Raw genomic sequence first — 72,089 nt, 5'->3', positions numbered from 1 at the left:
ACATCTTCAGATCTTCTTTACCTAATTCATACATGTATAGTTATCTACTCACTATAATTACCTTCCTATTCTGTGTCACACTCACTTCGCTTTCTATATCTATATATATATACTCCTCTCTCTCTCTCTCTCTCTCTCTCTAAACAGTCTGACTGAATTCTTTTCATTCTCTTCTTTTAACGTTTTCTCTCTCTCCACAGCGATAATCTTTAGATCCGTACGGGGAGTGATTTGGACCGCAAGATGCTTGGACTGTGAAGTTTGACCAAGTCGCGATCAGAGTCGGGGAGAGGGGGAGTGCGTCGTAACTAAGCTCGATGGGGCAGTGCTACGGCAAGACCATTCCTACCGGCGACTACGACGGGACAACAATCACCACCACTGTGGCCAACGATGACGGCCGAGCTGGCGATAGATCGCCGCCGAATCCATCGGGGACTTCCGCTAATAACGGCGTCGTTAACACCCCAGCGGTGAAGAACACACCGGCTCGATCGTCGGTGGCGAGTCCGTCGCAGAGTCCTTACCCTCATGGCGCGCCGAGTCCGTATCCGGTGGGAGTGTCTCCATCTCCGGCGAGGGCGACACCGAGGAGGTTCTTCAAGCGGCCGTTCCCACCGCCCTCGCCGGCGAAGCACATCAAGGCTTCGCTTGCGAGGCGGTTCGGCCATGCGAAGTCGAAGGAGGGACCGATTCCCGAGGACGGTACTATGGAGTCGGATCAATCGCTCGATAAGAATTTCGGCTATAATAAGAATTTTGGTGCAAAGTATGAATTGGGGAAAGAGGTCGGCAGGGGGCATTTTGGTCATACGTGCTATGCGAGGGGCAAAAAAGGGGAGCTAAGGGACCAACCTGTTGCTGTCAAGATCATCTCCAAATCGAAGGTTTGTGTGTTTTCTTTGTGAAATTAAACTTTCTTCTTTCTTTTGAAGTATATTCTGATTTTCATCACTTGAAAAATTGATTGTGCTATTGTTTTAAGTTGATTTTTGCTTAAACATTATCCATGTTGTTCATTGTTAGTGCAATTGCAGTTTCATCATGTTGAATTTGCAGCATATTTTTTTAGTTGGTAGATTTCATCTGAATTTGTTTTTTACGTGTGTCTTAATGGGGAACTTGATAAAATAGTTGCCGTCTCATTGTTCTATATATACATTTAAAGCATGAGCAACAAGTGATATACTATTTCCTTACTAAAAAAGCAAGTGATATATCTTCCCAGAACACATTAATAAGCTTTGCCCCAACTTTATTTGATACTTTGCTTATCACAGTAAATTCCTTGGGAATACTAATTTATTGACTGATTAGGCAAACAGAGACTGTACGGTACCAGGGAAATATGAATTCTAGTGGATGAATTTGTGTCATTTATAGATAAGAATGTTCATATTAGTGCTACATGTGCTATAAGTTTATAAGGCATGCTTAATCAAGACTGATTTGGTACTTATGTTTTGCTATTACTTGTTTCTCGTAAGATGATATTTAATATTACTTGTTTCTGCTAATTTTTGATCGTTTCTTTTGAATCATTGGCAAATAGAGGATTTTTTTTTTTTCTTTCCCTTGGCAAGAAACTCACTTACACATTTGCTCCTATGGAGACTTGAACCCCTCACCATCCACTTTGGGAGGTAGAGGAGATACCACTATGCTACAACGATCTTGGTAAACAGACGAAAATTACTCTAGTATGCATAAACAAGAAAATATTACATTTTCAGTTTAATAAATTATGTAGCTTCAAACTTATAAGTGCTACCTTCAATTGAGACCAGGAAAGTTGTTTTGTTTTTAGAAATTTTCCTCTAGTGATAATCAAGAAAATGTTAACATTTTCAGTTTAACAAATTATGTAGCTTCAAACCTGAAAGTGCTACCATAAATTGATACCAGCAAAACTGTTTTGTTTCGAATGTTGTTGGATTAGGTAAGAGAAAACAATGTCCAGTTCCTTAAAGGCAGTAGAGAATTTATTGGCTTTTAGAAACAAGGGTTATCTCTGAGAGTTTGTGAGAGCAGTAGTTTGGAAGGGTTATCTTCTAAACGGTATTTGGCATCATTCGAATTAGAGCAGTTAAATTGTTACATTTTTGTGCTCTGTGATGGACCTGATGGTTGAAGCATTGATAGAACATGGATTTGTTTACTAAGTTTTCTTGTAGGCTCATTGCCATCTCAACAGTTATCAATCAGCTTATTTCATCCTCTTTTCTGAAGTGGAAATGATTTTAAAGCTAGAAAGAGGAAAGTAGTTCACTTTTACCAACTAACAACATCAACCGATATTCTGACTAACATTCAAGTTCAAAATTTGAAACTTTTTCTAATTATTCTTTAATTTTCTGTTAAGTTTAACTAATGATATTTTCGTTATGTCTTAATGTGTTTATCGAGTAGTTTTGTATCTCAACAAGCTCTTTTTGGCAGATGACAACAGCGATATCAATTGAAGACGTTCGTAGAGAAGTAAAAATATTGAAAGCTCTGTCAGGGCATAAGCATCTGGTCAGATTTTATGATGCATGTGAGGATGTGAATAACGTTTACATAGTCATGGAGTACGTCTTTTTTTTTGCCTCTATTCAACTTTCTATGGAACTTATTGTCGAAAGTGCCGTTCGAATAAATATTTCTTCTTGTACTTTGCTTTTAATGTCTACATGACAATTTAACCTTTTGCCATGTTGATCTTATTTTCTTCCATTTTGTCTCATTAAAAATGTTTTACTAAGCTTTCTGCATCGTAGAATATTTAGATTTTTCTTTACTGGTCCCCCAATCAATATATTCACTGCCTCGTGTCAGAAATGAGCCATCTCACGAGTCATAACCAAATGGCAGATCCAGTTCTCGTGTTAAGACATAACATCAACATGTGGTGTAGAATTCAAATTAAATGACTATATTAATCTGGATTTTTAGTAATTGCAAAATAAAATTTTTTCACTCATTTTTTTATTTTTATTTTGCAATGGCACTTATGCAATTTTATAACTCAACTAAAGGCTGAGTAGCAGAAAGAAAAATGGTGCTAGCTAAAGTACCAGTGGTGATTGAAGTGACAGTCGCAACTCAGATTTTGGATGGTGTTGCACTGTGAAACCTTTGCTATCTAACAATTGGGATGGGACAATTGCCTCAATCACAATAGTTGCTATCACTCCTTAAATAATAATTTTAGAAAAAAAAACAGCCCTCAACATGTTGGTGAGGAAGGATGAGACATATAAAAAGCGCACGAAGAGAGGGAGTTGGACCATGGTTGGGGAAAATTTTATTCAATACAATCATACACCGTCCACACCAACGTTTTTGAGATTGGTGGTTTTATTGTACTGGTTGCAATGAACAATGTGTTAGAAAAAGGGTAATTTTGCCTCTTTTAGTCTACAGTAATTTTTGAGCCATCAATTGACTAACAGTTTAGGTTCAAAATGGAACTAATCCTATTTAATTTTAAAAAATGGACTGACATCAAATACATGTAAAATTATGGGATTTAAAATATATATATATATATATAATAATTTGAATTTCTCTTTGTAGAATCATACCAGTTCTGTGTCTTATCATACCAGTTCTGGATTTTGGTGTGGTTAAACTTTTCTTTTGTTATCTTCCCAGATTATGTGAAGGTGGTGAACTACTCGACAAAATATTGTCAAGGTGAAACTAAAGTTTGTTTTGAAATATTATTATCTAATTTGAACTTTATATAACACGATTTCATTGGTTGCAGAGGCGGAAAATACACGGAAGAAGATGCTAAACTTATTGTTGTACAAATATTAAGTGTGGTTGCATTTTGTCATCTTCAAGGTGTTGTGCACCGTGACTTAAAACCTGAGGTTATTGCTTCTTGAACTTGATATTTTAGTTTTTTTTTTTTTTCCTTATTTGCAAACTGACTCACAGAGTATCTTTTTTCCATTTCCAAATTAAAATCATTCTGTCTTTCTGTTCAATAATTATTCTATTATTCTCTGTTTTCTTCATCATTTGATATTCTTTCTAATTGCTTGCATTTCAGAATTTCCTATTCACCTCCAGAGATGAAAATGCTGATATGAGGCTTATTGATTTTGGTCTTTCCGACTTCATCAAACCAGGTGATTATGTAGATCCTACTTAGTTTGTTTCTTATCAGTTACCCATGTCATACCAATGCAAGGTGGACCTCATCACATACCTAAAGCTTATCAGTTATTATGTGCCACTGGCATTTATCATTTTCATCTCCTTGTTTTTTAGTTTTCAGCTTTACTGTGTTAGCTTGTTATAAATATGCATGATGCTACCTCACTTAATATGCACACATATATACTTACATACACATATATATTTGTATTTAGATATAGAAGTTGGCGCTCAACTAATTAATGAATGACATGGCATGGGAATTTTAACAATGAAGCGCAAGTACTTTAAACTGAAAGAAAATGATTAAAAATGACTTTTTTTCCCCTGATGAATAACGGAAAACTTACTCGCCGAACCGGAACTTAATCTTTGTCTTTAAAATTAATATTTGCCTTCACTAGGATCATTACTTGAGGTATGCATCCTTGGTGAAAATGGGGTACTCAGGTTGGCATCTTCAGGATACAATGGCATCCCTTGAATTTGTGTACTCACAGTCGAGAGATTTAACTTGTCAGAATGATGCCCAAAACAGTATGGTGAAAATATATAGTCATCCGGATGCTGGAGGAATTTGTTGGGAAACTAATTGGAGAACGATTCTAATGTCACTAAAGATTTGTCGGAGAGTCGCTGGCCTTTCTGGATGTTGATCTGTTATACGCCTTGAGAAATGTTGGAAATATAGAATGCTTTGTGTAATCAAATTTGAGAAAATGAAGAGAACTTGAATTTGCATGGTGACTTGAGGCCTACCCTGCAGGCCTTTTAAGACTTGTGGCGTGACCTGGGCCATGATTCCATGAAGGCCCAATTTAATTTCAAATGGCTATCCCATAAATGAGAGCAGGAGATCAAGGGAGTCAGTAATATAAGCAGAGAATTACTACCATATTCATTTGTTCTGCACTAGCATCGAATTACAAAGAGACCTTCGCCACTTAATCTTTTCCTAAACATTTCCATTCTGAATCAAAAGCATGGTTGAACACTAGCTTTTGCTGCCTTGTCGAGAAGAGATCTTGAGACTAGATTATTCTGTGTATTTGGCACACAAATGATTGAGTTGAGAACTAGAGGCTTCTAGATGTCAACTTTAGCATCACTTCTCCAATACCTAGCCCAGTACGGCATGATTAGGTGGGAGAGCAGTGTGTGTGCTCAGCCCGAATTGTTGCGGTGTGGTGATGAACTTGTTTACAATTTTCTTTCTTGGCCCAGCTCGTGCATAATCCTCCCATTAAGCAAACTCTTGACTAGACCCAACCACTTTAGTAATAAACTTTTTAAGTTATTATATTTCAGTGATATTGGACAAAGTTGCCTTTAGAAATATTGGGGCATCATGTATATGTTGTGTATGACAGTATGAATATATATTTGATGTTCATGAGCCTTAATGAAAATGCTCAAGTGGTTTAGGATTGGCTCGGGAATACAATTACCAGATGTAGGTTTGAGCTTGGCTTGTTATTAGTGAATGAACCTGAACAAGCCTCTTAAAAGTTGAGAGCAGTGTGCTGACAAGCATTCTGGTTTGTTAAAGTGCAATTAATGCATCTAAAATTGTTCACCCAATGTAGGACATACCGGGCTTTACTGCTTTAGTCTTTGTTCGATCCAACTTATGTAGCCCCACTTTTTGCAAATTCAGTTTTTATTTTATAATTAAAAACTCAAGTGTTTAGTTTCTGTGACTTGCTTCTAGTCTTTGTTTTAAACCGTCAATTAAGATGTGTGCTATCAGACTTGTATCAAATGTATAGAGTGACTGGTTTTGGTATGAGATGCTCCTATATCCATTGGGCCCCTACAGTAGTAGCAACCGACAAATTCATGTATGATGTTGAATTGAATATCACTAGAGTGAAGCATCCATTTCATAGGTTAGTTTCTCATCAGTCCAATTGTGTCTTGGAACTGAATTTTAAGCTTTGTATTTTTCTCGTTCACATACATGTTCATGCAGATGAAAGACTTAATGACATTGTTGGAAGTGCATACTATGTGGCTCCAGAAGTCCTTCATAGATCTTATAGTTCTGAAGCAGATATTTGGAGTATAGGTGTTATCACCTATATCTTGTTATGTGGAAGCAGACCCTTCTGGGCAAGAACAGAATCAGGCATTTTTCGAGCTGTGCTAAGAGCTGAACCAAACTTTGATGATTTACCTTGGCCTTCTGTGTCGCCGGAAGCAAAGGACTTTGTGAAGAGGCTCCTGAACAAGGATTACAGGAAAAGGATGACTGCCGCTCAAGCCCTGAGTAAGTCGCAAGCTCCAGTAATTGCTATCTAAATATGACTTGGATATTTAACTAACCGTTAGACATTTGATGCAGTTGAATCATTATGCAGAACTGAATCTTTGTTAGGCACTAATAATGGTAGTGTATATTGCTAACATAATCAATTTTTACACTAATGTACATGATGTGATTGCAGCACACCCATGGTTGCGGGGTCAAAGTGAGACTATTCCTTTGGATATATTGATCTATAAATTAGTCAAGTCATACCTTCATGCTACACCTTTCAAACGTGCAGCCCTAAAGGTATTATCTTCTTGTCTTTCATTATTGCACCATCGTTCTTATTTATTTATTTATTTTTACTGGATGAGATGCACTAAGTATTAAATTGGTGATATGCATATTGTTAGAATTTCACTTATACTTTGTATCTCTTTGCCATGGTTATACTTGGTTGTTCTATGCATGAATTGCATATTATCCTTCTCGCATTAATTTTTCCGTGAACAAATTTGTAATTATTTGAGCTTGGTACTGGACAGAGAATGAGAGTGTTTATAACAAGAAGAAGAAGACTGAAAATAATCTAAAGATAAAAAGCATGCGACAAAAATTGAGTAGAATCACCAGAAACGATAAAACAAAAATTCCTTTAAATTTTAATCAAAGCTAATCTTATTATCATATTATTAGGTTTTTTTCTGGATAATTTTGGTTTTGTTTTTTTATTACTCAGACGCTTTAATTGCAAGTGTTGCTTGTGTATTCTCTCTGAAAGCAAAGAGTAATTTTCGCAAGGTATCTCCTGTGGTTAAAAAAGCCAAAGACAAATAGCTTTGGTGTTTTACAATGACTGAACATTGAGTAATGATAATAATGTGCTGTTACTTGATCATGAAGCCGAAGAATAGCTTCCTGATAATTGGGCTTAGATTTCATCGAACTGAGTTTCTGGAGCAAATGGATTGTTATCGTGCTGTGGGAAACTGCAAAGTGAACAATGTCACTGCTGTGGGATAACAAAGTCTTTTCTGAATCCTTTATTTTTATCATTTAAAAAAAAAAAAATATTGTTGCTGTTCCTTCTTGAATATTATTTGATTTTCCTAAAATATTAGTGTTACTGAGAGATCATATGATGATGCAAAATCCATTTAGAAACAAAATCAAAGTGCTAGTACCTCAGTGTTGTGTCGGTAGGCATGGTTTGCTGATTGCAAGTATCAACTAGGAAATTCATCAACTGTAAGATACTTTGCAAGCAGTGTTGGACTATTGTCTTAATTGCCGGGCATGGTTATTACCCTTATTTATTCATTGTCCGGTTATCATGGTGAATGACATTGCAACTTTTCAAGAGGCAGCACTTGCAAAGTTGTCTGATGCAATGTGAGTCATTCCCAACTTGTGTGTGTATACGAAGCATAATTCTAGAGGTTGAGGGTACACTATCCACTTTATGATAGGAAGCTTCGTATCTGAAGCTTTGGCGTGGCTATAACCCCTATTAGGAAGTGTCCAAGTAATCTGACAATGCAATTTTCCTAGAGCGAGCACATGCAAGCTTGTCTGATGTATAAGTGAGGACATCCAGTATTACTTTGCTGATCTTGTCTGTGAAGCTAGTAGAATTTACTGTCACGTGCAATGCAATGAGTATTGGATTTCTTGTTGGCCCTTGTGTTATTTATTTGAAAATGTATGAATAACTAATCCTCAGAACTTCACCAATAATTAGGGTTCAACAACTTAATTTTATAAACTAAAAGCCTCTCTTGAGGATTTAAGCGTGTGAATTATAACATGAAAACTTAAATTTATTTTACTGCTCTGTTGAATACAAAACAACTTGGCATGACAAGACTGAAATATGAATTCTTCTTGGCAATTAGCAGCCAGTTTGCCCCGTCAATCAAATGTCACTTGAAAATAAGTCTGAAACTTTTGTCATGAAATCATGATTGATTGAGGACTCTGCTTTTAGTTATCATTCTTGTTTTTAATTGTTTGTTCTATAATTGCAGGCTCTCTCAAAAGCGTTAACAGAGGATGAGTTGGCTTATCTTAGAGCTCAGTTCATGCTCTTGGAACCTAATAGAGATGGGCGTCTCTCTCTTGATCATTTCAGAATGGTGGTTTACTTTTCTTTCTATCTGATGTTTAAAGTTAAGAGGTGGTTTATGACTAAGGGAATTGAACAAGTGAAGTTCTAACTATGGAATGACATGGCCATATGACTAGGAATTATAATATGTTTTATATTGGCTGGTTTTCTTGTTTTTCTCCTTTTTTGTAAAGCCAACATTATTGTGAAAAGATAACTGAAATATATTTTCAGGCCCTTGCACGAAATGCAACTGATTCAATGAAGGAGTCCAGGGTTCCTGATATTCTAAATGCGGTGAGTATATTGGTTTGTTATATTTCCGTGCATCTCAGAGTCAATATAGAATTATGATTTTGTTGCACATGTTGATGCTAGAATAATTCTTTGTCAAGTAATTGTGTAATTTCTTGATATCTTGCTTTGTAACAAATTCTTGTACCTACAAATATGAAGACATATCCTGTATTAAGGCAATGAAATAGTCTAATGCTCAGAATTTTTGTTTTAGCTAGTTTTAAGTATTGTCAATCTTAAAATCTGAACGAAATATAACAAATTTATTTATTTATATTTAAAATTTGACAATACTCTTCCTGACTTTTATTTTAGATGGCACCGCTCTCCTATCGAAAGATGGACTTTGAAGAGTTTTGTGCAGGTGCAATTAGCACATATCAACTTGAGGCACTTGAACAATGGGAGCAGATTGCATCTACAGCGTTTGAGCATTTTGAACAGGAGGGTAATCGAGTGATTTCTGTGGAAGAATTGGCTCGGGTATTTAGATATATGGCAGCTTCTAAGTTTATGAATTTTAGATCCCTTGATACTAAGTTATTTTCCTTTAAATATTGAAAGGTTTTTAATTTTATATCTTCTTTGGTTGATGCAGGAATTGAATATAGGCCCAACAGCTCATTCAATCCTCAGAGACTGGATCAGGAGCTCTGATAGAAAGCTTAGTTTACTTGGTTATACGAAATTTTTGCATGGCGTGACACTTCGCAGCACACATACAAGACAACAGTAGGGTTTTTTTTTTTTTTTTTTGTAGCCTTTGATAGAATGATAGCAGTTCAAATTCATTGCATTCAAGGATTGGGAACAAATTTTCTTTTATTTTTCTTCCCCCACCGCCTGGGGTGGGAAAAGGAAAATGTGTACAAATGAATATAAAATCTGAGTCAGCCGGAAATTTGTTTTGGGGAAATTCTAGTTGAAGAATTTTCTCAATGCTCATTTTCTTTGCACATTCTAAATTTATTTGGGGTTATCAAAATTTTAATTTTATGGTGGAGCCTTTCAAATCTTTAATTTAACCAATTCAAACCTCTGTGTAACCTATGGTATTAAATTTGAACAATTTTCTTAATCAAATTGAGGGTATATTGAAGGCCAATTAACATGTATTATTTACCATGTTGTTGCTTATGTAAATTATGGAGTTTATCTTATAAAAACCTCAATTCAATTCACTAAAGTCTTCATTCTAATCACTCGGTACTCCATTTGCTTTGCATACTTTTTATTTTTACGATTCTCAAAATACGTATATATAATTTGGAAACAGTTCACAAGTATAAATGTCATTAATTTTATAATTTGGACATAGTTAACAAATATTAGTGTCAACAATCTCTCCTCATAGGAAGAACCATGACAATAAAAAATTGTATTGATGATCAATTTATCTCATGATGTATGTTAGCATCTAACCTCCACCCCCCAACTATATTTTATTACTTTGATAAATGAGATATATGATCCGGTCTCTATGCTAAGAAGTAACAACCCTATCATTTTTATTATAATATCAATTCATGTCTTTTATATAATGCTAATCAATATATATAAGAGCCTTGTGAAAAAAATGCAAAAAAAGAAGCATAATTGTACTTATCTTTGATGACGCCATTTGTTGCAATATATTTACGTGCACGAAAACACCATTTCCTTCAAAAATAAATATAAAAAATTAATTAATTAATAAGTAATTATAAATGATTTTCAACCAATAATTTACGAGGAGTATAAATTATTAATGTACTTCTTTCTAAAACATGTGCCTTCTGGACGCAATTCTCTAAATTGGCATACAACACAACGTAACTTGATAAAATTTATTAATTTTTTTTTGTTGACAATAAGAAATTTGGTTGCCAAAAGTTTATGGCCGGTTTGATAAGGTCAACTCTATTGATGCAAATGGAGCTCTCAAGTTAGGCACTCTAATTCTACCTGCACCTAGCAAAACGCAGTACTTTACATATGGCACCTATCAGATCATTCAATTATTATTATTTTTTTTTGGGGATTGAATATAAACTTTTGACTTTAAAATGCCACTTAACCCTCTTCATAGTAACACCCAATTATGGTTTTAATCATTGTGTCACAAATGGATTAAATTTTTTTTTTTTTTTTTTATATATATTTATTTATTTTTTTCAAATAGCTTTAAAGTGAAAAATTTATCAAATAGCCTTGCCCATGATCAAGGAGTGTGTTAAAGAGGGAAATCGAATATGGGTTAGCATCATCTTGAGCACGAGCTGGTCTCCGACGTCTTCACGCCAAGTTGCTCATTGAATTTTGATAATTGAGTTTTAGGTTTTAGAAGGGAGTGTTCAACTAAAGAGGCGCGTTCTTAATCATGTAGTCCTTAGTAAAGCAACAATGATGTATATTTTTAAGGCATCCTAACTATCTTTCTCTCTATTTTTTTTCCCTCCAATTTTTTGGCGACTTTCAAAGGTATTTTGATTATTATTTTTTATGCACATATCCGTTACAGTTTAAATGAAACATAAATAAACCTCAATCTTAATGTTTTTCACTGAACTAGTGATAATGAGATTGTCCATCCATAATATGGGGTGATAGAACACGACGTGACATGTTTAATTTAAATTTTACATTGTTAAAATAATTTTTAATATATACTCGACATATTTAATTAAATGAATTATTTTAACATATTTTATTTGTGTGTCAGTTAAAATTGACACGTTAGGAACTCAAACTCACGCATTCAATAGGGTGTTAAAAATATATTGTCACCCCGAGTGCAGCTAAGTGTGATGTGTGTGTGTGTGTTGGGATGATTTGATGGTCCAATAAATATAACACCAAAGAATAGTACCCCTCCCTCCCCTATCCTATTCATCTATCACATGCGACCTTTAAAAGTCCAAGTGGTAAAGCATTTTCAATTATAAGTGAAAAGTTGTGGTCATAATACTTATATGCCTTTTAATCTCATCTCTCTCTCGGAAATTTTGGGCAAAGTAAAAGCAACAAAGTCCACTTTTTATTTCGCAAAGTCAAAAAGATCCAATTTCCAAAAAGGCCAATTCCCCGAGAAATAGTATTTATGTTTTGACAACAATGTAAAATCCCAATTCTAGGTAAAATTAAAACCAGATACATAGGCTTTTAATCATCAGTCTCAACTCTCAAGGTAAAATGCACTTACATAACCAAAAATAATACTATAAACAAAGAAAACTTAAAAATAGTGTGAGTAATGCTTTTTAAAAGAACCCTTTGAGTAATATGCTATCATGAGATGATTAAATAATTAAAATATATACTTTTAATCATTAAAATATGTATTAAAAAATTTATTTGACTTTTTATAAATCTCAAAAAAATTGTTATAATCTAATGATTAAATACCAAAAGTTCAGGACTTTTCTACTCTTCATATAATATTATTTTATAATTTTTTAAAGAGAAGTATGTTTTCTAAAAACTATTTTCACAAAACTGAAGGGGCAAATCACAAATTATGACAAAGCCATTAAACTGTGTTTTTTTTTTTTTTTTTTCACGATCTCTTTCTTTCATTTTCATAATGCATGGCTCACCTTCCTGTTGATACAGTGACATGCGTGCAACACAGAGAAGATCATGAAGACCCATACTAGGGGTCTACATGAGCAAAAGTCATCACACGTGTTGTTTAGGTTCTGTATATAGACCTAGATTTCTTCTCTATCACCTGAGTATGAGTATGAAGCAAACTTTGACACTGATTGAATATTGGTAGATACATTTACTACACTTTTATTCTTCTGAAATATTTCAATCATGTATGTGTGACACTGCTTATATATATATATATATATATAAAAATATATATATGTATATTATACTTATTTACAAATTTTAAACATTAAAAGTTAACAATTTCAACACATAATTTTAGAATATAACTGTTAGGAAGTTATAATTCCTGACTAATTTAGTCATGTAATATAACTCTCAACTCTCGATTTACTGATCATGATTTTTTACATGAAAATGTTATATATGTATATATAATAAACAACTATAATTTAAATTGATCAATATATAAAATAGATTATTTTGTTCTTGCTATATTCATTAAAATAGAATTTTTTGCATTAGAATGTACTACATCGTGTCCGTATTTGTATTCATGCTTCGCTTCATATTCTATTACTATCTTTCCAAATCAATTACTGATTCTTTCAATATTTATTATTGAAGTTACTCTTCGATCCTAAAGCTAAGAATCAAAGCAAAGCAAAATACTAGTAAAATGAAAAACAAGAATACCGTACTATATATGTAGTATACAAATCCATTTCACTTTAAATTCCATGGTGTTAATAGGAGGAGGTAGATAGTGTGAAAGATTAATGCAATCCCATTGTATTTGAGGAGTCAATTTTACATGTGCATGTACACCAACTAACTAATTCATCATTGTCAAAGGAAGAAGAAAACATATTTATAAATACGTAACTCAGAGTTTCATTTGAGAGGATTACAAATTTAACTGAATCAGTGCATTTCATGTCTCAAAAAGCTTACTTATTACATACACTAAACAATGAACATTGGGGTTCACTATCCAGAAGGCATACAAACTGTTGAAACTAGTAGAATATATCTAATAGCAGGATGCCATACTAAGGGTTTCAGATTAATTAGTATGATAATAAAGCTAATTAAGGGGTATATTAATGCCTCTCTCTCACACACAAACTTAGGCACATTAGGCATTTGACTGACCCTCTCACTCTCTCTCTCTCTCTCACACACACACATCAAGCTAGTGTTGTCCAGTTACAGAGATTATAATACGAAGGCCAAATAATCACAACCAGATCAGTGGGTTGGCCTTTTACAGATATATGGAAGTAACTAAAATAAAATCAAGCAGTAGGATAACATTGATCCTTATATCTTCATATAATCAAGAAGCATATACCAGTAAATATCTTCATCTCTTCAGCCATTACAAACGTACTAGTCTACAACAATTGATCTTGCTCAGATTCTTAACACTAGGCTACCTGATTCAAACACATACATAATAAGCACAAACTGGTGGGTGAGGGTTTGGTGGGAAACAACAAAAAAAAGTCTAGTGTAGAAATCAATCAAACAGATCAGATTATGTGCAGGTATTCTGTTACTACAAATAAATGAATTTGTTAGAAAAACGGACATCTCAAACAAATTTACAAAAAATATATTGATTCTCTGCTTGATCGTTGTAACATATATAGCTCACTACATATCTTATATATACATCTATTGAGTAATACATATACATATACATATATATGAACCTAGCTAGATACCAAATCTGTGGAAGAATAGGTCGATCACAAGAGAGAGAAAGAGAGGAGAGTTTTACCAGCCAAAGTCCAAAGCCAGATCTGAATTCAGGTAGATAGCAGAAACAGACAGATCAGATTCTGAAAGTCATGATGAGAGAAATGATGAACCACAAAAGTGATCTTCACTTCACTGACACAAAAAACACCATCATAACATAACTTGGACCAGAATCAGAAAAAATAAAAAATAAGTAATGATGAAACTTTCTCACAAAAGATGCAATCTATAGTCAAGATCCTTCATCATTACACCAATCTGCCCATAACTAACAATCGTTAACGAGATCTCTAACTTAGAAAAAAAAACACCCATTATCCAAAAACATAATCATTTCTCAATAAAAAAAAGTAAAACTGATGGATTATACAAACCTCACATTCAGATCAAACAGATAATCATCTAAAGACCTGGAAGCAATGCTTGAGGGGAATGAAGCCTGGTCCGACAACACTAACACATGATCAAATCATCTGATCCATCTGTTTCACATACTTATTACAACTAGATCTATGTGTATATACAAATATATATATATATATATATATATATATGGATATGTATAAAATTTGATCAAGCAAGGGTCCTCGAGCCAGACAACATTCCCCTCAAAAAAGAAAAGCTCCCTTTTTTTCTTGATCATCTTCAACTCTCTCTCTCTGTCATGTTTCTTTTGCCCCTCAAGAGTTTCGCCTCTCTTCAAGGGGGATAGAGAGAGAAAGTGTATCTGTGTGTGTGTTTGTGTGTGTGATGATGAAGAGAATGATTTGTTTGGGGGTTATAAGAAGGTAAAAGGAGTGTAAGCCCAAGTAAAAAGACAAAAGCTACTAGCAGACCCTGACCCTACCAGCTGGGTTCCAGAAATGACCACGACCCATGCACCCACCATACACCACTTTCACAGTTTCACTCTCTCTCTCTACAATTCACTCTCATATCTACCGTCTGATTCTAAGTGTTATGACCTCGTACAACCATTGACTACTATAATAAACAACAACAAAGTTAAAAACCGACCATCACACTTTTTGATTTTGATCGATGATAGAAGAACAGTGTCATCACCCTGCTGCAAACATTGGGTCAAGAATTGTACTAGTGGCCTACATGTTGTCAAGACTCATTATAGACCGTAGGATGGTGAGACTCTACTGTACGATGATGAACTTACACACAAATATATGGTGATGATGAATTGATGATCACTACTACTACTGTTGTTTTTAAAAGGTATCGAAATTTAATAAGGCCATACAAGTGAGTCAGGACAGTGACTGAGTTGTTGAGCTGCCCGATAATAGAAACTCCATTTATTAATGTCTGTCTCACTCTCTCTCTCTCCCAATTCAATTACTGCTACTAAAATATATGTATTTTTTTTAACTGTGTATATATATATATATAGATATATAAACATTTTATAATTAATAAGAATAAATATTTTTTTAAAAAAAAGTTTGCTTTTTTCATGAAAGAAGGGGTCCCTCGTTTGCCGCATCCTTTTCACACTGGCGAAGAATTCAAGACGACGACCGACAGACAGGGTCAGGGTCCATAACCATTTTCTCTCTCTATATGTATTGATATGACTATGTGTATATATATTTATATATATATTCCCGTTTTTCACCTTCCCAATTCGTCGGCGACTTTTAAGCGTTTTTACTTGCGAATTGTTCGTGTTGAATCGCTCGTTTTTTACGAGTTAATGTGTTACTCAGAGACAGAACTGGCAACGATTCAGTACTCGGCAGACATGGAAAGTGACAGTATATTCACTGTATTAATTCAATTGTACAGTACGTACAAGGGGGAAAGTAAAACACGACGTCGTGTCAAAAGCGATGACTTCTTCATTACCTGATTGGGAGCCACGTCAGCCTCAACAACTCAATTAACGTCACTTAAAAAATGTCAAGATACATTTTTAATCGCACTGTTTGCTTTAACTTAGACATTGATCATAATATATAGTGTCATTATTGAGTCATAGGTTCGTCAGGTTACATGTGAGCCTAAGAAGGATAAAACTGGAATTTAGACAATGATATACCATAAATAATGCATTGAAGTTATAATGAAGTATACATTTTAATGTACTAGAGTACCACTTCATTCTGTTGACTAATTCTTATTTGATAACAACACTTGAAAAATAATTATTGAAAGTTTTAAAATTCAGTTAATACAAGTAGTAAATTAAGTATTGATTTGTTAATTGATTGAATTTTAAGTGTTTGTATTAAGTGATAAATAAAATATATCTCCTTTAATACATTTAACTGATTAATTACTTAATTTAGTCAGAACTAAAAATAAAATTGAGTTTTGATATTTTGACTCACTCTTTTGGAGTGAATTTGACTTGCAGTACTTGTGGAGGAGAAACAAGTGTATAGTAAGTACCAAAGCCTAAGCAAATGTTGATTATTATATATATATATATATTTCTTTTAAATTGGAGGCGGGTTATGATCAATTGCTTAGAAGGTTATTGTTATTTCAAGAAAATCGTTGAGAAAAAATCTATTTTGATAATTATAAAACATCCCTATATTTCCTTGCATGCAAGACAGAGACCTGGCATAACTGTCATTTTCCACCAGAAATAGTGGACAAGAATGAGTGGGGTCCAAGATCTTCTTTGTGTCTTTGTTTTTTTATCAGCCCATTTCACGGGTTTTTCTCTATTGGTTTCTCATTTAGCTGGAAAACATAAACCTATAATTAATAAACTTTGACTTATCACAAATCATATATCTACGTTTACTTCCATCCAAAACACCAAAAAAACATATGTAGCCCCCACAATCCATCTGTTTTTAATGCACAACTTGGACCCTATCCAATTACCCAATATCATCAAAAAAAAAAAATTGTTTCTACTTTTTTTTTCCTTTTCATTTTTTTTTTTTTTTTTTTTTTTTTCTTTTTCCCTGGAAAATGATTTACTACACAACATAAAACGATAGAAATCAAACAAAAAGATTTATGATGTTGTACCAAAAATAAAATGAAGAGGGACCACAGCAAAAGTAAACATATTAACGTGGAGAATAATGAATAGATTGGCAAGACGTGGACCTATCAATTGAAGTCATAAGCAATGCCCCATCACACACGGCGAAAACCTACCACGTCTTAACCTTCTCTTTTTTAGAATACAAAATAAGCCAAAACTGAAGTTAGAAGGGTATTTCTGTTTTTTAATTCTAAGGGTTGGTTTGGTTAGCGGAAATTGATGGTGAAAAGTGAAAGAAAAAGAAAGTGAAGTTAAAGAAAAGAAAATTATATTTTTATCATGTATTTGGTTAGCATGATTTTTTTGTAAAAAAATTGTGAAAAAATATTATTTCATTAGTTTGGTTAGCAAGAAAAGAGTTTTTTGGCTAATTAACTTTTAAAATTCCAAGTTGTTATATGTGTGTGTGTGTATATATATATATATATATATATATATATATCGGCTTTAATGGTAATGTATGTAAGCAACTTTAAACTTAACTGATACCTGTATTGGCCAAATAATCATTTGCAGAACATTCCTGTGATTTTTTTTACCGAGGGTGAAAAAAAAGATTGAGTTACTTATTTAAATTGCCGCTGAGTTAACTTTAGAGAGGCAAGGCACTACCAAAAATTGAGAGTGAATCAAAGGTCAGGTCAGAGTAATGTAAAAAGGACAATAAAAAGTAGCGAAAATAATACTCTTCCTATCATTTAGCAAAAGGTTAAGAGTGTCCCTTACGAATATAGCATGAGAGAAGAAGAGTCTCTCATAATTCTAATCATTCATGTAATTACTGAACTCACGCATGGTTGACAGATATAAGGACAAGCATAGCATATAGGTCATTTTTTAAATATATACATATATATTCATAGCCCTAACACTAGTCCCTTCTTTTTACAACTTTCATATGTCAATTGTCTTTCCCATGCTCGACCACCCACAGTAGTACTGTTAGTTTGATGCAATATCAGACATGCCATCTCAATTAATATTTTATCCTTAATATCTTCAGAAAAATTATGCATGATTTTTGTAGTGTGTGTATATAAATGCAGTAACAAATTAGTTTTACCATAAGAAAAAAAAAATCAATTGTATACATCTACTTCAATAGACAAGGAAATTAATTGAGGAAGGAGCTAGTGTATCAACAGTGCTAGTATGTTTCATCTGAAATGAATGCTCAAGCTAAGTTGATGAATATCATGCCGTACATGTGTTTGCAAATATAAAGTGAATCATAAATACTTGAACTTAGAACTGTATGAAATGTAGAACTGTATAGAATAGGATTACCTAGCTACAGAAAAAATAAAAAATAAATAAAAAAATCAAGGAAGAGAAAAGAGCAGGGAAGAAGGTTAATTTAATGGGTAACATCCTAAAGTTTGTAGGTAGGTTAGTGGGTTACCATGAAATTTGCTCCATAGCATCCTATGTTTTCAAAATAATTGACAAAGGAATTAATATAATTATATAGGTGAAGCAATAATATTAATACAAAACTGCACACGCCAATTAATTAGTTTCAAAACGTACTTTTTTTTTGTTGGCAAGTAAAGGTCAAAATGTATAGTCGTCCAAGTAATTTTTTTATTAAAAATTTACATTGTACATTCCTAAAATGCAGGTACAGAGCCATATGTACAATTTTCTGAAGAGGGTGCACGAAAGATGTAACCATGCCATGCCCCCACTCACTCTCTACACACTGCACATTAGAGTGACAAACGGAGAGGACGACACTGGCTCCAGATTTCAACGCTTTACAGTCTTTGAAAATTGCGAACTAGTGTGGCATGACAGAGAGAGTAATATAACAACAACACGTAATGTCAAATCTGCATGTCCAGCGCAGGTTGTCGAGACTTACATATCTATATATATATATATATATATAATAAATATACATGAATCTATATATGGTATACCTACCCCCTCTAGACAACAATAAAAAAGAATCTGATATGGTATATAATACATATGTGTGTGTGTGAGATTGAAATGTACCAATTAATTGATTAACAAAATAATGGAGTTTACTAACAATCAAGGTCTATTTTCTATCAAACTCAACAGTTGGTTTCCTCGAGGATTACACTTCCAACACTCAAACACACTCCCCTAAAAACGTATAGTCACGTGCTCTCTCTCTCCCTCACTCACTCACTCATAATCTTTCTCTCTCTAACCTAACCTAACCTATCGGAAAAAGGGAGGGGGGAGTAGTAGTTGAAAAGTAGGAAAAGGGGAAGCAACCCCTGTTGCATTTACCAGCTTTTAGATAGGTACCCAAGTCAATTTGGTGTCTTTGATCGAGAATTAAAGGAAGATACTCTATAAAGATAAACCATTTACAGAAAAGGCTTTGAAAAAGTTAAACACACACACACACACACAAACACAAACGCACTTCACCTCCAATTTCACACCCTAAATTCGTTTTTTCAATTACAATTAAAACCTCTGGTTTCATAGACTTGTAGATAGGAGACTCCTATTTTTTAGAGCCCAAAAACTTTTATCTCAATCATTTTAATTAGTGAAAGTGGTACATGTAACTAAATTTTCCCTCTGGTATTAGACTAGTCAACATGAATAAAGCAATTTCGATGCCCCATCTAGGAGTTTGTGTTCAAATTGACACAAGATGCTATTAGTAAAACTCACTTGAATATTGACTATTAAAAAGTATTAGTATTGAATTAATACAGCATTGAAGACTTCAAATCATACAGAGGAGTATTTACAATAGGAAAATGATTTTCGGACTTAATTCTCTAACCTATTGCTAGGTTTAAGTGTTTCAATCTTATTTTTATGTAAAATTTCATTATAATGATAAGATGCCACAAAATCTTCTTAATTTATAATTGATTACATGGTTTTATATGCATTGACTTTTTAGCACGAAACACTCAATTGAATCTTGGAAACAATAAGAAATCCAAAAAATATATATATATGCACCCGGATGAATTAGAATATTTTGGTATTTAAACTATTCTTCCATTTGATGATTGATGGCTTCTGTATATGGAACATGGATACCTTAATACCATCAATCGTCAAAGCACTGCCTAAATTGAAAGCAATCTCAGAGAGCAAAAGAAAATTACTTAATTTCAAAAGATTTGAATAAGATGCCTCAGATATCAGAATCTTTCACAGCCAGAATTGCTGCATAGATATATAAGTACTCCGTGTAAAGCCAACAATAACAAATATAATTTTTTAATAATACTTGCTGAGCAGCATGGTGGACCCCACATTTTTAAACTAATGTGTCTCGTTAGGATGGGCCGATTCGGCCCAAACAGCACGGTCCATAATTTATATACATCGTGGAAGTTTAGGCAAGCAAAAGGTACTCAGATAAAAGCTCACACCTATCCATAGGTTAGAATGGTCTAGTATAGACCTATGTTGTTACGTCGTCATACTTTCTTTCATCACAGTGCCAATGGCTCAACCAGTGGGATTGGCTCTCATTAAATAAAATTTAGTGAATTGGGGCATTAAATGAAATTTGACTCAATTGAAATGCGATAGTTGAGCATTAATGGTAATTGTTAGAGCCACTATTTTGTTATGAACTAATATACATTTCACTATTCTCTAAGTTGGATCTCTTTTACAGGATTTGCTTTGACTTTTCATCCTCTAATCCAAGATCCCATGAGTCATTGATGAGCCTGATCAATGTTATCACTCTTTCAAGGTTAATCGCTCGATGATATGGAATTTGGTCAAAGCTTTAGGTGATGACAGTTGTCAAAGCCTACTCGAGACTATAGGTCTTTCGATTGACTAATTGGTCTAGTTCATTTGTCACTTGATGACTAGGTTGTCGAAATCTAATTGAGTTTCTGGATTCTTTGATCAACTAGATGTCATCGGTTCATTTGAGGCTCTGGGTCACTCGATGATCTGGTTGTCGAATTCTGATTGAGACTTTGGATCCTTCGATCGACTAGCCATCCTTGGTTTATTCAAAGTTCTAGGTCACTCGACGACCAGGGTTATGAAAGTTTGATTGAGGGTTTGGGTTCTTCAATCAACTAGTTAACCTTGATTCATTTGAGTCTATGGATCACTTGATCATGATGACATTGACATGTGGTGATGTGGCACACCAATCTCTTGCAACTTTCTTTTACTTAAGTCTATTTAATCAGAGAAGTATTTTGGACTGTCACTCTTCAAAACAGGTATAGTTGGTAAACATATCAAACACATATAATAAAAAGCATATCTCATCTTCTAGGATTTCATTTTCCAAGAGGGAAGTATTTTCTCCTGCACTGTGAAGGGTAGAGATCACCCTCACCAGCCAGGTGGACTCGCCAGTGGGTTGATCGATCTATACTAAAGGCAACAATTTATCAAGCTATCTGTTTCACCAGTTGGTTCATGCCAATTCTTTCCTCTATATGGGCCTCTGTTAGTCTCTGTGATGACAAAAAGTAACAATACAAATTTAGTGGCTTTTTGACTTGGGCCCGGTCCATCCTGAACTTGAGTCCAGATCTAACAGTTGACCCAATCCTTAAAACATAAGAACCTGTAGGCCCAAACCTATTTAAAAAAGGGACAGGGGGATGCCACCTGGCTTATGGATATAATAAAAAAATCCAACACAATGGGACAATTGATTGACCTATCTCTCTCTCTCTCTCTCTCTATATATATATATATATCACTTGATATTTTGATGAAATATCTAACATAATGAACCAACAATTCATCATTCCATGAATTGCGAATCTACAGTAGGAAGTTTTTATAACTCAACGACTCTCGTCCCTCTTCTTAATTGCCCCATCTACAAATATAGATGGTACAATATTCCATTCCCTACTTTACCCACACGGAATAAGTTGTCATAATGAATTGCCTAACAAACCCATGTCTAAGTGTCATTTTCATTAGGGGTTATAAATTACGACAAAATAAACTAAATTGATACGAAATAAATGAATTTGAATTGACATTAAATGAATTTAAGTCATAAACGAGCTTAATCGTGTCGGTTTGAAGAGTTTAACTCGTGTAATTCGTTTATGATCCGTTTAACTCAACATGTTATATTCGTAAATATGACTTGTGTAATATGTCACAGGTTTAAACCCAATTATTATAGATAATTAAGTCATTTTAACATAAAACATGTTTACACCTTATGAATTTTCTTCTTATTTTGAATATTTGAGTTAATTGTGACAAAAAATTTATATTATTTATTATTTGATTAAATATTAAATGTTTTTAATAAACATGTTATTAAATGGGTTAACACGTTTATCGGTTTAATAATTACGTCCGATTAGTGTTGAAAGTTTTAAACACGATTATTAAATGAATCGGATTTGAATTTACTTATTTAATATAATATTCTTATATCGACACAGCACGATTATAACTTATAAATACGAATGGTTACTCCTAATTTTCATACCTATTTGCTATCATAGTGTGTGTATGTGTGTGTGTATATATATATATATATATTACATACTATTTCTAAAAAGAAAAAGACAAAAAGAGTTAGATGTAATTATATTTCAAAAATACATTTACACTCTAAAATTATAAAAAAGTATGTATTATATAATTGCATATCACTTTTTGAAAATTAATTTAGTTATTTTAAAATTTATATTATTTATTATTTGATTAAATATTAAATATTTTTAATAAACATGTTATTAAATGGGTTAACATGTTTATCTGTTTAATAATTACGTCCGATTAGTGTTGAAAGTTTTAGACACGATTATTAAATAAATCAGATTTGAATTTACTTATTTAATATAATATTCTTATATCGACACAACACGATTATAACTTATAAATACGAATGGTTACTCCTAATTTTCATACTTATTTGCTATCATAGTGTGTGTACGTGTGTGTGTGTGTATATATATATATATATTACATACTATTTCTAAAAAGAAAAAGACAAAAAGAGTTAGATGTAATTATATTTCAAAAATACATTTACACTCTAAAATTATAAAAAAGTATGTATTATATAATTGCATATCACTTTTTGAAAATTAATTTAGTTATTTTAAAATTTATGGTAGTAGGTGCATTGTAATGACTCTAGAAAAGTCCTGCATATATGACGGTTACATCACCACGTGGCAGGAACAGATAAAAGCAATCAAAGAGTCCACATCAGTACAGACACCTGTATTTGTTGAGTATTTGTCGTAGCACGACTCTTGAACACGTTGAGGCAATTTACCTGGCACGTGTTCCATACCATTAAAGTTTACTAACGCAGAGCCACCAGATGCTTGCCACGTCATGATATGGCACTTCAAAATCCAATGAAAAAGTCGAATACATTGTTTTGACCAAGACTGGGTGTCTAGTTTTCATTGGTTAATGTTGACATGTGATAGATACATCTCTTTAAGCAACTATTTTGTTGGCTATACTTTTATTTTTTAATGCTTTTCTTTGATATTTTAATATTTTTTTTATTAATACATAGACTTTTTAAATTTGTTTGAAGAATCCAAGTCGGACACGTTATGGCTCGGTAACCACCACCACTAATATCTCGGCTCGAAGAGATCAGCTTAGCCGCTATAGGTTAGCACACAAATCATATACTATGAGATTGGACATAGGCTAACAAAGCTTTGGAATCAATTGATGGATGGCGTGAAAAAGGGATGTTGCATTCTACAGTCGGCGCTAAGTTGCTTTACGCTTGAGCAATTCTTTATCCAATTTTATCATGGTACTATAAAAGCATACATATCATGAATTTGACAGTTATCCACATACAAATTTAACCCTAGACATTTAGGTGAAAAAAAAAAAATTAACACTTTACATTTCACCTATTATAAATTTCAGAAATCTCCTATATTTTTATTTATTTAAAATTGTCCGAAGAAAATAACAGACAAGAATACAAATACATTCGCTTAAAGAACTAACTGTGCTATCATCTAAGGCACCTACATTGAGTTCCTCTCCTCTAGCTCCTTTCATATGGATTGAAGCATATGATAAATTGTATACTAAAGAAAGAAAATAATGTACACAATACAGACATTAATGTGCAATACCACAACTTATTGAAAAAGAAATATCATCAAGGGTAAAATGCAAAAAATCTTCTTGAAGTACGTTTAAATTTGTAAATAACTCACTTAAAATATATTTTGTGCATAATACCCCTTGAATTACCACATTTTGTTACAAAATGGCCCAATGCCTAGACTATTTTTTATTAAATGACAATAATGCCCTTTCTTATTGAAATAAATTATGAAAAAAAATTATACTAATTTGATAACATATTCTCTATTAAATTTACTTTTAATTTTTGAAATTAATTGTTTAAATAAAAATCTTAAGTATAAAATTTTAAAAGAATTTAATTATTTTCTTAAATTTTCATGAATGTATTGCATGAAAATTAAGTTATTTTTATTTAAGTAGTTTATTAATTTTTCATGAATATAATGTATGAAAAATAATGTATTTTTTTTATGGTAAAAAAGTTTAAACTGAGTATAATAAATTTTATTATAAATAGTAAAATTTTAATAATAAGTTTATAGTTTTATAAAATAGTAGTTATAAATCAATTTATTTATTTTTTATTTTTTATGATAAATTGATACTAATAATAAAATTAAGGTCAATAGTATAATTAAAATTTAGATAAGAGATAAGATAATAAAATTAATGTAATAAAAATTAACAAATTTAATGAAAAATGATAAAATAGTCTTTTATAATGGGTTTGTCCTTAATCGTAACAAATCAATAATTTAAAGGAGTAATTTGTAGTTTTTTTTTTTACACTTTACCCCATCATCAATATCCATAGAGTCAAAGTCTTGTATTACATCATTGTATGTTACAACAAAATGCAACCAAAATTACAATCAAGAAACTAATAGAAATATAAACAGCACCCTCTTTGATGAACATCTTATCAAAGATGAAATTACAAGTATCAAGTTGGATCCCAAACCCTTGTTTCTCTCTCACTCTTTAATACATTCAGGTTACTAGAGAAACTATAACATGAGCTCACAACCCGTGATGAGTTAAGATAACTAAATTGCTTGGTACGCAGTTCAAATCGCTTAGCATTTTTTTTTTTTTTTCAAAAAAGGTTATAGCATTAAAGAAAAATTATTATTTCATCCAATTTAAAACCAAACACGTGGACTATAGTTTCATTGGGCTTCTTATCCTCTTTCCTTCCAATTTTTTTTCAATCCAAACACCCGTTGGGTTTGTATCAATCACCTTATATTAAGAAGTGGCAACTCAAAACTTGTCTTCTAACTCTCTCTGATCGAATGGAACCATCAAATCACAAAAAAAAAGTATTACTTGTGGATCTCCACGTATTCAGGCCACCAGGTACCAGCACCACGTATTCAGGCCACCAGGTACCAGCAGTTGCAAAGTTCATCGTGATGTAAAAATCTCTCCCAAGAAAAAGGGACAAATGGCACCACGTGATTCACGTCGCCGACACCATATGGCATAAAAGGACGAAACTTGGATGGTTAAGACAATGACGAGCGATTATGACAACAAACATTATAATTTTGTCTACCAATTAAAATAGTACAAAACAATCTGACTAATTTATGGTCTCACAGACAATTAAAGTAAACAAGCCAGTGATAACCAAGCCCACACAATAAAATACACAGCACGGCTTCAATCCACATCCAGCTCAACTTTTACTTGGAGCTTGAGTGTCTCATATTATACAATATTCTACACCTCCAATTGTTCTAGAAGAATTAATCATATAAAAATAAAAAATAAAAAAAAAAAGAAAAAAATCATGAAATAAGTTAAGAGTGTTTTAAGAAATTAAAATGGACAACGTTCACAAGTTACAAGAAGAAAAGCACCCTACGGTAATCAGACCCCATTGACATCATATATAACACACAAATGAGAACACCCACGGTACTAAAAATTAGTTAAATACTAAGCAATAAGTTATATGCACATCCCAAACGTACACAGGGTCCTAAACATACCTCCTCTGTCCACTGTTGGTAGGCTGGTGTGAATCCCAGACAATATGGAGGAAGGGGAAGCATACTCTCCCTCCGAAGTCCTCGGAGCAGAGTGCTTCACAAGCTTGAGCTCAGTCTCCAAAAAGAGGAACAAAAACAAGAAGAGGTTCAGTGATGAACAGATCAGATCATTGGAAACCATCTTCGAGTCTGAGTCGAAGCTCGAGCCACGAAAAAAGCTGCAGCTGGCAAGAGAGCTTGGATTGCAACCGCGACAGGTTGCGATATGGTTTCAGAATAAGAGAGCTCGGTGGAAGTCAAAGCAGCTCGAACGAGACTACAGCATACTAAGAGCCAATTACAATACTCTGGCTTCCCAATTCGAAATCCTCAAGAAAGAGAAGCAATCCTTAGTTATACAGGTATTTGTTGTTGTTTATCTATTAGTAATCATATGTAATAGCGTAGAAGCATCTAATTTGGAGGTCTTACGAAGATGTTTTGAACAGTTGCAGAAGCTGAATGATCTGGTGGATAAGTCTCAAGAGGGAAGCCAGTGTTGCAGTAAAGAGGCTGGCGAGAACAGAACTGAAGGCAAATCAAACAGTGGAGATGACAAGAGCGAATTTGAAGTGAAGCCCAGCCTGTCGATAGAAAGGTCAGATCATGGAGTTGGTGTCCTTTCGGACGATGATAGCAGCATAAGGGCAGAGTATTTCGGGCTAGACGAAGAACCTGACCTTCTGAGCTTTGTGGAACCAGCTGATGGTTCCTTGACATCACCTGAAAACTGGGGAAGTCTCAACTCCAATGATTGCTATGACCAGTCTAATAATAGTTATCATTGGTGGGACTTCTGGACTTGAATCAATTAAACACTCCTTTATGAAAAGAAGAAGAAAAAGATCCAACACCCAACAACATGGAGGAAATGTATGCAAATAATCCTCCTCCTGTTGGTAGTACCCTGTAGAGGAGCACGGGATGGTTAATCTTGTCAGCAAATCTAGAATTTCAGATGCCAATCGGTGTAGCTTTTGAGGATTTGAAAATCGGGAATTTAGAACTTTAGTCTATCCTCTTGATACCAATCCAAAAGCAGCTAATCTTGAGCTATTTGCACATCTCCACACTCGCACACAAATTATGCTTCAACAAACACAATGCACTTTAAAGTACATGAAGCATAAAATTAGTTGGCATTGTGATCAAGAAAAACAACGAACTCAAAATCTTAGCTTCATGTTGCAAGTTCCAATTGCTGTCTTTTTTCAGTAGTAATCATACGGTTGTATTGACAAATGAAAGAAATGCTCGAATACACACTTTTAATTTTTATATGAGCATGCTAAAGGAGATTCATGGCCACTATAAGAGCCTTATAAAGAAAGTAGTACTTCCAAGTCCAGAGAACCTGGACTTGGAAGAACAGCACACATGATGTCCATTATATAATTACTAAGGTGAGCATTTCCAAATATTCCTTAATACTTCATCTCAAGTTAGGTAAAATTCAATTTTCGAAAAAAAAGTTAGGTAAAATTCCCAAGAGAATATGCATTCGCGTTACAAATTGCTAAGCCTATTGTCACGCCCTGCCAAGTTGAACCGAGGTTGTGTCACGTAAGCAACACACAAGCACTAAGGAGGACTCAACATGTCGCTTGTTGGGCATATGTGGAAAATGGATTTTAGAGTCTTCCACGCTCGTGTAGAGAAATATGAAATGTTACGAGGATTCAAGAAAGTTGCAGTAACATGTAGAGTATAAGAATATTCTAAAGAAGTAGAGAGAATGAATTGAAGATATTTTAAAAGAGTGTTTTAGAGGGTATATCATAACAGTCGATTGTAATGCATGGTACTCGTTGATGGGAGGAGAATATCGCGAATGTCTATATAAATAACATGAGCGGAGATAACTCACATAACTGATATGAGTATATTACAAAAACCATTCTCTCTAGGTAGTGAAACGATGACAGTGACGAGGAAATGAAATTAAAGTTAGGAATGAGAAAAATGAATCCGAGTATAAGACTTCTACTTGAATCTCATTTGAGAACATAGTACTCCCTACAACAAGTTTCTTGACGCAAAAAGAACAATTCATTTACTCCACTATTCTACTAATGGATTAAATGGTATTAAGGATTAAATGATATCAAGTTAGAATGTGAGAAAAAAAATTTCAGAATTAACTTGAAATTTTTTTAAGGATGATTGGACAATATCAATGCTCAAAAAACTTTGGACAAAACAAAACCATAAAGCTTTTTCATTGGAAGATTACTTGATACAAATCCCAATCCTTATGCTTTCTACCACCAGTGATTTTTTATTTTAACTACTAGAGTGAAAGAAAAACATAACAAAAATTTGTATTAATGGATGATTTTAACATTTGTATTGGTTGAGAAGTATTCCAACAATCAGATGATGTCAAGTAGATGAAAAGAGCTACCAAAAAACAATTTGGAAGTACAAAAAAATTTCAGGATCTGCCTTTTTAATGGAATTAAAATCAAGGCAAGACATCTCCTAGGAAGTACAAATAGCATAAATGAGAAAACTGGAAAACTTTCATTTCATTCCTCATTCTTAGTGAGGAAAGTAGATGATACTTACATATATGCCTTATACCTAGAGATTTGAGAAAATCTCACAAAAACTCCTCAAGAATGGGTAGATATGTGCTCCAAGCTTTGCTTCAACAATCTCCTTGCTCCAAACCTTTTTTAATGGACAAGCTACGTTGGTGGGACAAAGAGGTGAACAAATGAGCATTGGTAGAGGAGATAGATACACAGTGGTGTATGCATATATTAGGTAAAAACCTCTTAAAGATTACTTGGTATGTATTGAGGTATGAAATGATAAAATTGAGATCTTTGTATGTAATGAAATTGATAGAATTGAGATCTTTGTATGTATTTGAGATCTAAAAGTTTTGAACATTTTTTTAACCTCTTATCTTACTGCAAGATGAGAAATAATGGAGGAAATTTGGACCTCCGCAAAACTTTCAATCACATATCATTGAAAATAATAATAATAATAATAATAATAATAATAATAATAAAAAATAATAATGATAAAAAAATGCTATGTAATGGAGTGCAACCCCAAATTGGGCACAATAATAAGATGGGATAATCAAGCAATTCAGCTACAGCAATACATCTTCTTAGCCTAGTTTTTCCCATGGACATCCAAGCACTACTGCAATACATCTTAAAATATTCAATGAGTTATTTAAGTATCACAAACTTTGAGCAACAATTCCTTTGTACATAGCCCAAGTTATCTATTATTAATTTAACTATTATAGGAAAATTGTTCCCAAATTGACCCCCAATCCTGTTGTTCTTGGTCTAACTTTTCTGATGGACTTCCAAGCACTTACAGAATAACTTTAAAACATAGCCAAGGCAAGCACCATTCCTTCCACAGAGCCCAACAAATGCTTTTCTTTTCCAGACATAAACCCCAATTAGATTTCCCAACCCCAAACCTCCTCCCTCCCTCTAATTGATCATTGGCTAACTTATTCTCTACCTTCATTCTTAGCCTGTATCAAACAATCAATTCACTCAATACCTATCTTCTATACAGTGTCAACTTCTGTACTGGAGTTGTTAGGCGCTGAATGTTATACATTTTAACCCTTTTATTCATATGTTTTATTCTCTTAATAATAGTTTATTTGTGATTTTATATTGTTTTATTGTTTTTATTTATTTCAGGGCTTTAATTGTAAAATCAGTTAACACCAGTAATTCTGAGCTTTACAAGATGACTTTTCGTGGGACCGAGCAATGTTGAAGATCCAAGTTTATTTATACTTAGAAAATAGTCCAAAAGAAGTTACAAGTTGATGAGAATGGAAAGAAGAAGAAAAGGAAAAATCCTTCTCCAAAAAGGATTTGTCACCAAAGTTGGTAACTTAAACTCGTTTTGGTAATCTCGTTGTATCTCTCTCCTCAAGCTTCAAAACAGCTAAATTCCAAAATTGGTTGATAGGAAATTCGAAGAGCTACAATTTTGTGTTTCACAAGCTTTTCCTAAAACAGCTATTTACCTTGTCAAAATTGGCCTAGAAGTCTGCACGAATTTTGGGAGTCCTTACTATGTATGTCTCCTATATGAAAAAGGGAACTTTAGGGCTAATCTTTTATTATTTAAATGGGGTCCTCTACAACATTGAGGGATGATACAGAGGAACTTGAGGCTGAGATCAGAGAGGAGTAGTCAGAAGAAGGAAGAGATCGATTCATGGCGGTAAAGATGTCTTCCTCAACCATGAAGAATTCCACCCCAGTCATGCTTAGCTAAACGCTTTGCTAGGGTTGTGATGTAGCCCTAGCTTAGCACCCTGATCATGAAACAGAAGGGACTAGGACTCAAGAGGATGAGGTAGGGCGGGCAGGTCTGGTTCCACGAATGTCTCGGGATAGATCTCTGAACATAGCTGTGACATCCGTGCGGAAGGTAGCGAACTCTGCTCTGTGGGCCGTGAGGTCAGCTCTGATGGTAATAACAGCGTCCTCGAGCGTCTGCAGATGCACTCCGAAGCCGGGGGTCAAGTCTGGTATGGATAAGTCAGAAGACAACTCCTGGATCTGCTCCTGCTCATGGATAGGTGACCCGGCTGGAGAATGCTGAGCTGCGTCATCCGTTGAGTGCTCAAAGTCAATGTTTATATCAATGTCATCATGCTCGGCAGTTGGATCGACTGGTGCATCGTCCACTGCGGGAGCTGCTGCTGCTGCTGCTGGCTCTGCTGGTGCCGGGGCTGCCTATGCTGCCGCCTCCTCCTCTAACTCCAGCTCTGCAGCTGCCAGTACGGCATGGACCTGCATGCGAGTGATAATAGCTCTGTAGCTCTTGTCCCAGTCCTTCTTGCGGAAGTGACAGGAACCTCTCTCGGGGTCCTCTTGCGGGTGGATGGGATAGCGCTGGTCAATGAGAATCTGGGTGATGAGGTGGCTGAATGGAAGAGACTTGGCCCTTCCGGGCACCTCCTTGCTGACGTACTCATCGTAGAGCTTCCTCATCACGCTCCAGATAAGCGCAGGAATAGATACCCAGTGGCCGGTATAGAAGGCTTACAGGGTTGCTAAATAGTCGCCCCGCCTCTGAATTTTATGTCCCGCCATATATATGTTTCGGTAGAGCACCGAATTTGTAAACCACAGGTCATCCGGCAAGAATGTCCGGGTGGCGAAGGTCTCGCCACCGGCATGGTGACCTGTGAGAAAAATCGCCATATCGGCGTAAGAAGGCCTGTGAAGCCTGGGATATGTCTCCTGTAGCTCGGGCGAGCACCGATGTGGACAGTAAGTTGAACGGGCTAGAGTATCCACTGTAATGGTGATCTTATGGCCATCGATAGAGGTGATGAGCTCGGTTGTAGTGCGCGGCGACAATCGGAGGTTCTGGTAGAACAATCGTACCAGTCGCGGGTAGATCGGCTCTGTGACTGGGACAAGAATAGCTGAGAGGCCCCGCTGAATGATGTCCTGATAGGCAGATCAAGTCAGCACCGATCTGGAGAAGAATGCGGTGTCGAATGCTGACTCATGCTCGATAGTCATGTGTGCATATCGAGACGTGAGTCTGTCAAGCTGTAGATGAGCTGGCTGAACAGGTGGAGCCGGCTGAGCTGGCTGCTCAGCGCCTCTATGCGGTGGAGATGGTGATGAAGTGAATGCTGGATGAGCCGGCGACTAAGGTGGAATAGGGTGTAATGGCTCCTCTGTATGAGAAGGCTGCGCAGTCTCCCCAGTCCACTGTCGGACTCTCCTCTGTGTGTGCTCGGGACTAGGATCCCGGACATGAGATGGACCGGCCCCATTGTCAAGTCTGCGGCTGGAGCCGTGATGATGTCTACGTGTTACTGTCTTGACGCGAGCCATAGTCTGCAAATAGAAATTCAAGAGTTAATGCCAGCATATATAGAATATAAAGCACAATATAGAAACATGTATGTCAAATAAGATAGACAAAACAAAATATCGCATGATTCTATGCAAGTGGTAGAATATGAAACATGCTAAACAATGTAAGTATGAAATGCATCAAATGTGGAATATCACAGGCATTGGGCATATATAAGGTAGCATGAACATAAGATGAATGAAGTGTGTATATGAGATCTGTTAAATTTAATTGATCAGAAAAAAAATGAGATCGATCACAAAAGTTGGATCGATCGAAGATTGAGTTGGATCAATCACAAAATTTGGATCGATCGAAAATTAGTTGGATCGATCGCAAATCTTCGATCGATCATAAATTTATTCGATCGATCGAACAGTGTGACGATGAAACCTAACAGTCACAGATCTGTGACTTTTGAAGCATGGGGCCCACACGAATGAGTTCGTGGGCCCTCCAACAACACAAATTAAGCCTAAATGCACTCCAAACGTGGCCCAAACACCCAAATCTAACAAAATCTTCAAAATCTATGCACACATATACACACACACATATATATATGGACATGGATGCTAAAGCTTTGAGAATGGAAGATTCAATATGAGAGCAATATGATTACGACATTTGAAACAAGTATTAATGCATGAGAGTTCAAATCTAGGGAAAGATGTCTCGGATCTTACCTCAAGAGAACACTAGAATGAAGAATGAACTGAGATGATCTGAGATGAAGAGGATGGAGATGAACTGAGATTCGAGATGTTTGGATCTCGCTGGAGGGGTTGCCGGAGCTTGGAGAGATGATTCACAGTGAAGAGGGACGAGAGGCTAGGGTTTGGTAAGTGAGATCGATCCAAATGATCGATCTCAAGACCATTGGATTTGTTTTTAAAAACATTTCCCGACTAGTTTGATCGATCGAAGATGAGTTGTGATCGATCGAACTTTGATGAACTCCTTTCAAAGTGATAGGGAAAAATAACCCTAGCTTATCTTGACTTAACAAAAAAGGGAATTAAATATTGACCTGCCACCAGATTTCTCCAACTCTCAGACGATAATATCTCGTTATTTAGGATAACCATTCTATTAGATAAGAATGATGACAAATCGTATCTAGGATAGGATTTGTCATGGGATAAGTTCAAATCTTATCAAGGATAGGATTTCCACGAGGTAGGCTCCATGGGCTAAGGACGATGAAACTCCCTTATCAAGAATAAGGGAAGTGACTATAAAGACAAAGACGACTCGGGGATAAGGTACACAAAAAAAAAACTCCTACTAAGCAAATTACGATTAAAATTCTCTATCGAGAATCCTTGCTAACTTGATCGTCGAAGGGTCAACGGCCGGCACCACACCGGTGTTTGACTTTGCCATCCTTATTTTGCAGGAAACAGTGTCGTACTAGACCGCGGCGAAATTCAACCTCAACAGTTGGCGCCGTCTGTGGGAACAACGATTCCCTTGAATCGATTTATTACTCGTTGGGTATAGACGTTTGCGGTCCGGTATGGTTACCGAAGGAACACCGTCGCAGGGATCTGGTCAAAGGGAAGAGTCGGGTGAAAATCTAGATGTCCCAAATGACCAGACACGATTTGCAGCGTTGGAACTGCAGGTCCAAACTCTGAATCAGGGTATGGACCAGTTGATCCAACAAAATGCAGCACTCCTGTAACACCTTGTTCCACCGGTTCAACAGGGCTTGCAACGCCAAGACCTCTCGAATCCAAACAGGGGTAATGGGAATCTGGAAGAGCAGGATACTTATCCTCCCCGACATGAGACCGAAGTTGAACAAAGCCAGGTGGGAAACCGACATAGAGAGGTGATCCACCCCTTTCTTCCACGGAGTTCCCGACCCCATGAAGACACGACTGTCGTTGAAAAGACCGAGGAAATTTCCCACGTTGACCTAGAGATGCAGGATCTCAAGGCAAAGATGGAGGGTGTGATGCAGGCCATGAAGGGAAAAGGCATTGCAGCCATAGATGGTTTGGTGCAGAAAACCAATTTGCCATTCAGCCCCTCGGTTATGAAATGCCCTTTGCCAAGCAAATTTAGAATGCCCACAATTGAGAGTTTCGACGGAACTAAAGATCCCCTCGACCACTTGGAGACTTTTCAGGCGCTTATGCACCTACACGCGATGCCGGATGAGATCATGTGCAGGGCTTTCCCAACGACTCTTAAAGGATCAGCACGGGTATGGTTCAACAAACTAAAGCCAGGAACCATCGAAACCTTTGAAGAATTGAGTAAGGGCTTTGTGGGCCATTTCATTGCTGTCCAGAGGCATAGAAGGCCGGCTACCCACCTCCTTACTGTGAAGCAACAGAAGGGAGAGTCACTGCGAGATTACATTAATCGTTTTAACACGGAGATGTTACAGGTGGAGGAAGCGGATGACAAGGTGGCCTTAGCCGCCTTCATGGGAGGACTTCAAACCTCAAGATTTCTCTTCTCTTTATCAGAGGAACCTCCTACCAACATGGCCGAGTTATTGGTTCGAGCTAAAAGACATATGAATGCTGAAGATGCAATGATTGCGAGAAAGGGAAAAGAAGGGGAGGATAAGAAGTCAGACAAGAAAAGGCCGGCCCTGACGATCAGAGATGAAAAGGAAACCAAGTATAAGAAACCCATGGTCAACCAAAATGAAAGGGCATCTCGCTATAAGAACACGGAGAGGTATACAAATTGCACTCCTTTAAATATGCCGATAGATCAAGTTTTCTTACAGGTCCAAGATGAACCATATCTGAAGTGGCCACCGAAGTTGAAGTCAGATCCGGCAAGGAGACCTCGTGATAAGTATTGCAGGTTCCATAAAGACCATGGGCACGCTACAGAGGATTGCTTCGACCTTAAAGATCAAATTGAGACTCTGATCCGAAGGGGGCACATGCGAAAATTTATTGTGGGGAATGACAGAACCGACATTAACCCATTAAGAGCAGGCCGAGATAACCACCCTCCTGATCAACAACCAATAGGAGAGATCAGGGTCATAGCCGGGGGGTGTGCAGGAGGTGGAGAATCGAGCTTAGCCCGTAAGGCCTATGCAAGGAGAATGCGAAGCTCATCTGAGGTGTGCGAAGTGGGAGTACAGATTCAACATCGAAAGATGCCTCGTTTAGGTGATCCAGTTATTACATTCTCAGATGAAGACATGAAAGATGTGCAGCAACCTCATGACGACCCTCTTGTCGTCACTATGATGATCGCTAACTATAATACTCGGCGAATCTTGGTAGATAATGGAAGTTCAGCTGATATCATTTTTCTTGATGCATTCAGCAAGATGAAGATTGGTAAGGAGAAACTCAGACCTACCAGATCACCATTGGTGGGATTCACGGGAGACAAAGTCTATCCTCTAGGAGCAGTCATCCTTCTGGTCACTGCAGGAACCAGCCCAAAACAAGTCACTGTCATGGTCGACTTCCTGGTGGTGGATTGTCCATCTGCTTACAATGCCATCCTAGGAAGAGCGACCTTAAATTCGATGAGGGCTATCACTTCGACTTATCACCTATTAATGCGCTTCCCTACCGAGCATGGCGTGGGCGAACTAAGAGGAGATCAGTCCATTGCCAGAGAATGCTACGCTGCCTCTCTCAAGGAAAAGAGACAGCAGGAGGCTTTGATTGTCGATGAAGTTGAAGAGAATGAGCAAGACCGGGCTAAGCCAATCGAGGACTTGGTGGAGATATGCTTGAATGACACTGACATAACAAAAAAGGTGAAGATAGGGTCTCTGCTCCCCTCAGATTTCACAAATATTCTTATACAGTTCCTCAAACAGAATCAAGATGTATTCGCTTGGTCACATGAAGACATGCCCGGTATTAATCCAACTACGATTGAGCATCGATTAAACACAGATCCTACATTCAAACCTATCAGGCAAAAGCGAAGAACATTTGCCGCGGGAAGGAACATGGCTATATCAGAAGAGGTGAATAAGCTTATGAACATTGATTTTATCCAGGAGGTTCATTATCCCGACTGGTTGGCCAATGTTGTTTTGGTAAAAAAGGCCAATGGAAAATGGAGGTTGTGTGTAGACTTTACGGATTTAAATAAGGCGTGCCCCAAAGACAGTTTCCCTCTGCCAAGAATTGATATGTTAGTAGAAGGGACAGCTGGCCATGAGCTGCTCAGTTTTATGGATGCATACTCAGGGTATAACCAAATCTCAATGCACACGCCAGACAGAGATAAAACCTCTTTTATCACGGACAGAGGTTTATATTGTTATAAGGTGATGCCTTTTGGGCTAAAAAATGCTGGTGCAACATATCAGCGGCTAGTAAACCTGATGTTTAAGGACCAAATCGGAAGGAATATGGAAGTGTATGTGGATGATATACTGGTAAAAAGCTTGAAAGCTCAAGACCATCTGGTTGATCTACAGGAAATGTTCCAAGTCCTCAGGAAACACCAGATGAAGCTCAACCCAAGTAAATGTGCCTTCGTAGTCTCCTCTGGGAAATTCCTCGGTTACATGGTAAGTAGAAGAGGGATAGAAGCTAACCCTGAGAAGGTCCAGGCGATTCTCAACATGCAGTCTCCAACATCGACCAAGGAACTTCAAAGATTGACATGAAGGATCACAGCTCTGAACAGGTGATTTCCAAGGCGACCGATAGGTGTTTGCCTTTTTTCCGCGTGCTCAGGAAAGCTTTTTCATGGACCCCTGAGTGCGAGCAAGCTTTTACAGAGCTAAAGGAGTATCTCACTTCACCACCATTATTGTCGCGGGCGATGCAAGGAGAACAGTTGTATTTGTACTCGGCAGTTTCTCCGTCGGCAGTAAGCTCAGCCTTGGTCCGCGAAGAGGATGGAAACCAGAAACCGGTATATTATATTAGTCGTGCATTCAGGGGGGCGGAAGAAAGATACCCAAGGATAGAAAAGTTGGCACTTGCTCTAGTTATCTCCGCGAGGAAACTCAGGCCTTACTTCCAAGCTCATACAATAATAGTATTGACGGACCAACCACTTAGGCAGGTTCTCCGCAAACCTGATACTTCAGGGTGACTCATGAAGTGGTCGGTAGAACTTGGAGAGTTCGATATCCAATACAAACCCCGAACGGCCTTAAAAGCCTAGGTACTGGCAGATGTTATAGCGGAATTCACACCAGAAGATGGGCCCGAGCATGCTGCAGATAAGCAGGAAGAAGCCGAATCTACTTGGACGTTATATGTGGATGGGTCTATCAAAGCCCGTGCAAGTGGGGCAGGGCTAGTAATTATCTCCCCAAATGGGGAATGCATCAAATATGCACTCAGGTTTGGTTTTAAAGCAACCAACAATGAGGCAGAGTATGAAGCCCTTCTAGCAGGCCTCAGGATGGCGAAAGCTTTGGAAGTTGAACGACTAGTAGCATATACTGACTCTCAACTAATAACTGGACAAGTCCAGGGGGAATATGAAGCCAAGGATGAGAAGATGAAGACCTATTTACATAAGATAGAGGATATCAAGGGTTTTTTTAAGAAGTTTTCTATTCACTGGATTCCCCGAGAAGAGAATGCGCAGGCAGACGCCCTGGCTCGACTGGCAACCACAGAGGAAGATAAAGCCATACCCGTGGGATATTTGGATGAGCCTAGTACGGTCTGGGATTGGCCACAGAAAATACACTAGGTGGCCCATGGCATGGAGTGGGCAGAACCCATTATCAGGTACATTGAGAACGAAGAGCTACCCCAGGACCGCATGGAAGCACGATAGATTAGGATGCGTGCGGCAAAATATTCCCTCGTTGATGGGGTTCTCTACAAGAAGGGATTTTCTCTACCCTACTTGCGTTGTGTCTCTATTGATGAGGCAAATTACATTCTAAAGGACATACATGAAGGCCTTTGTGGAAATCATGCTGGGGGCAGATCACTAGCGCATAAAGCTATCCGACAAGGATACTTTTGGCCTACTATGAGGACAGATGTACTTGAGTTTGTGAAGAAATGTGACAAGTGTCAGAGATTCGCCAATGTCCCAAAACAACCAGCAGAAAAGTTAACCCCTCTTACAGGGCCGTGGCCTTTTGCCCAATGGGGGACAGACCTCATCGGCCCCTTACCCCAAGGGAAGGGACAAACTAAATATGTAATTGTGGCTATCGATTATTTCACCAAATGGGTAGAAGCTGAGCCATTAGCTCATATTGGAGCGAATGAAGTAAAAAAGTTTTTCTGGAAGACAATAATCTGCAGGTTCGGAGCACCAAGGGTAATTGTGACCGATAATGGGAAGCAGTTTGAAAGTGAGCAGTTCCTCGATTTTTGTAATGAACTTGGGATCAAAGTTTATTTCTCCTCTCCTGCCCATCCCCAAGCCAATGGGCAGGTTGAAGTCACGAATAGGACAATATTGAAGATGATCAAGACACGCCTAGAAAAGGCCAAGGGCTTATGGCCTGAACAACTACCCGGAGTTTTATGGGCCTATCGCACTACCGTAAGAACCCCTACTGGGGAGACCCCTTTTGGGTTAGCTTTTGGAAGTGAAGCTGTGATCCCGGTAGAAACAAAGGTTGCTACCTTCAGAACCAAGTATTTTGAACCTCAACAGAACGGAGTGGAACTACGATTAAACCTAGACCTGGTAGAAGAGAAAAGGGAGCAGGCCCAGGTCAAGGTTGCAGCTTACCAGCGGATGATATCCAAGTACTACAATGCCCGAGTCAAGCCAAGGAGGTTCGAGCCAGGAGACCTGGTGCTTCGTGAGGTTACCCCGGCTACTAAGGAAAAGGGGGAAGGAAAGTTAGCTCCCAATTGGGAGGGCCCTTATCGAGTAACCAAAAGCAACAGACCGGGGGCATACTGGTCAGAGTCACTTGGTGGGAACCAGCTTCCCCACCCGTGGAATGCAGAACATTTGAGGAAATATTACCAGTAGGTACTCATGCCAGGCTGTGTTTTATTTTATTATCTCACTTTTAAAAGTGATAGAATGTTTCTAGCTACAATAAAGCAGACCAGTGTGTAACGGATGCTAATATTCAACTATCGATTATTATTTTCGATAGGTCTTTAATAAAATGGTTATTCGTATTTATTGCACGTGTTTCTACTGAATTTTATAAGTCACATAAGGACTAGTGACACATTAAGTCCCCTTCTTTATTAAAAGAAATAAGTGACTTTTCCTTACTAAAGGGACGAGCTGGGTGAAGCTCGTAAAAATGTGTTCCTTCGAAAGAAGGACTGGCTGAGTGAAGCCTGGGAAAGTAAAATGAGTTCTGTATAAGGAAACAACAAGTATGGAACAATACCATGAAAGACAAAAGTAGAGCAACTATTCTCTGGATTCAAAGAAATTCTGAAAAGTTTTAAAGGAACAACATACTGAGAAATCAAAAAACCTAATATATATATATATATATATATATATATACATATATATGACTAATACTATGGAATTCAATCTTCCTCTTCGCTCTCACTTAGAACGTCATACCTAGAAAAGTCTATGTCTGGACGATCTTTGCCGACAAAAGCTTTGAACCGGTCAAAACCATCACAGCAAGCCTTACCTATGAGCACCTTGAATTCATCAGAATTTTTAAAACTCTCCACGGCAGCTAGCTTCTCGAATTCCAGCTTATCAGAGTATTCTTTGGTAAGTTTCACTTTCTCATCTTGAAAGTTTAATTTTGCATTAGTTAAGTCATCTTCTTTTATTTTAAGTGTAGAAGTAACATCCTCATATTTAGCCTTGAGGGAAGCCATCTCTAAGGAAAGCTTCTCGTATTCTTTGGCGATAACAACAGAGTATGTAGTGCCCTATAAATAAATAAATAGTGGCGAATAGTTAAAAATAAATAAATAAATAAATGAAAAAAAAGAGATGCGCATAATAAGGGTAAAATCTCACCTGACTGATTAGATGAAGAAATTTCTTTGAAAGCTCAGATGCTGGCAGACTCTGCAATCTGGCAGTGTCGTCTTTTACTACCATTTTATGTAACCTGTCATTCGCGACATTAGCGTCATCGAGAATCGATTCCCCGTGGGAAAAGGCTTGGTTGGTTGATACTGAACAAAAACTTTCAAAACTAGTAGGAACCCCACCAAATCCGCTGAAACCTAGAGGTACAAGAGTATGACCTGATAACACTCCAGGGCTTGCGGATGTACCATGATTCCCTTCTCCTACCCTTCGTAATTTTTTGGAAGCAGGAATAGAAGGGAGATTACTTGACCGGACTTGGGCTAGGAGTTTTTTACTGAGCTTCTTGCCTGCATAAAAAGTAATAAGGGAAATACTTAATGAGATATTAACTAAAAATCAATAAGTTCACATATAAGTATGTTCGTTTTTCTTACCTTTCTCTAAGTGGGTGGAGGTTTCCTTTGAGCTATGAGCTCGTACATACAAATCTAAAGCCTCGTCAGTTATGAGATCGCTAAAGGTCTTTACTGGGTAAGAAGAGGCATTACCAACATGCTCGGCTTCTGGAATGGAGAGGGTTGGTTTGTCCTTAAATCCTGGGAAAAAGATTAATAAGTTGCACCTAAAAAAAATTTCCTATTCATGAATAGTACCCGAGGGTACTATTCCCTTGGGTGCAAAAAAAAAAAAAAAAAAATTCCTATTCATGAACAGTACCCGAGGGTATATACATATAAATCTTACCTGTTGGATCTGAATTATTCCAAATAGTTGGAAATTTCCCGTATGCACCGGAAATAAAGAAGAAACGACTCTTCCAACCTTTATTATTTTCAGGGGTTGCAACAAGGAGGAATGTCTTCTTTGATCTACACTGGAAGTACCAAAAATTGTCTTTTTTCTTCTTGGGATAATAAAAATGCAGGAATTGATTTACTGTTAGACGGCCATTGCCACACTTTCCCCAAACAATCAAACAGCCTATAATAATTCTCCATGAATTAGGAGCAATTTGAGAAGGAGCTATCTTCAGATGAGAAAGAATTTCTTCTACAAATGGATGAATCGGAAAACGCAAGCCCGCAGCAAAAGTCGACTGGAAAAAACATACCTCACCCAAACGAATAGAAGAACATCTATCTTCTGGTTTGGGTTTGTGAAGACGAATAGATGAAGGAATGGAATATTTAACTCTACAACTCTGTAAATTCTCATCCTTCATTAAGGATTCTCTTTCACGAGGAGGTTGCTTGGAAAAAGCTGTAACACCCCCGTATTTTCCACGCATAAGTTGATCAGGCTTATACACGAAAAACGAGGGATATCAAAAACAATTGGCAATATACAAGCATGGAATACAAAATGATGATAATAAAAGAATTTAGACAGGAAAGGAACACTAAATAATACAACATCCATCCATCCTTTATTTAATACAGTACTCCATTACAATTTGGAAATCCTATGTCAAGGATCCCTAAATATAACCCTGAGAGTTCAACGTCAAAAGTAAATAAAAACTGAAACTGAAGTAATACATAAAACTTCTACCCTGAATTGGATCGTAAGAGTAGATGAGTTCGGATGGTGGTCCCTCACTGCTAACCTCAACCTTGGAACGGGTACTGACCGTATCCTGAAATAACAACAATGGTGGGTCAACCCCACGAGCAAGTCCTCTCTACTATGACCCAAATCAGAGAATCAAATAAATTAATCATTAAGAATCGGATGAGTACTATATCTGTATACATCCTAAGGGAACTATCCAATGTATAACATGACCTCAACCAGAATAGACGGTAATCACTTAGACTCACACTAGGTGGTTAAGTGTCGCATTTCCCTACCCGGGAAATCAGCTATTATACATGGTGCACGGTACTGACAACACAGACTGTAAAGACTACACAGTAGTAACACATCTCAATGTACTAATGAGGTACTGAGCATAACAATTAGGCAACACATGCCAATAATATTAAACCACATACCCCGACAGCCACACATCTGTCTATAGCAACGAATGCATAAGGTATAAATGAGTCTAAACTTATTAGCCAGCTCACATGGTTCTATATGGCAACTCATCCATATAATATAAATGTGACATAATTAAACAGTCCATTTATTTCCTGAAATGCACACAGTATAATAATCATGGTTGGTATATGATTAACAGTATAAATATCCCATAATATATATTGGATAATTTATATGACTAAAACATGGCATTATTTAATTTAACAGTAATGTTTGATACCATTTAATAAGATATTAACACTATTTATCTTTAACAATGTCATTAAATAAATCACATTAATATCCGCACCGTAAAAGAGCCAATAGATGCTTAGAAAAGATTAATTGGCCATAAGAATAATTAATGGGTATTAAAATAATAATTTCGTGGCCCGTTAAACCCGTAAATACCAACACAGTACATAAAAATCCAAGTTTAAGGTTCTGGAATTTACAAAACAGGCCCTAGGGGTATTCCGGTAATTTCCAGCAGCTGACAGGGCCCCTCACGCGCCCCCACGCGCCGCCCTAAGCTTCCCCACGCGCAGCCCAACCTTCCCCACTCTCCCACGCGCCTCCACGCGCGTCTGGCATCAGCCACGCGCGTCTGGCATCAGCCACGCGCGCGCACGCGCTCCCACGCGCGTCTGGAGAGTTCCACGCGCGCGTTGATGGCTTCCTGCTGACGTGGCGTCCTCCGGTTGGTTGGCTGCATTAGCTTTCCTACATGCGCGCCACACCGGATCATCTATCATCTCATCTCACCTAATCCAAGGGTCAATGATCCGGGTGTACCGCGGTAACATGGACCGCGATGCACCGGATCAATCAGCTTCATCTAAGGCCCAGGATGCGCGCGTGCACTAACCTACAATGCACCGCATCACACCGGATCACTCCAGTCATCTTCTTCGCTGCCGGTGGCCGGAAACCTCGCCGGAGGCTCGCCGGAAATTGCAGAAAAGCCCCGGAAAAATCTAGAAAAATCTAGAAAAATCCCTAAAGCCTTATTTAATTATTTTCAGCTATATTTTAATTACATAGGCTAATAAATAAATATCTAACCTCTTTAATAATTAAAAACACATTATTTTAATAAACTAAAAATAATTTATTGAAATTCCTAGCATGGTTTCTAGTCTCTAAAAACCCGAAATAAATTAAATGAATAATTTATGGATTCAAAGGGGAAAAGTAGATAATAACTTGCCTTTTTGGATTTAAAATAAATCCGCCGGTTGCGCGTAATCGGGTAAATTTCTCCTACACCGGTCCAAGCTCCTTTCTTTCTTTCTCTTCCTTTCCACACTTTTACAATGGCTTACTAAAATTTATAATTTGTTTCTAACTCCCTTTCCTTCCTTCTAAGGTAGGCTAGCTAATTTATATACAATTTATATAATATAAACATTACAAATATCTATTTTTGCATTTAATTAACCACATTCCCAACCATAAGGCTTTAAGGCTAGCAAGCCAAGTCAAGCAAGATGTCCTAAGGTAAATCCTATCCTAAGATTTAATTTCTTCATCATTACATTGATTTAATACTATTATTATTTATTATAAATATTATTATTATTTTTATTATTAATAAACTATTATAATTATTATTATTATAAATATTATTATTATATTATTATTATTATTATTATTAAATACAAATTAAATACTTTAATTAAATAATATTAATTAATCTAAAACATAATCAATAAAATGTCTAAACTAATCATTATAATATATAGAACAAAAAAAAAAATCAATATTACATGCACAAATAAATAAAATTAATTAAATAATTTAACATATATAATTAAAAGGTGAATAAATCTACATATTAAAGAATTAACCTAACACAAAATTAATTTAAATAAACTCTTTAAAATTACGGGGTATTACTTTCTCTCCCCCTAATAAAGGAATTTCGTCCCCGAAATTCACTACATACCTGTATTAAAAAACTCTGGATACTTGGCACGGATAATATCTTCCCGTTCCCAAGTAGACTCTGTAGCACTATGATAACTCCACTGTACACGTACTAATGGAATAGTCTTCGTGCGCAGTATCTGATTCCTACGATCGAGAATACAGTAAGGTTGTTCCAAATAGGTTGCATCGGGTTGCAACTCAATTCCACCCACATCAATGTGTTGATATCGATCTTCTTCCCGTAGAAATTTTCGCAGCATAGATACATGAAAAACATTATGTACCCTATAAAGATTATCTGGTAGAGCCAGACGATAAGCTACTGCCCTGATCCGATCTGTAATCATAAAAGGACCCACAAAACGAGGCGATAACTTACCCTTTGACCCAAACCGCATTACTCCCTTCATGGGAGAAACCTTAAGCAAAACCTGATCACCAACCTTAAACTCCAAAACACGAGTTCGACGGTCAGCATAACTTTTCTGTCTGCTTTGAGCTGTACGCATCCGATCCCTAATGATAGCGATCTTTTCTGACGTGTCCTTAATAAATTCAGGACCCAAAAAGCTGTTCTCACCAACTCCAAGCCAACAGACAGGAGACCGACACGGTCTGCCGTACAAAGCCTCAAATGGTGCCATACCAATAGTTTTCTGATAACTATTGTTATAAGCAAACTCTGAAAGCGGCAAATATTCCTCCCAATTGCCCTTAAAATCAAGAACACATACCCGCAACATGTCTTCTAAAATCTGATTAACTCGCTCAGTTTGTCCATCTGTTTGAGGATGATAAGCAGTGCTAAGATAAAGTTCTGTACCCAAAGCCTACTGAAAGCTCCTCCAAAATCCTGATACAAACTTCGGATCTCTATCTGATACGATGGACAATGGTACGCCATGAAGTTTCACCATTTCTGCAATATACAGCTTAGCATACTGTTCTGACGTAAGGTTTGACCGAACAGGCAGAAAATGAGTGGACTTGGTCAATCTATCAACAATGACCCAAATAGAGTTGTGATTATGCTGTGAAGTAGGTAATCCCTCTATGAAGTCCATGGAAATACTCTCCCATTTCCACTCTGGTATGGGAAGTGGCTGTAACGATCCTGGCGGTCTCTGATGATCAATCTTAATCATCTGACAGGTGCTATATTTAGAGACAAAGATAGCTATATCTCTTTTCATGCCGGCCCACCAAAACTGGCATTTCATGTCCTGATACATCTTGTCTCCCCCTGGATGTACCGAGAACTGAGAAGTGTGTGTCTCTCTCATCACAACATTTCTCAAATTGTCAGCTGAAGGCACAATTAAACGTCCCTTGTACCTCAATCCTCCATCAGTCCCTATAGAATAAAAAGGAACATCTCCGGAGGCTAACTCCGAAACCCGATCAATACACTGTTGATCTGAGAGTTGCGCTTGAATGACCTGATGAATGATAGAAGGAGTTACTACCATACATGCCATAAAAGCGTCTGCTAACTCATCAACAGTCTTCAACGCATCCCACTCTGTTGCAAACAAAGCTGAAAGGCTGACATAGGGTCGGCGGCTTAGTGCGTCTGCTACAACATTCGCTTTCCCTGGATGATACTGTATAGAGAAATGATAGTCTTTCACGAACTCCAACCAACTGCGCTGTCTCATATTCAATTCCCTCTGTGTGAACAAATACTGTAGACTTTTATGATCGCTAAACAATCGAAAAGTCTCCCCCAAAAGATAATGCCTCCAAATACGCAAGGCAAAAACCACTGCTGCGAGTTCTAGATCGTGAGTCGGGTAATTAAGCTCATGAGGCTTAAGCTTCCTAGACCCATAAGAAACTGGTCGCTCTTCTTGCATCAACACACAACCCAAACCCTTCAGAGAAGCGTCGGTAAATACTAAATACTCGATTCCACTCTGAGGTGTGGTTAAGACAGGTGCAAAAGTTAACTTACTCTTCAATTCAGCAAAAACAGTCTGACAAGAACCATCCCATACAAATGGTACATTCTTCTTAGTCAGATGAGTAAGTGGACCCGCAATTTTGGAAAATCCCTGGATGAACCTACGATAATACCCCGCCAATCCCAGAAAACTGCGAATCTCTGTCGGTGAGGTAGGCTGTCCCCACTCCATAACAGCCGCAACCTTGGCTGGATCTACTGCTAACCCTTCTTCTGACACTACATGTCCCAGAAATTTGACCTCTTTCTGCCAAAATTCACACTTCTCAAACTTCGCAAACAACTGATGTTCTCGAAGTATCTGCAATACTGTGCGTAAATGTCTGGCATGGTCCTTCTCCGCCTTAGAGTAAACCAGAATATCATCAATGAAAACAATGACAAACTGATCTAAGTATTCTCTGAATACTCTATTCATCAAGTCCATAAAGACAGCTGGAGCGTTCGTTAAACCGAAAGGCATAACACGAAACTCATAAGATCCGTACCTTGTGAGAAATGCTGTCTTTGGAACATCTTGTTCTCTGACTCGTAGTTGATGATAACCAGACCTCAAATCGATCTTTGAGAAGTAAGTAGCTCCCTTCAACTGATCAAACAGGTCATCAATTCTGGGCAACGGGTACTTGTTGCGAATAGTGACCTTGTTCAGTTCTCTGTAATCAATACAAAGACGAAGAGATCCATCCTTCTTCTTTACAAACAGTACTGGTGCTCCCCATGGTGAAGTACTCCTGCGAATAAATCCCTGGCTGAGCAACTGTTGAATTTGATCTTTCGACTCTCGCATCTCCACTGGTGCCATTCTGTACGGCGCCTTAGCAATAGGCGTAGTGCCTGGAGCTAAATCAATGACGAAGTCTATCTCTCGACTCGGTGGCAAGCCTGGAATCTCTTGGAAGACATCCTGGAATTCCTGTACTACCGGAATACTGTCAAGAGATACCGCAGTCGCTTCCTGTGAGTCCTCCTCAAGAATGAATAAATAAGTGCTAGGCCCTCTATCAGGTTGTGGTACAACAAGAAGATACATCTCCTGTCCTGGTATAGCAAATACAATAGACTTTTCGTAACAGTTAACCTGAGCATGGTACTGAGATAACCAGTCCATCCCAAGTATAACATCATACGAATGCATATCTCACACTAACAAATTTGCAAGAAATCGAAGCCGGCCCATATCTATATGGATATCACCGCTACACTCTCGTAAAATTGCGCCAACTCCCAATGGTGTATAAATGTTAAGAGGTTGGTCACATAACTGAGTCGTCATACCAGATAAGATAACAAAAGATCTAGACACAAAAGAATGTGATGCACCCGTGTCAAACAATATACGAGCAGTTCTACCATGTATAGAAAACATACCCTCAATAGCCTAAGGAGCCTGCGCATTATGTGGCATGAAGTTATAAACTCTGCCATGATGCAACTGCTGTGGAGGTTATCCTGGAGGAAATGGTGGTGCTGGAAGTGCCGGAAAATTCTGAACTTGCCCACGTGGCATCGGTGGGGCCGGTAGAGGTAACGGCTGATTAGGTCTCGGCTGCCCATACTGTCCCTGCTTAGCTTTGGGACACATTTTGGCCGGATGCCCAATCTCTCTACAGTGATAACAACGTCCCGTAAAAGGACCTGCCTGCCTTCTCTGTTGATTTCCCGACCACTGTTCCTGTCCGGTCTGAGGTACCCCACCTTGTCTACCCTGATTAGGGACTCCATCCCTCTGCACATATGGGTTTCCTTTGTTTTTCTTCCAAGGTTGATGTCCTTGAAATCTGCCCCGATCATTGGACTTGGTACCACTGCTGCTTCCTTTCTCCACTGTCTGGTAGTCTCGGTTAGCCCGCTTATCTCCCTTGGACTTTCGGTAATCACTCCTCATCTGGCAGTGCTGTAAGCGGCATTAACCACCTGGATATAAGTAGTATATGCAGGACTACCTATGATCACCACTTTAATCGGCCATATCAAACCCTTCACAAAGCGGTCTCTCTTCTTTTCTTCCGTATTGACCTCATCTGGTGCGAATAATGACAAATTAATGAACTTCTGTTCATACTCAGCCACAGTCATATCCTCCTGTTGCAGATCCAGAAATTCAGTCTTCATCGCTGATCTTACTGACATAGGAAAATACTTGTCGTCAAAGCGAGTCTAAAATTCAGCATAAGTCAATCTGGTCCTCTCTTCGACAGTAGTAATAGACTCCCACCACTGTAATGCATTGCCTATCAGCATAAACGTAGCTAGCATCTGTTTCTGCACTTCGGTACAGATTACCATCCGAAGATGACGCTCGCTTTCCTATTTCCACTGATATGCTAATAGGACATCTGTGGACCCTGCAAATGTTGGTGGATTTCCCCAGATGAACGAGTGACGAACTTTGTCCCATGACATTGGCTGTGCCACTGGTTCAGGAACAGGTACTATTGGAGGAGGTTGCTGGTTTCGTAGAGCAGATGCTACTCCTGCTGCTACAGCTCGTGCAATAATATCAGCAACTTGAGGGGAAAATTCCTGATTCTCATTTTGAGTTGGGGAAATACTGCGATGACGGTTCGCATTCCTTGTCCCACGCCGAGACATCCTTCTTTTAAATTCAGAAAAATCTAACGTCAGTACATTATAATGGACCGACTAAAAGAATACAAAGAACCCTAATACTTAGGCTCTAATTATCAGAATACACAACGCGGAAGTATAGTAATCACAGATCCCTAAGACACCCGAACCTGGAATGCTCTGATACCAACTGTAACACCCCCACATTTTCCACGCATAAGTTAATCAGGCTTATACACGAAAAACGAGGGATATCAAAAACAATTGGCAATATACAAGCATGGAATACAAAATGATGATAATAAAAGAATTTAGACAGGAAAGGAACACTAAATAATACAACATCCATCCATCCTTTATTTAATACAGTACTCCATTACAACTTGGAAATCCTATGTCAAGGATCCCTAAATATAACCCTGAGAGTTCAACGTCAAAAGTAAATAAAAACTGAAACTGAAGTAATACATAAAACTTCTACCCTGAACTGGATCGTAAGAGTAGATGAGTTCAGATGGTGGTCCCTCACTGCTAACCTCAACCTTGGAACGGGTACTGACCGCATCCTGAAATAACAACAATGGTGGGTCAACCCCACGAGCAAGTCCTCTCTACTATGACCCAAATCAGAGAATCAAATAAATTAATCATTAAGAATCGGATGAGTACTATATCTGTATACATCCTAAGGGAACTATCCAATGTATAACATGACCTCAACCAGAATAGACGGTGATCACTTAGACTCACACTAGGTGGTTAAGTGTCGCCTTTCCCTACCCGGGAAATCAGCTATTATACATGGTGCACGGTATTGACAACACAGACTGTAAAGACTACACAGTAGTAACACATCTCAATGTACTAATGAGGTACTGAGCATAACAATTAGGCAACACATGCCAATAATATTAAACCACATACCCCGACAGCCACACATCTGTCTATAGCAACGAATGCATAAGGTATAAATGAGTCTAAACTTATTAGCCAGCTCACATGGTTCTATATGGCAACTCATCCATATAATATAAATGTGACATAATTAAACAGTCCATTTATTTCCTGAAATGCACACAGCATAATAATCATGGTTGGTATATGATTAATAGTATAAATATCCCATAATATATATTGGATAATTTATATGACTAAAACATGGCATTATTTAATTTAACAGTAATGTTTGATACCATTTAATAAGATATTAACACTATTTATCTTTAACAATGTCATTAAATAAATCACATTAATATCCGTACCGTAAACGAGCCAATAGATGCTTAGAAAAGATTAATTGGCCATAAGAATAATTAACGGGTATTAAAATAATAATTTCGTGGCCCGTTAAACCCGTAAATACCAACACATTACATAAAAATCCAAGTTTAAGGTTCTGGAATTTACAAAACAGGCCCTAGGGGTATTCTGGTAATTTCCAGCAGCTGACAAGGCCCCTCACGCGCCCCCACGCGCCGCCCTAAGCTTCCCCACGCGCAGCCTAACCTTCCCCACTCTCTCACGCTCCTCCACGCGCGTCTGGCATCAGCCACGCGCGCGCACGCGCTCCCACGCGCGTCTGGAGAGTTCCACGCGCGCGTTGATGGCTTCCTGCTGACGTGACGTCCTCCGGTTGGTTGGCTGCATCAGCTTTCCTACATGCGCGCCACACCGGATCATCTATCATCTCATCTCACCTAATCCAAGGGTCAATGATCCGGGTGTACCGCGGTAACATGGACCGCGATGCACCGGATCAATCAGCTTCATCTAAGGCCCAGGATGCGCGCGCGCACTAACCTACAATGCGCCGCATCACACCGGATCACTCCGGTCATCTTCTTCACTGCTGGTGGCCGGAAACCTCGCCGGAGGCTCGCCGGAAATTGCAGAAAAGCCCCGAAAAAATCTAGAAAATTCTAGAAAAATCCCTAAAGCCTTATTTAATTATTTTCAGCTATATTTTAATTACATAGGCTAATAAATAAATATCTAACCTCTTTAATAATTAAAAACACATTATTTTAATAAACTAAAAATAATTTATTGAAATTCCTAGCATGGTTTCTAGTCTCTAAAAACCCGAAATAAATTAAATGAATAATTTATGGATTCAAAGGGGAAAAGTAGATAATAACTTGCCTTTTTGGATTTAAAATAAATCCGCCGGTTGCGCGTAATCGGGTAAATTTCTCCTACACCGGTCCAAGCTCTTTTCTTTCTTTCTCTTCCTTTCCACACTTTTACAATGGCTTACTAAAATTTATAATTTGTTTCTAACTCCCTTTCCTTCCTTCTAAGGTAGGCTAGCTAATTTATATACAATTTATATAATATAAATATTACAAATATCTATTTTTGCATTTAATTAACCACATTCCCAACCATAAGGCTTTAAGGCTAGCAAGCCAAGTCAAGCAAGATGTCCTAAGGTAAATCCTATCCTAAGATTTAATTTCTTCATCATTACATTGATTTAATACTATTATTATTTATTATAAATATTATTATTATTTTTATTATTAATAAACTATTATAATTATTATAATTATAAATATTATTATTATATTATTATTATTATTAAATACAAATTAAATACTTTAATTAAATAATATTAATTAATCTAAAACATAACCAATAAAATGTCTAAACTAATCATTATAATATATAGAACAAAAAAAAAAATCAATATTACATGCACAAATAAATAAAATTAATTAAATAATTTAACATATATAATTAAAAGGTGAATAAATCTACACATTAAAGAATTAACCTAACACAAAATTAATTTAAATAAACTCTTTAAAATTACGGGGTATTACAAAAGCAGTCCTTGGTCTTGAGGAGTAATCAACACCAGATTCATTAGCATAGTCAGGACCGAGTTCTTCAACACTTTCAGAGGTTGAGTCCTTGGATTGAGATTCAGTATTCAAGTTATTTTTCTGCACGAACATGATGAGGTATCGGATATCGCGAAAATAGCAAAACCACTTTGGAATTACACCAATAACCTGGTAGAGACAACTTGACCTAATTACATATCTACAACGATCCACAATAAAGTCACAGTTAGGATCCAGTTTGGAGAATTTCAGACCAAAAAGAAAAGGAAGGTAAATAAATATATATATATATATATTTATCTATTTATAGGAAAGAAAATTCTTTTTCAAGTAACAGTGAAGTTTTTGTAAAGGAGTCCTACTACAATATGGAAGGGGCCTGTAGTAAAAAGGAAACAAATGGAATATAGAAAGTATTTCCTTGGTCCACCACGTACCCAGAAATAGGGGGCAACTGATAGGGAAAAATAACCCTAACCTATCTTGACTTAACAAAAAAGGGAATTAAATATTGACCTGCCACCAGATTTCTCCAACTCTCAGACGATAATATCTCGTTATTAAGGATAACCATTCTATTAGATAAGAATGATGACAAATCGTATCTAGGATAGGATTTGTCATAGGATAAGTTCAAATCTTATCAAGGATAGGATTTCCATGAGGTAGGCTCCATAGGCTAAGGACGATGAAACTCCCTTATCAAGAATAAGGGAAGTGATTATAAAGACCAAGACGACTCGGGGATAAGGTACACACAAAAAAAACTCCTACTAAGCAAATTACGATTAAAATTCTCTATCGAGAATCCTTGCTAACTTGATCGTCGGAGGGTCAACGGCCGGCACCACACCGGTGTTTGACTTTGCCATCCTTATTTTGCAGGAAACGGTGTCGTACTAGACCGCGGCGAAATTCAACCTCAACATATATATATATATATATATATATATATATATATATGACTAATACTATGGAATTCAATCTTCCTCTTCGCTCTCACTTAGAACGTCATACTTAGAAAAGTCTATGTCTGGACGATCTTTGCCGACAAGAGCTTTGACCGGTCAAAACCATCACAGCAAGCCTTGCCTATGAGCACCTTGAATTCATCAGAATTTTTAAAACTCTCCACGGCAGCTAGCTTCTCGAATTCCAGCTTATCAGAGTATTCTTTGGTAAGTTTCACTTTTTCATCTTGAAAGTTTAATTTTGCATTAGTCAAGTCAACTTCTTTTATTTTAAGTATAGAAGTAACATCTTCATATTTAGCCTTGAGGGAAGCCATCTCTAAGGAAAGCTTCTCGTATTCTTTGGCGATAACAACAGAGTATGTAGTGCCCTATAAATAAATAAATAGTGGCGAACAGTTAAAAATAAATAAATAAATAAACGAAAAAAAAGAGTTGCGCATAATAAGGGTAAAATCTCACCTGGCTGATTAGATGAAGAAATTTCTTTGAAAGCTCAGATGCTGGCAGACTCTGCAATCTGGCAGTGTCGTCTTTTACTACCATTTTATGTAACCTGTCATTCGCGACATTAGCGTCATCGAGAATCGATTCCCCGTGGGAAAAGGCTTGGTTGGTTGATACTGAACAAAAACTTTCGAAACTAGTAGGAACCCCACCAAATCCGCTGAAACCTAGAGGTACAAGAGTAGGACCTGATAACACTCCAGGGCTTGCGGATGTACCATGATTCCCTTCTCCTACCCTTCGTAATTTTTTGGAAGCAGGAGTAGAAGGGAGATTACTTGACCGGACTTGGGCTAGGAGTCTTTTACTGAGCTTCTTGCCTGCATAAAAAGTGATAAGGGAAATACTTAATGAGATATTAACTAAAAATCAATATGTTCACATATAAGTATGTTTGTTTTTCTTACCTTTCTCTAAGTGGGTGGAGGTTTCCTTTGAGCTATGAGCTCGTACATACAAATCTAAAGCCTCGTCAGTTATAAGATCGCTAAAGGTCTTTACTGGGTAAGAAGAGGCATTACCAACATGCTCGGCTTCTGGAATGGAGAGGGTTGGTTTGTCTTTAAATTCTGGAAAAAAGAATAATAAGTTGCACCTAAAAAAAAAAAAAATCCTATTCATGTACAGTACCCGAGGGTACTATTCTCTTGGGTGCAAAAAAAAAAAAAAAAAAAAAAAAAAAAAAAAAAAAAAAATTATTCATGAACAGTACCCGAGGGTACTATTCCCTCGGGTGCAAAAAAAAAAAATCCTATTCATGAATAGTACCCGCGGTACTGTTCATGAACAGTACCCGAGGGAACAGTTCCCTCGGGTACAAAATAAATAAATAAATAAATAATTTGGAAACTATATACATATAAATCTTACCTGTTGGATCTGAATTATTCCAAATAGTTGGAAATTTCCCGTATGCACCGGAAATAAAGAAGAAACGACTCTTCCAACCTTTATTATTTTCAGGGGTTGCAACAAGGAGGAATGTCTTCTTTGATCTACACTGGAAGTACCAAAAATTGTCTTTTTTCTTCTTGGGATAATAAAAATGCAGGAATTGATTTACTGTTAGACGGCCATTGCCACACTTTCCCCAAACAATCAAACAGCCTATAATAATTCTCCATGAATTAGGAGCAATTTGAGAAGGAGCTATCTTCAGATGAGAAAGAATTTCTTCTACAAATGGATGAATCGGAAAACGCAAGCCCGCAGCAAAAGTCGACTGGAAAAAACATACCTCACCCAAACGAATAGAAGAACATCTATCTTCTGGTTTGGGTTTGTGAAGACGAATAGATGAAGGAATGGAATATTTAACTCTACAACTCTGTAAAGTCTCATCCTTCATTAAGGATTCTCTTTCACGAGGAGGTTGCTTGGAAAAAGCAGTCCTTGGTCTTGAGGAGTAATCAACACCAGATTCATCAGCATAGTCAGGATCGAGTTCTTCAACACTTTCAGAGGTTGAGTCCTCGGATTGAGATTCAGTATTCAAGTTATTTTTCTGCACGAACATGATGAGGTATCGGATATCGCGAAAATAGCGAAACCACTTTGGAATTACACCAATAACTTGGTAGAGACAACTTGACCTAATTACGTATCTACAACGATCCACAATAAACTCACAGTTAGGATCCAGTTTAGAGAATTTCAGACCAAAAAGAAAAGGAAGGTAAATAAATAAATATATATATTTATCTATTTATAGGAAAGAAAATTCTTTTTCAAGTAACAGTGAAGTTCTTGTAAATGAATCCTACTACAATATAGAAGGGGCCTGTAGTAAAAAGGAAACAAATGGAATATAGAAAGTATTTCCTTGGTCCACCACGTACCCAGAAATAGGGGGCAACTGATAGGGAAAAATAACCCTAGCCTATCTTGACTTAACAAAAAAGGGAATTAAATATTGACCTGCCACCAGATTTCTCCAACTCTCAGACGATAATATCTCGTTATTAAGGATAACCATTCTATTAGATAAGAATAATGACAAATCGTATCTAGGATAGGATTTGTCATGGGATAAGTTCAAATCTTATCAAGGATAGGATTTCCACGATGTAGGCTCCATGGGCTAAGGACGATGAAACTCCCTTATCAAGAATAAGGGAAGTGACTATAAAGACAAAGACGACTCAGGGATAAGGTACACACAAAAAAAACTCCTACTAAGCAAATTACGATTAAAATTCTCTATCGAGAATCCTTGCTAACTTGATCGTCGGAGGGTCAACGGCCGGCACCACACCGGTGTTTGACTTTGCCATCCTTATTTTGCAGGAAACGGTGTCGTACTAGACCGCGGCGAAATTCAACCTCAACACAAAGTATTTTTGAATTTTTGAAATGTTGAAAAGTCAAATTAAAGTCAAAATCGTGAAATGAAAGAAATGTGATCGATCAAAACAAGCCTTCGATCGATCAGACATAGGTCATAATATACAGGTTCTTGGTTCAAAAATTGGCTAAGTGCTGGAACTTGAGATCGATCCAACCATAATATTGGATCGATCGAAGATTTTCAGATTGATCGAAGAATTTTAGATCGATCTTGAATTGAATTCGAACGATGGGACAGAGAGCTGAAATATGCAGGTTTATGCAGGCTCAAAATTTTTTTAAGTGTTGAGTCCTGAGATCGATCGAACCTAGAAGTTGGATCGATCGAAGATATCTGATTGATCTAAGAATGAGTTCGAACGATGGGACCGAGAGCTGATTTTGGATGCAGGTCGAAAAATTTTCTAAGTGTTGAGTGCAATCCACAGTTCGATCGATCGAACTCCAATGTGAGATCGATCGAACTTTGCCAAATGCTCAATTATGACATAAAAGCTTATGCAATCCTCACCAAAGTTCCTTTCAATGCATGTGAACCTAAAACAAGTATCTAGACTTCGCAAGAAACAAAATGAAAGATAGAAATGGGGGAGGAATAGGGTTTTGACACCCTACGAATGTCTTTTTGCTAGTTTTTAACGTCTCTATCAAGACATTGGGCTCTTTTAGCCCGGATCAAAAATCTTGTAATGCATCCCCTCCTTGTTGGGGTGATAGATGCTTTGAACTCCACCCAACAAATGGTCATTTGAAGAACTTGTTGGATCAAGCTCAAAAGAAGCTTTTGATCCTTTGTCTATGCAATTAAAACCTTTGGGCTTCCATGCCCTTTCAAAGCAAGAATTTGGAACAACACTTTGAGAATGCAAGGTTGAAGATGATCATTTTGAAGTTTTGGTTTTACACAAAAACTCATTTCCTTGGCATTGAAGATCATGACATTTTTCTACAACATTAACCTCTCCTTCATACTTGTCAAGTGAATTGGGTGTGGGATTAAAGATATTCAACTTTACCTTCATGTGGCCAAATGAAATCTTCATCACCCCCGTCCTACAATTGATGTTGGCATTGGCAGTTGCCAAGAAAGGACGGCCAAGGATAACGGGAATTTGGCTCTTAAGATTGGAAACCGGTTCCGTGTCAATGATAATGAAATCAACCGGGAAGAAGAATTTATCAATCTTGATCAAAACATCCTCAATGACACCCCTAGGTTTCTTAATGGATCGGTCGGCAAGTTGCAAAACTACCGACGTCGGTTTCAATTCACCTAGGCCCAATTTAACATAGACTGAATAAGGAAGAAGGTTAACACTTGCTCCTAAGTCAAGAAGTGCCCGATTAATGATATGATCACCAATGATGCATGATGTAGTGGGCGAACCGGGGTTCTTAAACTTTGGAAGAGTGTTATGCTGCAAAATTGAGCTTACTTGCTCGGTCAAAACTACTTTTTTTGGTGCTTGGCTCTTGTTCTTCTGCTTTTAGGTGTATAAGTCTTTCAAGAATTTGATATAAGCCGGAATTTGCTTGATTGCATCCAAAAGTGGAAGATTAACTTTCACTTGCCTAAATATTTCCATGATTTCATTGGTTTTTGCCTTTTGCTTGTTTTTTAAAATGGACCCTTTTAAGGCATCCGGAAATGAAATTTTTGGTTCAAACACTTTTTCAAAATTTTCTTTTGAACTCTCTTCAACACAAGAAGTTTTCGAATCATTTTGTTCCAAATCATTTTTCAACAAAACTTGTTTCTCAACATCATTTTTCAAGACTTCTTTTTCAAACACATTTTTTAAAACTTTCTCATTTGCAAGATCATGTGTATGCAATGAATGAGGAATGGGATGTGAAACGGGATGGGTGGCAACTTGAGGTTGCATCGGTTCACTCTCTTCATTGGACATTTCAACTTGATTGTCCACAACTCTACCACTCCGCAAAGTAGTCACCGCATTAACATGTTCAATGGTATGCCCTTCCGATGAGGAATGGGTTTCCACAACACATTGTTGTTTAAGTGGTGCATTAATAGGCATCTTTCCCTTCTCTCTTGTATTAAAAGTGCTTGCTATTTGCCCTACTTGGGTTTCTAGCTTAGCAATGGATTGAGAGTGAGAATGAAGTAATTGTGTGTTTGCCTCAAAAGTCCCCAAAGCATTTAAAACTTTTTCTTCAAATGCGGGACTTCTAGTGTTTCCTTGGGAATAAGATTGGTTGGAAAAATGAGAATTAGCAAATTGATTCCCTTGTGATTGATAAGGTCTATAGCCTTGGGATCCTTGGTTTTGAAGTGGAAGTGGAATGTATTTCCCTTGGAAACCGCCTTGAGAAGGGTTTGAGCCTTCTCCTTGGTTTTTCCAAGAGAAATTCGGATGATTCCTCTAACTTGGATTGTAATGAGTACCATAAGGATTGTTCCCTTGGTTCACAAAAGTTGAATTGACTTGTTCATTAGGTTCATTTTGTACTTGTCCATGAGGACAATGAGAAGTAGAATGAAGAACACTAGAACAAGTCATACAAGTTTCATTTGATACATGATGAGAATGGTTAGGAAAGGAAGATACTTGGTTCGCCGAGTTTTAGTTAATCAAGAATTGATCAACCCTTTGAGCTAAAGACTTCACTTCGGCGGCTATTTCATTTGAATGGTCGACTTGATGTAAGCCAACATTCTTCCTACATTGTGAATTTCTACCATTCTTGGATGATAATGTTCTATGCAAAGAATTTTCACTCATGCTTTCATAAAGATGCCATACGTCATCCTCATGCCTATCAATGTAAGAGCCACCCATGGAAGCATCAAGCATACCCTTATAGTTGTCCGATAAGCTCTCAAAGAAATATTGAACTAATTGCCATTTGGGCATGCCATGATGTGGACACTTCCTAAGCAATTCATTGAAGCGTTCACATGCCTCATGAAATGTTTCTCCATCCCCATGTGAAAATTTTCGAATTGAGGTTCTCATGGCATTGGTCTTAGAACCGGATAATACTTCTTTAAAAACTCTTGTTGCATCTCCGCCCAAGAAGTGATTGAAAAAGGCCTAAGATTGTTAAACCGATATTTTGCTTTGTCCTTTAAGGTGAATGGAAAAAGTTTGAGTCTTAAGACCTCTTTCGGCATGTCCGTATATTTTACGGTGGAACATACTTCAAGAAACTCATCCAAATGCTTGTAAGGTTCTTCACTAGGAAGTCTATGAAAGTTAGGAAGCATTTGAATAGTTTGTGCTTTAATTTCATAATGATGTGCTCTAAATGGTGGCAATTGAATGCATGTGGGTGCATTGTATTCATTAGGCACATAATGATCTCTCAAAGCAAAAGGTAGATTAGCTACTTGAAGTGTAACATGAACACCTTGGTTTTGAATTCCTTGATTAATGATGGGAGGTTGTGGAGCATATATTGGCCTTGGCATTCCTTATGGAACTTGGCCTTATTGTTGTGGTGGTTGGATGAATGGCCTAGGCATGCCTAATGGTACTTGCATGTTTTCATTGTGCACATTGGGATGAAGGATACCTTGTTGGTCTATGTGACCAAGGTCCTCAATATGGTCATCATTATGGTCATCCATTGATAGATTGGTTCTATTTGAACTTCATCTTCCCCTAGAATTTCTAATTATGGATTCAAGATGCAAATCAAGAGGGACAAGAGTTGGTCTCAATGAACGACGTCCATGCATGCACAATGCAAAACAACAAACACAAAGAATGACATACACTTTACCTTCACAACAATGCAAAGAAACTCTCTCCACAAACACTTAACCCATATTCCTATGCTTTAACAAAGATGATGCAAAGAACAATAAAATAGCCTCCACGCGGGCTCACGATTTATCTAAGAATTGAATTACAAGCCTCCACGTGGGCCGACGATTTAACTAAGGGATTGAGTAAAGAAAGTCTCACAAAGGTCTTTAAGCACTTCAACTCCAAATTTAAAGCTTAGCTTAGCAATTTTTTTTTTAAGTTTTTAGCATTTTTCCTTTCTTTGCTTAGTTCCTTTACTTGGATGCTCCTTTACTTGCCTCTTGCTCAATGCACCTTATCAAATATGAACAAACACAATAAATAACTAAAAGAAAAATAAAAACAAAGTAAAGATATGATCAAAAGAATACTAATTCCTAATCGATTCCATAACTACGACATTACCTAATCCCCGGCAACGGCGCCAAAAACTTGCTGGTCCTTTTTTAGGTCGCGGTGACCACAAGCTTGGAGAAGCGTGCAATTTAGGCAAGGGCCAAGTTTTACATTTATAAAAGCCACTACTACCTTTCACTATAAATATAGCTAGGGCGAGTAGGGATCGTCCCAAGGGATTGGAGTCGGAGTTGATTGTGGAATTGCTATTAGGGTTAGTAAGTCGAGTGATCAAACAATTGATTGGTTGGTTAATTAGATTAAAGAGCAACTAAATTAAACTAAGTAATTGAATGCAATGAAGAGTAAGTAAGAGAGAGAAGAGTCTTGAGGTTTAGAGATCACCACCAAGCAATGCATTCCTATATTATTGACAAGTGACTAACGAGGGCAATTAGGGTGTTGCAATATTGGTGTGTGTGTGTTTGGTTGATTCAACAAGTAAGGATGACTATTTAAGCATGTATTGTCTAAACATCATGTGAAAGGCACAATATATCTAAGCGATGAAGCATATATTGTCTAAACAACATGTGGAAGGCACAATAAATCAAAATAAGTCATTCATCCTTTCATTAGGCTCACAATCCAAATACAACACAAGATTAGAGACATATGCTACTTGTATTCAAAAGCTTGGAACATCAAACAACAAACATGGATTGTCCTCCCATTTAACACTACACTACATCTAAACTACTAGCATGAAAGTAAACTAGGGAAGAGGCACTGAAGATACAAGATTTCGTTTCTTCTCTCTCTCCCTCTCTCTCTCTCTCTAGCATTCTCCTCTCACTTTCCACCTGTCATGGTCTATTTATAGGCCATCACCCTTATTGCTGTTAACCAATTACATTGGGCCTATATTCGAAAGCTCTCTTCCTTCTGGGCTTGGTCTTCCAATGGGCTTGACCTTCCTCGGTGGATCCCCCAGGTTCGGCCCATTCCAGGGCGCTTTGGCATGGATCCCACTTCAATCATTCGACCTGATCTCGTTCCTGCGAACCATATCCGGCCCATGCCACTTGCCGCATCCTCAACTGCCCCCATAATTGCCCCTTATTGATTAGGGGGTAATTATTAGAGGCTGCTAATGATGACCTGACGGCTCGAGGAGATCGTGCAGGAGAATGGACGGTTAGATCTAGGTGTCGGCGCTTCGAGATTCAAAAAGACAACCCATCGCTTTCCTGACTCCTCGGCCCTTGGGCTCATCTCGTCTTTATAAGCTCCATTGATTCTCCATCGATCCTCTTTACCGTCTCTATCTCACCTTTTGCTGTTTGAATCCTCTCCGGCGATCTCTTGCGAAAGATCTTCCTTCCAGTGGCTTTGCAATACTTTCTGCCGTTTGCACTCTCTAAGGTTAGTTTCATTTGCATTTTTCTTTTGGAAGACTTCTTTCTCCTCCTCGGAATCCTCATCCACTCTCACCATGAAAGTAGATCTAGACGTTCTTCGCATGAAACTTCACCTTCCTGACGATGTAGAAATTAGAAACTGCCCCCGAGAAGTGAATATTAGAACCGGTGCTGGCTTTCTTCCCGACGAGGCCCTATTTTCACTCCTCCATCTCAATCTCCTTAGATTTCCTTTACATCCTTTCTTTTACTATGTTTTTAACAAGCTAAATCTTTCCCCTTTGCAAGTAAACCCCAATTTCCTTAGGATTTTATCTGTTATGCTACTCCTGATTCGTGACAGAGGTCTGGATCTGGACCTCGTAGATCTTCTCCTCTGTTACAAGGTCAGCAAGATCAGAACTGACGAACCGTTTTACCACTTTTTCCCCATTGAGAAGAGGTCCATCTGCACGGATAAGATCAAATCCGAGAAGGGTTGGAGGAAAAACATTATTGGGGTTAGGGGAGCCTGGTTCTCTCCAGCTGCGGAGGATTTCCCTATCCCGAACGCTTTCGGAGAGTGCTCTGTCTCTTTTTACAAGAAATATAAAAACCATAAGAGTGACTGTCCTTGCGAGATTTGCATTCCTCGTTTTTATATTTTCTTGTGCCATTCCTTAGGCATTCCTTGTGATGACTTGAGCTACAGTGTGTGCAGGGATAGGGATAACTACTTGAAGCGGTACGTTTTGACCAACGTTCCCTCTTGCTCGGACCTTCTCACCTCAAATAATCTCCTCGATATCTCAGTCCTCGGCAAGACAATGAGCTAACTCCAGATCCCTTCATTCGGCAGGAAGAAAACTGCCCCCAGGCCTGCTATCACCCTTGCATCAAATTCCTCACCGGCTTCAGCATCTTCCTCCGCTACCCTTTCTGATACCACTCCTTCCACCGATCCATCCGCGACGGCTGCTGACTCGGTCGCTAACACAACGACTGCCAGTCTGAACGTTACCTCTTCTGTCAACAATCCTTTTGGTTCTACTATTGCTTCCGCACGGGAAAAGGCCAGAGGAAAAAGGCATCAACCTGATAGTGCCCTCAGCATGGATGACGTTCCCTTGTCTCAGAGGGTTAGGCCCTCTAGGCCGAATGTGATATCCCTGGCGAGACCTCCTCAAGCTAGGCCCCCCACCCCTTCTGGGCATGCCTCCGCTTCAGGAACGGCGCCATGGAGCCCTCGCTTCATTCGAACAGACGGATCGTCTGTGAAACCGACCGAGACCATGTTCAAGGATGGTCAGACCGCAATGGCTTACTACAGGAGTATGTGGACTCCCAAGGACATCAAGGTAGCCAAAGGTCTGTCTCAGAGGAAGGTGTTCAGCCGATTTCCCTTGTCTGCCATGGAGGTAACTTCTACCACTTAGTCAATAAATCTTTACATACTCTTGACACTTATTTTCTTCTAACCATCTGTTCGGCTTAACCAGTTGTCCTGTATATCTCTACAGACCTCGTACGGGATGATGGCTATGCAGAAACAAGTTGAGCATGTGAATGCCAAGGTCCGCGCGCTTTCTGACAGCCTTAATGCAGCGAACAAGGAAAACGATGATTTAGCTGCTCAGAAGACCGAGGTGATGGTTCAGCTTGGTAAAATTGAAAAAGAGAGGGATTCGCTGAGAAGGGAGACTGACTCTCTTCAAGATGAGAGGAATGCTCTGCAGCTTGAAAAGAGCGTCTGGCAGATCGAGCGGGAATCCCTTAAGGCCGAGAAGGAAGAACTGCTACGCCTTTTGAGTGATGAGCAATCCGCTCGGATGGCCTTTGAGAAAAGGGCCTTGGACGAGCGCAACGCTTTGCTTGATACCATCAGCATGGTAAATGGTGGTATGCTAGCTCTGCATGCTCGGTTCTCTAGAGTTGGAGCCCTCAGATATGCTCAGGGGTTCCGAGAAGGATACGCCGATCGCGTCCCGGATGAGGGTTAGACTGGCTCTACCCCTGATGATGTTGATAAAGACCTGGATATTGACCCTCCTGGTGTTTATACCGATCCAGACTCCACCGCTGCTGAGGGCATATTTGATGAATGTCAGGAGATTGCGTCTTCTCGGATTACTCCTACTCCTCCTGCTGCTCTGACTTTGGACATTCTTCCTCTGTCCACTTTGATTCCATCTGTTGTTACTGTTGAAGATAACCCTCAGCAGAATGATTCTTCCAACGTTGTTAAGGGTAGGACTCAACAGAACGATTCTGTCATTCACCTCGATTCCCCACCCCGTGAGGACGGCGACACCACCAATAATGAGGAGGTAGCCCAACATCATCAAGAGGCCGACGAGGCAAACGCCTCTTAGTTAGAACTTTTTTTTTTTTTTTAAATGTACTGACTTTGGTATATTCGCCATCTTTACACCTCATCTTTTGTAACCCTCTGAACCTTATTAATGAGATGGCCGACTTCTGATCAAACTTTTTTTGTAAACTTCCTTTTTTTTTTTTTTTTTTTTTTTTTTTTTTTTTTTTTTCTTTTACAAGTGTTTGGCGTTCAGCTCATTGTGCCAACTGCCACTTACTTTGCTCAGGCGCTTGGCGTTTGGCTAGAATACCACTTGCCACTTGGCCCTCTAATTTTTCTTTAGCAAGTGTTTGGCGTTCGGCTCATAGTGCCAGCTGCCACTTACTTTGCTTAGGTGTCTGGCGCTCGGCTAGAATGCCACTTGCCACTTAGCCCACTATTTTTCTTAGCAAGTGTTTGGCATTCGGCTCATAGTGCCAGCTGCCACTTACTTTGCTTAGGTGCCTGGCGCTCGGCTGGAATGCCACTTGCCACTTGGCCCACTATTTTTCTTAGCAAGTGTTTGGCGTTCGGCTCATAGTGCCAGTTGCCACTTACTTTGCTTAGGATTTTAAAGAGGAATGCAATCTTTACAAATTTCAGAAACTTATACATTCAACTGTTTTCAATTTAAAATAAACAAAATTCAGTACTGAATCTCAACTTTTTATTGATAATACCTCTTTAGAGAAGTAGCATTCCAAGGCTTGTTAACCAGCCTTCCGGCCATGGTTTCTAAGGTATATGCGCCTTTTCCTATGGCCTCTGCAATTCTGTATGGGCCTTCCCATGGTGGCATCATATTTTTGACTATCCCTACCTTCTTTTTCAGAACCAGGTCACCTAGCCTAAAGTCTCTGTGCTTTACTTTCCTGTTATGGCTGTTCGCAAGCGTCTGCTGGTAAGATGCGAGCCTTACCGCTGCTGCGTCTCTTTTTTCTTCCAGCAAATCGAGGTTAAACCTTAGCATACTGTCATTATGCTCACGGTTCCATGCCAAGCTTCGAACAGTCGGAACTAAGTGCTCGACTGGTATAACTGCCTCGGTTCCATACGCCATTGTGAATGGGCTTTCTCCGGTCGGTCGTCTAGGGGTCGTTCTGTAGGCCCATAAGACGTTCGGCAGTTCATCTAACCACCTTCCTTTCCTTTCCTCTAGTTTCTTCTTGATACAAGTAAAGATTGTTCTGTTTGTAATTTTCGCTTGTCCATTGGCCTGTGGGTGACTTACTGCTGCCAGCTTTTGATTAATTCCATACTCCTCCAACAGCTCTCTTACTTGCTTACTGTCAAGGTTGGTACCATTATCCATGACGATTGACCTCGGAACACCAAACCGGCAAATAATATTACTCCAAATGAATCGTCTCATATGAGTTTGAGTAACACTCGGATATGGCTCTGCTTCCACCCACTTAGTAAAGTAGTCTGTAGCCAGTAACACATACTTGTTCTGAGCTCTGCCAGTTGGTAGAGGACCAACTACATCCATCCCCCATTGTGCGAAAGGCCATGGTGTGGCCATTACATGCAAGTCTTCAGGCGGTTGGTGAATCAGTGGTCCGAACCTTTGGCACTTATCGCACCTTCTGGACAATTCTTCCGAATCTTGCGACATGTTTGGCCAGAAGTACCCTTGAGCCATTGCTTTGTGTGCTAATGATCTCCCCTCTGAGTGGTTTCCACATACGTCTTCATGAATAGCTCATAATATTTGCCGAGCCTCTGTGGGGGTAACACACTTTAAGTACGGTCTGGAAAAAGATCTTCTGTATAACTGGTTATGCACTACGGCGTACTTTGCAGCATTCGCTTTGATTTTCCTGGCCTCATCTTTTTGTTCAAGCAGAGTACCGTCTCGGATATAAGTTATGATCGGATCAATCCAACTTGGTTCATATGGAATAACATTCACTTGCTAAGGATCCGAGCCTGAAGGTTCTTCGAAAATGGATGGTTGGTTTAATATTCCCACTGGAACCACCCTTGCCAATGTTTCTCCAGAACCCGAGGCGCTACATGCTAGCCTGTCGGCATCTTCGTTATACTCCCTTGGAATTTGAATGAATTCAATTTTTTCAAAGTTCTTCGCTTCCCGCATAACAGCAGAACGATATGCTTCCATCGTTTCGTCCTTGGTTTCATACTCACCCCTCACCTGCCGAACGACTAACTGTGAGTCACTAAAAACATTCAAATTCCTGACCTTAAGTTCTTTGGCAAGCTTTATTCCTGCCAGCAACGCTTCATACTCTGCCTTATTGTTCATGGCTGCGAATTCAAGCCGAAGCGCTTGGCTTAAGGTTGTACCTTCTGGCGTCTGCAATTTGATCCCAATGCTTGCACCCATCTGATTTGAGGATCCATCAACGAAGAGTTTCCATAAGCACTTACAAAGATCCTCCTCCACGTCCTCTGAATCACATTCTAGTAAAAAATCTGCCACCGCCTGCCCTTTAACTGCTGTTCTAGGTTCGTATGTGATATCAAATGAGCTTAACTCTATGGCCCACTTCATCATTCTTCCGGATAGATCCAGTTTGTGCAGGATTATTCTGATAGGGAAAGTGGTTAGAACGATAATAGGATGGGATTCAAAATAATGCCTGAGCTTTCTTTTCACATGCACTAGCGAGAGTATCACCCGCTCTGCCTTTGAATAACGTCTTTCAGCCTCAGTCATTGTCTTGCTAACATAGAACACTGAATATTGCTTCCCTTCTGCGTAGCGGACCAGAACGCCACTTGTCACGATGCTGGACACTCCGAGATACAAAAACAGCTTTTCGCCTGATTCTGGAGCTGACAGTTCCGGAAGGTTCTGCATATATTTTTTCAGAGCAGTTAACGCTAGGCGTTGTTCATCTCCCCAGACCTGCCTGCGGTGGTTCCGGATTGTGTCAAAAAATGGTTTGCATCGATCTGACAATTTGGAAATGAAACGGCTCAGTGCAGCAATCCGTCCCGTAAGTGTTTGCACTTCTTTGATTGTCGTCGGCTCGGCATTCTTAGTCAGAGCATCTGCTTGGGCAGGGCTTGCCTCGATGCCTCTGAGATTAACCACGTGCCCTAGGAATTGGCCTGAACTTACACCGAACGAGCACTTGGTCGGATTGAGCTTCATTCCATTTCGCCGCAAAACATTAAACACGTCTCGAAGATGCTGCACATGATCATCTTTCTTCTTACTTTTGACCACCATATCATCAATGTAAGCCTCCACTGTCTTCCCTATTTGTTCCTTAAAAATCTTGCTAATAAGTCTTTGGTAAGTTGCCCCGGCGTTCTTCAGTCCGAACGGTATAACTTTGTAGCAATATGTCCCGCGTTCAGTAACGAAAGAAGTTTTTTCTTCATCAGCGGGATCCATGGGGATCTGATTATAACCCGAATAAGCATCTAAAAAGGTCAAGCGTTCATATCCAATAGTTGCATCCACCATCTGATCAATCTTTGGCTGCGGGAAGCTATCCTTCGAACAAGCTTTGTTTAAATTGGTAAAATCAATGGATACGCGCCATTTCCCATTTTTCTTTTGCACAACGACCACATTCGATAGCCAGTCGGGGTAGTACACTTCTCTTACGAACCCCGCATCAAGCAGCTTATCAACTTCCTCGGCAATATTTCGGTTGCACTCGGGGGCAAACCGTTTCTGCTTCTGCTTTACAGGCTTTGCATTGGGGTTAACGTTCAAGGAGTGACAGGATACCGAAGGATCAATCCCTGGCATGTCTAGGTGACTCCATGCGAACACATCTGCGTTTTGAGACAAGAAATCAACTAATTCCTGCTTTTCCTCCTCAACGAGTCGCTCCCCTACTCTGGTTGTCCGTTCTGGTCGGAACTGATCGATCTGCACATCAAGCAGGGGTTCTTCAGTCAAGCTTACTAGTTCCTCCTCTCCATTCTGCTTGGAGGGAGGCTCCTGTAATTGTTATCTCGGACTTACTGAACGAATGGGAACTTTCCCCTTTCCGGCATATTTCATCGTTATAGAGTAACATTCTTTAGCTGTAACTTGGTCTCCATGAATGTCAATCACTTTGGTTCCGTCCGGTCCCAGACATCTCATTACCTGATGCAGAGTGGAAGGAACACCTTGAACTCTGTGGATCCACCCTTTGCCCATCAGAAGATTGTAAGAGGGATGAATTTCAACAACTACAAAGGTTTCCATCAAAACCCTTTCGGCAGCATGTACCGCTACCTCCACCGTGCCGACGGGCTCCACTCGCTTTCCATCAAACCCTAATAGTGGATTCCCGGTGGATTTCAGCTGATCCTGTTTGATCTCGAGCCGAACGAATGTATCTCTTGGCATGATGTTCGCACTACTTCCAGGGTCAATTAGAACTCTGCGCACCAAGCATTTGGCCACTGTCAAACTTACGACCAGCGGGTCCTCATGAGGGATCTGAACATGCAACAAGTCTGTTGCGTCAAACTTTATCTGCGTTAATGCGCTCTACTGGTGCAGAGTGTTTACACTGCCTATCCTTCTCTTCATGCGTGCCTGACGAAGGCGTGTTTGAAGCAATTCATCTGATTCCTCAGCAGGTTCTGGCCGACCGTGAATTGCATTAATTACTCGAACTGGTTGTGTGTTGTGAGAATTCGACTTCTAATTCTTCTTCATATGCTCCATTGGTCGGTTCTGCTCCACCGCTGGTCCTTGAATATAACTTGCGAACTCCCCTCTGGCTATCGGCATCTCTACCCGTCTCCTTAGGTTCCTGCATTCGTTAGTCTGGTGGCCAAAATCAGAATGAAATGCACAGTGCTTAGACTGATCCCTCTGTTCGAGAGGTTGTCTGATTGGTAAAGGAGGTCGGAACTTATCTTTATTTTCTTGGTACAGTCTTGCTAGGGTAACTTTCAATAGAGTAATCAGCTCTTCCTCTCTGGGCCTCTTCTCGGATTTCCACGAGGAGCGTTGCGGTTGAACCTATTTTTGCCTGATCTTTGCTTTGGTCTTTTCTTCCGTGGATATAACGGATGTCTTCCGAGCGTTTGCCGCCTCTTCTTCTTCCAAGCGCACAAATCCATCGGCTCTTTCGTTAAGTTCATCCATAGTCCTCGGCGTGTTGACCACCAAGCTTGTGTGGAACGGGGTGCCACGATTCATGGCCAGTATGAATGCTTGAACTGCCGTTGAAGGGTGACATTCAATAACCATGCTCTTGGTAAGGTTAAACCTGGTTAGGAAAGCCTGGAGACGCTCTTCAGCGTGTTGCTTCATTGTGAATAAGCTCGAAATATCTTTCGCTGGACGCTTGTTTCCATAGTATTGGCTTATGAACCGATCGCACAGGCTTCGAAAACTATCCACTGAACCCCTCGGCAGGTTCTTGAACCAATTCAGAGCTGGTCCGGCCAGACTCGTAGGAAAGCACTTGCACATCAAAGAGTCATTCTCAGTGTTTAGAGCCATTTTCAGCTAGATGTGATACACATGATCGATCGGATCAGTCGTTCCGTCGAACAGAATGAAAACGGGCATGGAAAATTTCCTCGGACTCGGAGCATTCAGAATCTCATCGGTGAACGGTGAATCCACTGTTCGAGCTACTGAACGGAGTGCTTCATTTTCCCTCTGGAACCCCGCAGCTGCTCTCTGGTTTACTGATCTCCTCTCTGAGCTATGATAGTCGAACGTCATCATGGAAGGCCGATAGGTCAGATCGAATGATCTATCCTCAACGAAGTCTTTGCGCCATGGAGGCATAGCTTTCTGACGAATCAACTCTGTTGCTTCACCTCGGCTGAGCGTTTCTTGATGTGGATTAAAAGTCATTGCTTCGTTTCGCCTGATCTGCTCATGCCGTGGGTCCATGTGAGTCGATCCTTCACAATCATCCATACGACGAAGATTTGGCGGCAAACCGTCTCGCCGGATTTCCTCGCGGTGAGGATCTACTAGATTATTTCCAACCTCCTCACCGTGATGTGCTGCATTGGTACGTGCACCTTCTTCTCCTATCGAGAGTGGTTGTGGAATTACTGGAGCTTCCTGACGCTGCATTTCATTCCTTAGATCCGCATTTTCTCTCCGAAGAGCTTCGATCATGTTCATCAACTCATCAAGTTTCACTTGCTGGACGTTCTCAACCGTATTAGAGTTGTCATCCCCTATCATGATTCCGGATCGAAGCAAAGGCATGAATTACGAACTTCGAAACAGATCTAAGCGTTACCGATGCAAACTCCGCTAGATCTGGGCTTAACTTCACCGAATCGTGATCACTGTTTGCTAGATCTGAACTTTTCTAGCTTCAAACTCGTCGGATCTGATTGCAACTGAGCAAATCACAATTGCGTCATTCCAAAGAAAATGCCTCAGAATCCTCAATAAGCAAGAATTCTCTCGGAACAAACTACAATCTCACTGATCTGGATTCAACTTCCAGAAATCACACTGCGTATTCACAAACTCGATTGAACTAATATGGTACTGATCGGGCTCGAATTGATCTTCGTCCTCGATTCCCACAGACGGCGCCAATTGAAGATACAAGATTTTGTTTCTTCTCTCTCTCTCCCTCTCTCTCTCTCTAGCATTCTCCTCTCACTTTTCACCTGTCATGGTCTATTTATAGGCCATCACCCTTATTGCTGTTAACCAATTACATTAGGCCTATATTCGAAAGCTCTCTTCCTTCTGGGCTTGGTCTTCCAATGGGCTTGACCTTCCTCGATGGATCCCCCAGGTTCGGCCCATTCCAAGGCGCTTTGGCATGGATCCTACTTCAATCATTCGACCCGATCTCGTTCCTGTGAACCATATCCGGCCCATGCCACTTGCCGCATCCTCAGGCACAATCCATCAAGGAATAAGTATGAACCATCAAGAGAATCACAATAGCATTCCTTTAAGCACTATGTTTTGACAATCTCTAAATCCATGGCATCAATACACATAGACATGCATCAACAACACAAAATCTAGAGACAAGAACATGAACATTGTGATACCCCTCGGATCCAAGACATGGGTTGATCAGGCCCAAGCCCAAACCCGAGGGATATCAAACAATTAATATGTAATTGAACACAGAATACAAGATAAAATAAATAGTAATAATAATAATAAGCTGAAAGAATGCTAATTGAAAATCCCTAAAATAATATACTTATTGAAATCTGTTAAATCTAAACTCCATAGGTATACAACTTGGGAATCCATCCATTGGACCCCTTATTAAAAGTTCTCAAACCGAAACTGGAAACTGAAATAACCGAAATAAAAACTAAAGCTAACATAAAGAAGATTCCTACATAGGCAGGGGAATGAATATCTGTATCTGCTCTTCACGTCCAAGCTCTAACCCTGGAACTGACGAACACCTGAAAAATGAAGAAGTGGGTCAGGCCCACATGCAAGTCCTGATTTACAACAATCCAAACAGTAATCCGATACGCAGATACATCCTAGAAAGACTCAACAATAACTAGAGTAGTCCATATATGTATAAGTACACACTATAGGACGCTCACTAGTCCAAAAAGGTCTGTCTCAGCCTGAATAGAGATACCATGCAAATCGCACTTACTGTGGTCATGTGTATCTAGACCTACCAGGGAACAATACCTCTGTCCAGCTATCTATCCTAGGCAATATACGAGCCCTAACCATGGTCATGAGACTCAACTCATACCACGGCACTATATAATATATATGTAAAGTCCGTACTCCTCCTAATACAAAATACCATCCATCTGTGTAGTGATCTGATATATGTATAACAAATCGATCCTGGAACTATAGTGGATCATTCAATTCACAATTGATATGACACATGTAGGTGATGGACTTAATCTTTATGACTAATCCATACCTTATTCCAAATTAGGTAGAACTTAGTGTTTGAACTAGTTCATACCTAGTATGTCACCGTCCCATACTGGTACATACCATCCTCCAGTTAACATAGTTGACAAATCAATATAATTATTTATCAACTACTTCCGAGAATAATCCTAAATATAGTTTATCATATAACCAATTCATGCATCCAAAATAAATCTTAGAATTCCAATTACAGTACAATAAATTGACAAAGCAAGAGTATGCAATTTATTCCTCCAAATTCAACATAAATTGACGCAGTTTAATAAAACCTACTATCAATTGATTCCACAAATAAGCACTAATATAGTTTAACATGTGCATAACTAATAAATGCATTCAACATTCGATTTATAAATTATTTTCCAGTGCTTGATATAAATGAAACAAAGCTGCACATTTAACTCCTCCAAACAATCCTCAGATTGGTGTAGTAGTATATATTACAACATCAAGCATTCCTATTTAAGTATAAATATTTCAGATGAACAACTATACTCTTTACAGTGCCACAACATGATTAATAGTAACAAATCATACAAGTAAGAGTTGCTAAAAACTTCCATAGCAATTTAAGTTCATCTGCCAACCTTCCACATGCAAGCTTAATATTTAATCCTATGTTGTCTCATGCTTCAACGCATTAATATTTTCTTGCTTCCTACTTGTTTTACATTTCTGAAATAGATATATACACCATTCACAGCAGCTGTAACATTTAAACCAATCCCTACTGTCCCAAAGCAACCCAGAAATCCAAAACACCAAGAAGAGATGAGGGAGCCGCCTCCATAAAACCTTGGAGCCGCCTCTCCCTTGGTGGAGCCGGCTCCACAACATGTTGAGCTAGCTCTAACCCTTGTAGAGCCAGCTCTACACCCTTGTAGAGCCGGCTCTTCTTCCCCCAGAGCCGGCTCCCTCTTTTGGTGAGCCGGCTCTCCTCCTTTGAGAGCCGTATCCCCTATTCTGATCATCTTCTTCGTCTCTGGCGAAGTCCAGAACCTCTGTTCAGTTTTTATAACTTAATTTAGGGTTCAATTGTCCTAAAATTAATTATAACAATGTCTCCAATCTCATATACACAAAGGTTAAGCAAGATTAAAAATTCATGCAAACAGATTCTTAAGCAAGAACAACTTCCAACACAAAAACC

General features: G+C 38.3%; 4 protein-coding genes, 1 long non-coding RNA gene and 1 pseudogene across 9 annotated transcripts in view; 3 read left to right on the top strand and 3 right to left on the bottom strand.

Annotated features, from left to right (window-relative positions):
- Nucleotides 1-9,800, top strand: part of LOC132276826 (CDPK-related kinase 3-like) — a 9,978-nt gene extending 178 nt beyond the window's left edge. The window contains exons 1-12 of one of the 5 annotated variants that reach the window (XM_059778448.1): nucleotides 1-34; nucleotides 214-887; nucleotides 2,440-2,570; nucleotides 3,637-3,678; nucleotides 3,752-3,860; nucleotides 4,043-4,121; nucleotides 6,122-6,418; nucleotides 6,597-6,706; nucleotides 8,428-8,535; nucleotides 8,742-8,804; nucleotides 9,120-9,287; nucleotides 9,403-9,800. The exon at nucleotides 1-34 is cut by the window's left edge and continues 178 nt beyond it. In XM_059778448.1, coding sequence (XP_059634431.1) covers nucleotides 318-887; nucleotides 2,440-2,570; nucleotides 3,637-3,678; nucleotides 3,752-3,860; nucleotides 4,043-4,121; nucleotides 6,122-6,418; nucleotides 6,597-6,706; nucleotides 8,428-8,535; nucleotides 8,742-8,804; nucleotides 9,120-9,287; nucleotides 9,403-9,540 — 1,815 coding nt within the window. In that variant the 5' untranslated portion in view covers nucleotides 1-34; nucleotides 214-317 and the 3' untranslated portion in view covers nucleotides 9,541-9,800. Of the gene's footprint in view, nucleotides 888-2,439; nucleotides 2,571-3,636; nucleotides 3,679-3,751; nucleotides 3,861-4,042; nucleotides 4,122-6,121; nucleotides 6,419-6,596; nucleotides 6,707-8,427; nucleotides 8,536-8,741; nucleotides 8,805-9,119; nucleotides 9,288-9,402 lie in introns of all 5 variants that reach the window. The other 4 variants (XM_059778446.1, XM_059778449.1, XM_059778447.1 and 1 more) reach the window with 4 other exon arrangements.
- Nucleotides 9,801-13,246: 3,446 nt separating this feature from the next.
- On the bottom strand, nucleotides 13,247-15,162 carry LOC132276825 (uncharacterized). The gene is made up of 2 exons (XR_009470931.1): nucleotides 14,185-15,162; nucleotides 13,247-13,837 (listed from the first exon to the last, which is right to left on the bottom strand). It is a non-coding gene; the product is annotated as an uncharacterized LOC132276825 (long non-coding RNA).
- Nucleotides 15,163-26,053: 10,891 nt separating this feature from the next.
- Nucleotides 26,054-27,544, top strand: LOC132276824 (homeobox-leucine zipper protein ATHB-12-like). Its single transcript, XM_059778444.1, has 2 exons — nucleotides 26,054-26,626; nucleotides 26,714-27,544. The coding sequence occupies exons 1-2, from the start codon at nucleotides 26,270-26,272 to the stop codon at nucleotides 27,068-27,070; spliced, it is 714 nt and encodes a 237-aa protein (XP_059634427.1). The 5' UTR covers nucleotides 26,054-26,269; the 3' UTR covers nucleotides 27,071-27,544.
- A 12,166-nt stretch (nucleotides 27,545-39,710) lies between these two features.
- Nucleotides 39,711-52,270, bottom strand: LOC132278350 (uncharacterized). The gene is made up of 6 exons (XM_059780144.1): nucleotides 52,218-52,270; nucleotides 51,375-51,597; nucleotides 46,202-46,648; nucleotides 45,970-45,991; nucleotides 40,806-41,321; nucleotides 39,711-40,624 (listed from the first exon to the last, which is right to left on the bottom strand). Exons 1-6 carry the CDS (start codon nucleotides 52,268-52,270, stop codon nucleotides 40,467-40,469), a joined length of 1,419 nt encoding a protein of 472 aa, XP_059636127.1. The 3' UTR covers nucleotides 39,711-40,466.
- Nucleotides 52,271-52,425: 155 nt separating this feature from the next.
- Nucleotides 52,426-60,831, bottom strand: LOC132278348 (uncharacterized). The gene is made up of 5 exons (XM_059780143.1): nucleotides 60,668-60,831; nucleotides 53,747-54,480; nucleotides 53,284-53,412; nucleotides 52,832-53,196; nucleotides 52,426-52,740 (listed from the first exon to the last, which is right to left on the bottom strand). The coding sequence occupies exons 1-5, from the start codon at nucleotides 60,829-60,831 to the stop codon at nucleotides 52,426-52,428; spliced, it is 1,707 nt and encodes a 568-aa protein (XP_059636126.1).
- On the top strand, nucleotides 58,100-58,198 carry LOC132280330 (small nucleolar RNA R71; annotated as a pseudogene).
- Nucleotides 60,832-72,089: the final 11,258 nt, after the last annotated feature.

Source organism: Cornus florida, unplaced genomic scaffold, assembly GCF_030987335.1.
Source record: "Cornus florida cultivar Cherokee Brave unplaced genomic scaffold, ASM3098733v1 CherokeeBrave_3.0.0_Hap2_Chr10, whole genome shotgun sequence".
In the NCBI taxonomy this organism is placed as follows: domain Eukaryota; kingdom Viridiplantae; phylum Streptophyta; class Magnoliopsida; order Cornales; family Cornaceae; genus Cornus; species Cornus florida.
This window is presented reverse-complemented; position numbering and strand designations above follow the sequence as displayed.

Bases quoted from the DNA above. Each gene is read 5' to 3' on its own strand.
- LOC132278348 (XM_059780143.1), bottom strand. From the start codon at position 60,831: ATGGTGAGAGTGGATGAGGATTCCGAGGAGGAGAAAGAAGTCTTCCAA. The intron at 53,413-53,746 runs GTAAGATTTATA...TCTCCATTCCAG, and splicing joins GAATAATTCAGATCCAACAG to AAGCCGAGCATGTTGGTAAT. The intron at 53,197-53,283 runs GTAAGAAAAACA...CTTTTTATGCAG, and splicing joins CTCCACCCACTTAGAGAAAG to GCAAGAAGCTCAGTAAAAGA.
- LOC132276824 (XM_059778444.1), top strand. From the start codon at position 26,270: ATGGAGGAAGGGGAAGCATACTCTCCCTCCGAAGTCCTCGGAGCAGAG. The intron at 26,627-26,713 runs GTATTTGTTGTT...TGTTTTGAACAG, and splicing joins AGCAATCCTTAGTTATACAG to TTGCAGAAGCTGAATGATCT.
- LOC132278350 (XM_059780144.1), bottom strand. From the start codon at position 52,270: ATGGCAAAGTCAAACACCGGTGTGGTGCCGGCCGTTGACCCTCCGACG. The intron at 45,992-46,201 runs GTAGTGTCAGAA...GGTTCTTGTCAG, and splicing joins AGGTCAAATTTCTGGGACAT to ACTGTTTTTGCTGAATTGAA. The intron at 40,625-40,805 runs GTAAGATTTATA...TCTCCATTCCAG, and splicing joins GAATAATTCAGATCCAACAG to AAGCCGAGCATGTTGGTAAT.